This window comes from Chiloscyllium plagiosum, unplaced genomic scaffold, assembly GCF_037043375.1.
Source record: "Chiloscyllium plagiosum isolate Xiang-an unplaced genomic scaffold, Cpla_swu_hap1 HiC_scaffold_45, whole genome shotgun sequence".
NCBI lineage: Eukaryota > Metazoa > Chordata > Chondrichthyes > Orectolobiformes > Hemiscylliidae > Chiloscyllium > Chiloscyllium plagiosum.
In genome coordinates this window covers 60,686,588-60,758,676 of record NW_028270183.1, presented here as the reverse complement: position 1 = coordinate 60,758,676, position 72,089 = coordinate 60,686,588, and the positions used below count along the sequence as shown (strand labels likewise).

Genomic DNA, 72,089 nt, shown 5'->3' with positions numbered 1-72,089 from the left:
TCTGTATCTCACACATACTCGGGGACTCACTAGGATTCTATCACACACACTCGGGGACACTCTGGGATTCCCTATCTCTCACACACACTCTGGGATTCCCTATCTCTCACACACACTCCGGTATTCCCTATATCTCTCACACACTGGGGGATTCCCTTCCTCTCGCACACACTCAGGGATTCCCTTTCTCTCGCACACACTAAGGGATTCCCTATCTCTCACACACACTCGGGGACACTCTGGGATGCCCTATCTCTCACACACACGCGGGAATTCCCTATCTCTCACACTCGGGGACTCAGTGGGATTCCCTATCTCTCACCCACACTCGGGATCTCTCTGGGATTCCCAATCTCTCACACACTCTCAGGGACTCTCTGGGATTCTATCACACACACTCTGGGACTCTCTAGGATTCCCTATTCCTCTCACACATTCGGGGACCCGCTGGGATTCCCTATCTCTCACACACACTCGGGGACACTCTGGGATTCCCTATCTCTCACATATACTCGGGAACGCGATGGAATTCCCTATCTCTCACATTTACTCGGGAACTCTCTGGAATTCCCTATCTCTCACACACACTCGTGGATCCCCAAACTCACACACACACACGGGGACACTCTGGGATTCCCTATCTATCACACACACTCGGGGTCACTCTGGGATTGCCTACCTTTCACACACACTCGGGGACTCTCTGGGATTCCCTATCACTCTCACACACTCGGCGACTCACTGGGATTCTATCACACACACTCAGGGACACTCTGGGATTCCCTATCTCTCACACACACTGGGGGACTCTCTGGGATTCCCTATCACTCTCACACACTCGGGGACTCACTGGGATTCTATCACACACACTCGGGGACACTCTGGGATTCCCTATCTCTCACACACACTCCGGGATTTCCTATATCTCACACACACTCGGGAATTCCCTATCTCTCACACACACTCGGGGACTCGCTGGGATTCCCTACCTCTCACACACACTCGGTAACTCTCTGGGATTCCCTATCTCTCACACACTCTCGGGGATTCCCTTTCTCTCGCACACACTCGGGGATTCCCTTTCTCTCGCACACACTCGGGGATTCCCTTTCTCTCGCACACACTCGGGGATTCCCTTTCTCTCGCACACACTCGGGGATTCCCTTGCTCTCACACACACCCGGGGATTCCCTTGCTCTCACACACACGCGGGGATTCCCTTGCTCTCACACACACTCTGGGATTCACTACTTCTCACTCAGGCTCGGGGACTCTCTGGGATTCCCTATCTCTCTCACACACTCGGGGACTCTCTGGGATTCCCTATATAGCACACACACTCGGGGACTCTCTGGGATTCCCTATATCTCACACACACTCGGGAACACTATGGGATTCCCGATCTCTCACGCAGGCTCGGGAACTCTCTGGGATTCCCTATCTCTCATACACATCCGGGACTCCCTGTCTCTCACACACACTCCGGGATTCCCTTTATCTCTCACACACTGGGGATTCCCTATCTCTCACACACACTCGGGGACTCGTTGGAATTCCCTACCTCTCTCACACACTTGGTAACTCTCTGGGATTCCCTATCTCTCACACACACTCTGGGATTCACTATCTCTCACCCAGACTCGGGGATTCCCTTTCTCTCGCACACTCTCTGGGGTTCCCTATCTCTCACACACACTCAGGGATTCCCTATCTCTCACACACACTCAGGGATTCACTATTTCTCACTCAGGCTCGGGAAATCACTATCTCTCACCCAGAATCAGGGATTTCCTTTCTCTCGCACACACTCGCGGATTCCCTTTCTCTCCCACACACTCGGGGATTCCCTTGCTCTCACACACACTCGGGGATTCCCTTGCTCTCACACACACGCGGGGATTCCCTTGCTCTCGCACATACTCTGGGATTCCCTATCTCTCACACACACTCGGGGACTCTCTGGGATTCCCTATCTCTCACACACACTCAGGGACACTCTGGGATTCCCTATCTCTCACACACGCGCGGGAATTCCCTATCTCTCACACTCGGGGACTTAATGGGATTCCCTATCTCTCACGCACACTCGGGAACTCTCTGGGATTCCCTATCTCTCACGCACACTCGAGAACTCTCTGGGATTCCCTATCTCTCACACACACTCGGGGACACTCTGGGATTCCCTATCTCTCACACACACTCGGGGACACTCTGGGATTCCCTATCTCTCACACACTCGGGGACTCTCTAGGATTCCCAATCTCTCACACACTCTCAGGGACTCTCTAGGATTCTATCACACACACTCGGGGACTCTCTGGGATTCCCTATCTCTCACACACACTTGGGAACACTCTGGAATTCCCTATCTCTCACATATACTCGGGAACTCTCTGGAATTCCCTATCTCTCACACACACTCGTGGATCCCCAATCTCACACACACACTCGGGGACTCTCTGGGATTCCCTATCTCTCACATATACTCGGGAACTCTCTGGAATTCCGTATTTCTCACACACACTCGGGGACACTCTGGGATTGCCTATCTCTCACACACACTCGGGGACTCTCTGGGATTCCCTATCTCTCTCACACACTCGGCGACTCCTGGGATTCTATCACACACACTCGGGGATACTCTGGGATTCCCTATCTCTCACACACACTGGGGGACTCTCTGGGATTCTGTATCTCACACACACTCGGGGACTCACTGGGATTCTATCACACACACTCGGGGACACTCTGGGATTCCCTACCACTCACACACACTCTGGGATTCCCTATCTCTCAGACACACTCCGGGATTCCCTATATCTCACACACATTGGGGGATTCCCTATCTCTCACACACACTCGGGGACTTGCTGGGATTCCCTACCTCTCACACACACTCAGTAACTCTCTGGGATTCCCTATCTCTCACACACACTCAGGGATTCCCTATCTCTCACCCAGGCTCGGGGATTCACTATCTCTCACCAAGACTCGAGGTTTCCCTTTCTCTCGCACACACTCGGGGATTCCCTTTCTCTTACACACTCTCGGGGATTCCTTATCTCTCACACACACCCTGGGATTCACTACCACTCACACACACTCGGGGTCACTGTGGGATTCCCTATCTCTCACACACACTCGGGGACTCTCTGGGATTCTCTCACACACACTCGGGGACACTCTGGGATTCCCTATCTCTCACACACGCTCGGGGACTCTCTGGGATTCCCTGTCTCTCACACACACTCGGGGACACGCTGAGATTCCCTAGCTCTCACACACTCGGGGACTCACTGGGATTCTATCACACACACTCGGGGACAGTCTGGCATTCCCTATCTATCACACACACTCCGGGATTCACTATCTCTCACCCAGGCTCGGGGATTCACTATCTCTCACCCAGACCCGGGGATTCCCATTCTCTCGCACACACTCGGGGATTCCCTTTCTCTCTCACACACTCTCGGGGATTCCATATCTCTCACACACACCCAGGGATTCCCTATCTCTCACACACGCTCGAGGACACTCTGGGATTCCCTACCTCTCACACACACTCGGGTCACTCTAGGATTCCCAATCTCTCACATAAACTCAGGGACTCTCTGGGATTCTATCACACACACTCGGGGACACTCTGGGTTTCCCTATCTCTCACACACACTCGGGGACTCGCTGGGAATCCCTATCTCTCACACACACTCGGTAACTCTCTGCGATTCTCTATCTCTCACACACACTCTGGGATTCACTATCTCTCACCCAGACTCGGGGATTCCCTTTCTCTCGCACACTCTCGGGGATTCCCTATCTCTCACACACACCCAGGGATTCCCTATCTCTCACACACACTCTGGGATTCCCTATCTCTCACACACACTCTGGGATGCACTATTTCTCACTCGGGCTCGGGGATTCACTATCACTCACCCAGAATCGGGGATAGCCTTTCTCTCGCACACACTCTGGGATTCCCTATCTCTCACACACACTCGGGGACTCTCTGGGATTCCCTAACGCTCACACACACACGGGGACTCTCTAGGATTCCCAATCTCTCACACACTCTCAGGGACTCTCTGGGATTCTATCACACACACACTGGGGCTCTCTGGGATTCCCTATCTCTCACACACACTCGGGGATTCCCTATCTCTCACACACACTCTGGGATTCACTATCTCTCAACCAGACTCGGGAATTACCATTCTCTCGCAGACTCGTGGATTCCCTTTCTCTCGCACACACTCGGGGATTCCCTGTCTCTCAGACACACTCGGGACTCTCTGGCATTCCCTATCTCTCACACACACTCGAGACTCTCTGGCATTCAATCACACACACTCGTGGACACCCTGGGATCCCCTACCACTCAAACACACTCGGGGTCACTATGGGATTCCCTATCTCTCACACACACTCGGGGCCTCTCTGGGATTCCCTATCTCTCACACACACTCGGGGACTCTCTGGGATTCGATCACACACACTCGGGGGCACTCTGGGATTCCCTACGTCTGACACACACGCGGGAATTCCCTATCTCTCACACTCGGGGTCTCAATGGTATTCCCTATCTCTCACGCACACTCGGGAACTCTCTGGGATTCCCTATCTCTCAGACACACTCGGGGACTCTCTGGGATTCCCTATATCTCACACACACTCGGGGACTCTCTGGGATTCCCTATTTCTCACACACATTCGGGGCACTCTGCGATTCCCTATCTCTCACACACACTCGGGGACACTCTGGGATTCCCTATCTCTTACACACACTCGGGGACATTCTTGGATTCCCTATCTCTCACACACACTCGGGGACACTCTGGGATTCCCTACCTCTCACACACACTCGGGGACACTCTGGGATTCCCTACCTCTCACACACTCGGGGTCACTCTGGGATTCCCTATCTCTCACACACACTCGGGGACTCTCTAGGATTCCCAATCTCTCACACACACTCAGGGACTCTCTGGGATTCGATCACACACACACCGGGACACTCTGATTACTTATCTCTCACAGACACTCGGGGATTCTCTAACTATCACACACATTTCGGGATTCACTATCTCTCACCCAGGCTCTTGGATTCACTATCTCTCAACCAGACTCGTGGATTCCCTTTCTCTCGCACACTCGGGGATTCCCTTTCTCTCAGACACACTCGGGGACACTCTGGGATTCCCTATCTCTCACACACACTCGGGGACACTCTGGGATTCCCTATCTCTCACACACACTCGGGGACACTCTGGGATTCCCTATCTCTCACACACACTCGGGGACACTCTGGGATTCCCTATCTCTCACACACACTCGGGGACACTCTGGGATTTCCTATCTCTCACACACACGCGGGAATTCCCTGTCTCTCACACTCGGGGACTCAATGCGGTTCCCTATCTCTCACACACACTCGGGGACTCTCTGGGATTCCCTATCTCTCTCACACACTCGAGGTCACTATGGGATTCCCTATCTCTCACACACACTCGGGGCCTCTCTGGGATTCCCAATCTCTCACACACACTCGGGGACTCTCTGGGATTCTCACACACACTCGGGGACACTCTGGGACTCCCTACCTCTCACATACACGCGGGGATTCCCTATCTCTCATACTCGGGGACTCTATGGGATTCCCTATCTCTCACGCACACTCGGGAACTCTCTGGGTTTCCCTATCTCTCAGACACCTCGGGGACTCTCTGGGATTCCCTATTTCTCACACACACTCGGGTTCTCTCTGGGATTCCCTATTTCTCACACACACTCGGTGACACTCTGTGATTCCCTATCTGTCACACACACTCGGTGACACTCTGGGTTTCCCTAACAGTCACACACTCGGGGACACTCTGGGATTCCCTCTCTCACGCACACACTCGGGGACTCTCTGGGATTCCCTAGCTCTCACATATACTCGGGAACTCTCTGGGATTCCTTATCTCTTATGCACACTCTGGGATTCACTATCTCTCACCCAGACTCGGGGATTCCCTTTCTCTCGCACACTCTCGGGGATTCCCTTTCTCTCGCACACTCTCGGGGATTCCCTTTCTCTCGCACACTCTCGGGGATTCCCTAACTCTCACACACTCTCGGGGATTCCCTAACTCTCACACACACTCGGGGATTCCCTATCTCTCACACACACTCTGGGATTCCCTATCTCTCACACACACTCTGGGATTCCCTATTTCTCACTCAGGCTTGGGGATTCCCTTTCTCTCTCACACACTCTGGGATTCCCTATCTCTCACACACACTCCGGGACACTCTGGGATTCCCTATCTCTCACACACTCTCAGGGACTCTCTGGGATTCTATCACACACACTCGGGGACTCTCTGGGATTCCCTATCTCTCTCACACACTCGGCGACTCTCTGGGATTCTATCACACTCACTCAGGGACACTTTGGGATTCCCTATCTCTCACACACACTCCGGGTTTCCCTATATCTCACACACACTCGGGGATTCCCTATATCTCACGCACACTCGGGGATTCCCTACCTCTCATACACGCTCGGGGATTCCCTACCTCTCACACACACTCTGGGATTCCCTATTTTTCACTCAGGCTTGGGGATTCCCTTTCTCTCTCACACACTCTGGGATTCCCTATCTCTCACACACACTCGGGGACACTCTGGGATTCCCTATTTCTCACACACACTCGGGGACTCTCTAGGATTCCCTATCTCTCACACACTCTCAGGGACTCTCTGGGATTCTATCACACACAGTCGCGGACTCTCTGGGATTCCCTATTTCTCACACACACTCGGGGACAATCTGGGATTTCCTAGCTCTCACACACTCGGGGACTCACTGGGATTCTATCACACACACTCTGGGACACTCTGGGATTGCCTATCTCTCACACACGCTCGGGAACTCTCTGGGATTCCCTATCTCTCTCACACACTCTGGGATTCCCTATCTCTCACCCATGCTCGGGGATTCACTATCTCTCACCCAGACTCGGGGATTCCCTATCTCTCACCCAGACTCGGGGATTCCCTATCTCTCACCCAGACTCGGGGATTCCCTATCTCTCACCCAGACTCGGGGATTCCCTATCTCTCACACACACTCTGGGATTCCCTATCTCTCACCCATGCTCGGGGATTCACTATCTCTCACCCAGATCGGGGATTCCATATCTCTCACCCAGACTCGGGGATTCCCTATCTCTCACCCAGACTCGGGGATTCCCTATCTCTCACCCAGACTCGGGGATTCCCTATCTCTCACCCAGACTCGGGGATTCCCTTTCTCTCACACACTCTCGGGGATTCCCTTTCTCTCACACACTCTCGGGGATTCCCTTTCTCTCACACACTCTCGGGGATTCCCTATCTCTCACACACTCTCGGGGATTCCCTATCTCTCACACACACCCAGGGATTCCCTATCTCTCACACACACCCAGGGATTCCCTATCTCTCACACACACCCAGGGATTCCCTATCTCTCACACACACTCGGGGATTCACTATTTCTCACTCAGGCTCGGGGATTCACTATGTCTCACCCAGAATCGTGGATTCCCTTTCTCTCGCACACACTCTGGGATTCCCTGTCTCTCACACACATTCGGGGACTCTCTGGGATTCCCTATCTCTCACACACACGCGGGAATTTCCTATCTGTCGCACCCGGCGACTCAATGGGATTCCCTATCTCTCACGCACACTCGGGGAGTCTCTGGGATTCCCTATCTCTCACACACACCCGGGGTCACTTTTGGATTCCCCATCTCTCACACACACTCGGTGACTCTCTGGGATTCTATCACAAACACTAGGGGACACTCTGGGATTCCCTACCACTCACACAGACTCGGGGACACTCTGGGATACGCTATCACTCAACCAGACTCGGGGATTCCCTTTCTCTCGAACACTCGCGTATTCCCTTTCTCTCGCACACACTTGGGGATTCCCTATCTCTCAGACACAGTCGGGGACTCTCTGGCATTCCCTATCTCTCACACACACTCGAGACTCTCTGGGATTCAATCACACACACTCGGGGACACCCTCGGATTCCCTACCACTCACACAAACTCGGGGACACTCTGGGATACCCTATCACTCTACCAGACTCGGGATTCCCTATCTCTCTCACACACACTTGGGGATTCCCTATAACTCACACACACTCGGGGATTCCCTATCTCTCACGCACACTCAGGGACTCTGGGATTCTATCACACACACTCGGGGACACTCTGGGATTCCCCATCTCTCACACACACGCGGGGACACTCTGGGATTCCCTATCTCTCACACACACTCGGGGACTCTCTGGGATTCCCTATCTCTCACACACACTCAGGGACTCTCTGGGATTCAATCACACACACTCGGGGACACTCTGAGATTCCCCATCTCTCACACACACTCAGGGATTGCCTATCTCTCACACACACTCGAGACTCTCTGGGATTCAATCACACACACCCGGGGACACCCTGGGATTCCCTACCACTAAGACACACTCGGGGTCACTATGGGATTCCCTATATCTCACACACACTCGGGGACACTCTGGGATTCCCTATCTCTCACACTCTCTCAGGGATTTCCTATCTCTCACACACACACTGGTTTTTCCTATCTCTCACACACACTCTGGGATTCACAATCTCTCACCCAGGCTCTGGGATTCAATATCTCTCACCCAGAGTCGGGGATTCCCTTTCTCTCGCACACATTCTGGGCTCCCCATTCTTTCGCACACACTCTGGAATTCCCTATCTCTCACACACACTTGGGGACTCTCTGGGATTCCCTATCTCTCACACACACTCGGGGACACTCTGGGTTTCCCTGTCTCTCACACACACTCGGGGATTCACTATCACTCCACCAGACTCGGGGATTCCCTTTCTCTCGCACACTCGGGGATTCCCTTTCTCTCGCACACACTCGGGGATTCCCTTTCTCTCGCACACACTCGGGGATTCCCTTTCTCTCGCACACACTCGGGGATTCCCTTTCTCTCGCACACACTCGGGGATTCCCTATCTCTCACACACACTCGAGACTCTCTGGGATTCTATCACAAACACTCGGGGACACTCTGGGATTCCCTACCACTCACACACACTCAGGGTCACTTTGGGATTCCCTATCTCTCACACACAGTCGGGGACTCTCTGGGATTCTATCACAAACACTCGGGGACACTCTGGGATTCCCTACCACTCACACACACTCGGGGACACTCTGGGATACCCTATCTCTCTCACACACTCGGGGATTCCCTATCTCTCACACACACTTGGGGATTCCCTATCTCTCACACACACTCAGGGACTCTCTGGGATTCTATCACACACACTCGGGGACACTCTGGGATTCCCTGTCTCTCACACACACTCGGGGACACTCTGGGATTCCCTATCTCTCACACACACTCGGGGACACTCTGGGATTCTCCATCTCTCACACACACTCGGGGACACTCTGGGATTCTCCATCTCTCCCACACACTCGGGGACACTCTGGGATTCAATCACACACACTCGGTGACACTCTGTGATTCCCTATCTGTCACACACACTCAGGGATTCCCTATCTCTCACACACACTCGGGGACTCTCTGGGATTCTCTATCTCTCACATATACTCGGGAACTCTCTGGAATTCCCTATCTCTCAGACACACTCGGGGACTCTCTGGCATTCCCTCCCTCGCACACACACTCGAGACTCTCTGGGATTCAATCACACACACTCGGGGACACCCTGGGATTCCCTACCACTCACACAAACTCGGGGTCACTATGGGAATCCCTGTCTCTCGCACACACTCGGGGACGCTCTGGGATTCCCTACCACTCACACACACTCAGGGTCACTTTGGGATTCCCTATCTCTCACACACAGTCGGGGACTCTCTGGGATTCTATCACAAACACTCGGGGACACTCTGGGCTTCCCTACCACTCACACACACTCGGGGACACTCTGGGATACCCTATCTCTCTCACACACTCGGGGATTCCCTATCTCTCACACACACTTGGGGATTCCCTATCTCTCACACACACTCAGGGACTCTCTGGGATTCTATCACACACACTCGGGGACACTCTGGGATTCCCTGTCTCTCACACACACTCGGGGACACTCTGGGATTCCCTATCTCTCACACACACTCGGGGACACTCTGGGATTCTCCATCTCTCACACACACTCGGGGACACTCTGGGATTCTCCATCTCTCCCACACACTCGGGGACACCCTGGGATTCAATCACACACACTCGGTGACACTCTGTGATTCCCTATCTGTCACACACACTCAGGGATTCCCTATCTCTCACACACACTCGGGGACTCTCTGGGATTCTCTATCTCTCACATATACTCGGGAACTCTCTGGAATTCCCTATCTCTCAGACACACTCGGGGACTCTCTGGCATTCCCTCCCTCGCACACACACTCGAGACTCTCTGGGATTCAATCACACACACTCGGGGACACCCTGGGATTCCCTACCACTCACACAAACTCGGGGTCACTATGGGAATCCCTGTCTCTCGCACACACTCGGGGACGCTCTGGGATTCCCTATCTCTCAGACACACTCGGGCACTCTCTGGGATTCCCTATTTCTCACAAACACTCGGGGACTCTCTGGGATTCCCTATTTCTCACACACACTCGGGGACACTCTGGGATTCCCTATTTCTCACACACACTCGGGGACACTCTGGGATTCCCTATCACTCACACACACTCGGGGACACTCTGGGATTCCCTATCTCTCACATATACACGGGAACGCTCTGGAATTCCCTATCTCTCAAATATACTCGGGAACTCTCTGGAATTCCCTATATCTCACACACACTCGGGGATCCCCGATCTCACACACACACTCGGGGACTCTCCGGGATTCCCTATCTCTCACATATACTCGGGAACGCTCTGGGATTCCCTATCTCTCACACACACTCCGGGACACGCTGGGATTCCCTATCTCTCACACACACTGGGGGACTCTGTGGGATTCTGTATCTCACACACACTCGGGGACTCACTGGGATTCTATCACACACACTCGGGGACACTCTGGTATTCCCTATCTCTCACACACACTCCGGGATTCCCTGTATCTCACACACACTCGGGGATTCCCCATCTCTCACACACACTCGGGGACTCGTTGGGATTCCGTACCTCTCACACACACTCGGTAGCTCTCTGGGATTCTCTATCTCTCACCCAGGCTCGGGGATTCCCTATCTCTCACCCAGACTCGGGGATTCCCTTACTCTCGCACTCTCTCGGGGATTCCCTATCTCTCACACTCGGGGACTCAATGGGATTCCCTATCTCTCACGCACACTCGGGAACTCTCTGGGATTCCCAATCTCTCACACACTCTCAGGGACTACCTGGGATTCGATCACACACACTCGGGGACTCTCTGGGTTTCCCTATTTCTCACACACACTCGGGAACTCTCTGGGATTCCCTATCTCTCAGACACACTCGAGGACTCTCTGGGATTCCCTTTTTCTCACACACACTCGGGGACACTCTAGGATTCCCTATCTCTCATACACACTCGGGGACACGCTGGGATTCCCTAGCTCTCACACACTCGGGGACTCACTGGGATTCTATCACACACACGCAGGGACACTCTGGGATTCCCTATCTCGCACACACACTGGGGGTCTCTCTGGGATTCTGTATCTCACACACACTCGGGGACTCACTGGGATTCTATCACACACACTCGGGGACACTCGGGGATTCTATCACACACACTCGGGGACACTCGGGGATTCCCTATCTCTCACACACACTCCGGGATTCCCTATCTCTCACACACTCTCGGGGATTCACTACTTCTCACTCAGGCTCGGGAATTCACTATTTCTCACCCAGAATCGGGGATTCCCTTTCTCACGCACACACACAGGGATTCCCTATCTCTCTCACACACTCTGGGATTCCCTATCTCTCACACACACTCTGGGATTCACTATTTCTCACTCAGGCTCGGGAATTCACTATCTCTCACCCAGAATCGGGGATTCCCTTTCTCTCGCACACACTCTGGGATTCTCTTTCTCTCGCACACACTCTGGGATTCACTATCTCTCACACGCAGTCGGGGACACTCTGGGATTCCCTATCTCTCACACACTCGGGGACGCTCTAGCATTCCCAATCTCTCACACACACTCGGGGACACTCTGGGATTCCCTATCTCTCAGATATACTCGGGAACGCTCTGGAATTCCCTATCTCTCATTATACTCGGGAACTCTCTGGAATTCCCTATATCTTACACACACTCGGGGATCCCCGATCTCACACACACACTCGGGGACTCTCTGGGATTCCCTATCTCTCACATATACTCGGTAACTCTCTGGAATTCCCTATCTCTCACACATACTCGGGGACTCTCTGGGATTCCCTGTCAGTCACACACAATCTGGGACACTCTGGGATTCCCTAGCTCTCACACACTCGGGGACACTCTGGGATTCTCTATCTCTCACACACACTCAGGGCCAATCTGGAATTCTCTCTCACACACTCGGGACATCTCTGGGATCCTTATCTTTCACACACACTCGGGAACTCTCCGGGATTCCCTATCTGTCACACACACTCAGGGATTCCCTATCTCTCACATATACTCGGGAAATCTCTGGAATTCCCTATCTCTCACACACACTAGGGGCCTCTCTGGGATTCCCTATCTCTCACACACACTCGGGGACATTATGGGATTCCATATCTCTTACACACACTCGGGGATTCCCTATCTCTCAGACAGACTCGGCGACTCTCTGGCATTCCCTGTCTCTCACACACACTCGGGGACGCTCTGGGATTCCCTATATCTCACACACTCGGGGATTCCCTTACGCTCGCACACACTTGCGGATTCCCTATCTCTCAGACACACTCGGGGACTCTCTGGCATTCACTATCTCTCACACACACTCGAGACTCTCTGGGATTCAATCACACACACTCCGGGACACCCTGGGATTCCCTACCACTGACACACACTCGGGGTCACTATGGGAATCCCTATCTCTCGCACACACTCAGGGACACTCTGGGATTCCCTATCTCTCACACACACTGGGGGACTCTCTGGGATTCTGTATCTCACACACACTCGGGGACTCACTGGGATTCAATCACACACACTCGGGGACACACTGGGATTCCCTATCTCTCACACACACGCGGCGACTCTCTGGGATTCCTTATCTCTCACATATACTCGGGAAATCTCTGGAATTCCCTATCTCTCTCACACTCTCGGGGACATTCTGGGATTCCATATCACTGACACACACTCGGGGATTCCCTATCTCTCAGACACACTCGGGGACTCTCTGGGATTCCCTACCACACACACACAGACACTCGGGGACACTCTGGGATACCCTATCTCTCACACACACTCGGGGATTCCCTATCTCTCACACACACTTGGGGATTCCCTATATCTCACACACACTCGGGGATTCCCTATTTCTCACACACACTCAGGGACTGTCTGGGATTCAATCACACACACTCCGTGACAGTCTGTGATTCCCTATCTGTCACACACACTCAGGGATTCTCTATCTCTCAGACACACTCGGGGACTCTCTGGCATTCCCTATCTCTCACACACACTCGAGACCCTCTGGGATTCAATCACACACATTCGGGGACACCCTGCGATTCCCTACCACTCACACACACTCGGGGTCACTATGGGAATCCCTATCTCTCACACACACTCGGTGACTCTCTGGGATTCCCTATTTCTCACACACACTCGGGGACTCTCTGGGATTCCATATTTCTCTCACACACTCGGGGACACTCTGGGATTCCCTATCTCTCACACACACTCGGGGACTCTCTGGGATTCCCTATTTCTCACACACACTCGGGGACTCTCTGGGATTCCCTATTTCTCTCACACACTCGGGGACACTCTGGGATTCCCTATCTCTCACACACACTCGGGGACGCTCTGGGATTCCCTATCTCTCACATATACACGGGAACGCTCTGGAATTCCCTATCTCTCACACACACTCGGGGATCCCCGATCTCACACACACACTCGGGGACTCTCTGGGATTCCCTAACTCTCACATATACTCGGAAAATCTCTGGAATTCCCTATCTCTCACACATACTCGGGGACTCTCTGGGATTCCCTAGCTCTCACACACACTGGGGGACTCTCTGGGATTCTATCACACACACTCGGGGACACGCTGGGATTCCCTATCTCTCACACACACTGGGGGACTCTCTGGGATTCTGTATCTCACACACACTCGGGGTCTCACTGGGATTCTATCACACACAATCGGGGACACTCTGGGATTCCCTATCTCTCACACGCACTCCGGGATTCCCTGTATCTCACACACACTCGGGGAATCGCTGGGATTCCCTATCTCTCACACACACTCGGTAGCTCTCTGGGATTCCCTATCTCTCACACACACTCTGGGATTCCCTATCTCTCACCCAGACTCGGGGATTCCCTTACTCTCGCACTCTCTCGGGGATTCCCTATCTCTCACACACACTCTGGGATTCCCTATCTCTCACACACACTCTGGGATTCACTATTTCTCACTCAGGCTCGGGGATTCACTATCTCTCACCCAGAATCGGGGATTCCCTTTCTCTCGCACGCACTCGGAGATTCCCTTTCTCTCTCACACACTCTGGGATTCCCTTTCTCTCGCACACATTCTGGGATTCACTATCTCTCTCACACACACGGGGACTCTCTGGGATTCCCTATCTCTCACACACACTCGTGGACTCTCTAGGATTCCCAATCTCTCACACACCCTCAGGGACTCTTTGGGATTCTATCACACACACTCGGGGACTCTCTGGGATTCTATCACGCACACTAGGGGACTCTCTGGGATTCTATCACACACACTCGGGGACTCTCTGGCATTCCCTATCTCTCACGCACACTCGGGGACACTCTGGGATTCCCTATCTCTCACAAACACTCGGGAACGCTCTGGGATTCCCTATCTCTCACACACACTCGGGGACACGCTGGGATTCCCTAGCTCTCACACACTCGGGGACACACTGGGATTCTATCACGCACATTCGGGGACTTTCTGGGATTCCCTATCTCTCTCACACACTGGGGGACTCTCTGGGATTCTGTATCTCGCACACACTCGGGGACTCACTGGGATTCTATCACGCACACTCGGGGACACTCGGGGATTCCCTATCTCTCACACACACTCTGGGATTCCCTATTGCTCACACACACTTGGGGACTCGCTGAGATTCCCTACCTCTCACACACACTCGGTAACTCTCTGGGATTCCCTATCTCTCACACACACTCTGGGATTCACTATTTCTCACTCAGGCTCCGGGATTCACTATCTCTCACCCAGAATCGGGGATTCCCTATCTCTCACACACACTCGGGGACACTCTGGGATTCCCTATCTCTCACACACACTCGGGGACACTCTGGGATTCCCTATCTCTCACACACACTCGGGAACGCTCTGGAATTCCCTATCTCTCATTATATTCGGGAACTCTCTGGAATTCCCTATATCTCACACACACTCGCGGATCCCCTATCTCACACAAACACTCGGGGACTCTCTGGGATTCCCTATCTCTCACAAAGACTCGGGAACTCCCTTTCTCTCGGACAAACTCGGGGATTCCCTTTCTCTCGCACACACTCGGGGATTCCCTTTCTCTCGCAACACTCAGGGATTCCCTTTCTCTCACATACATTCGGGGACACTCTGTGATTCCCTATCTCTCACACACACTCGGGGACACTCTGGGATTCCCTATATCTCACACACACACCGGGACACTCTGGGATTCCCTATATCTCACACACACACCGGGACACTCTGGGATTGCCTATATCTCACACACACACCGGGACACTCTGGGAGTCCCTATCTCTCACACACACTCGGGGATTCCCTATCTCTCACACACACTCAGGGACTCTCTGGGATTCAATCACACACACTCGGTGACACTCTGTGATTCCCTATCTGTCACACACACTCAGGGATTCCCTATCTCTCACACACACTCGGGGACTCTCTGGGATTCCCTATCTCTCACACACACTCGGGGACATTATGGGATTCCATATCTCTTACACACACTCGGGGATTCCCTTACGCTCGCACACACTCGCGGATTCCCTATCTCTCACACACACTCGAGACTCTCTGGGATTCAATCACACACACTCGGGGACACCCTGCGATTCCCTACCACTCACACACACTCGGGGTCACTATGGGAATCCCTATCTCTCACACACACTCGGTGACTCTCTGGGATTCCCTATTTCTCTCACACACTCGGGGACACTCTGGGATTCCCTATCTCTCACACACACTCGGGGACACTCTGGGATTCCCAATCTCTCACATATACACGGGAACGCTCTCGAATTCCCTATCTCTCACATATACTCGGGAACTCTCTGGAATTCCCTATCTCTCACACACACTCGGGGATCCCCGATCTCACACACACACTCGGGGACTCTCTGGGATTCCCTATCTCTCACATATCCTCGGAAAATCTCTGGAATTCCCTATCTCTCACACATACTCCGGGACACGCTGGGATTCCCTAGCTCTCACACACTCGGGGACTCACTGGGATTCTATCACACACACTCGGGGACACTCTGGGATTCCCTATCTCTCACACACACTCTGGGATTCCCTATCTCTCACACACACTCGGGGACAGTCTGGGATTCCCTACCTCGCACACACACTCGGGGACACTCTGGAATTCCCTATCTCTCATTATATTCGAGAACTCTCTGGAATTCCCTATCTCTCACACACACTCGGGGATCCTCTATCTCACACACACACTCGGGAACTCTCTGGAATTCCCTATCTCTCACACACACTCGGTGACTCTCTGGGATTCCCTATCGCTCACACACACTCGGGGACACCCTGCGATTCCCTACCACTCACACACACTCGGGGTCACTATGGGAATCCCTATCTCTCACACACACTCGGTGACTCTCTGGGATTCCCTATTTCTCACACACACTCGGGGACACTCTGGGATTCCCTATTTCTCTCACACACTCGGGGACACTCTGGGATTCCCTATCTCTCACATATACTCGGGGACTCTCTGGAATTCCCTATCTCTCACACACGCTCGGGGATCCCCGATCTCCCACCCACACTCGGTGACTCTCTGGGATTCCCTATCTCTCACCCACACTCCGGGACACGCTGGGATTCCCTAGCTCTCACACACTCGGGGTCTCACTGGGATTCTATCACACACACTCGGGGACACTCTGGGATTCCCTATCTCTCACACACACTCTGGGATTCCCTATCTCTCACACACACTTTGGGATTCCCTATCTTTCACATGCACTCCGGGATTCCCTGTATCTCACACACACTCCGGGATTCCCTGTATCTCACACACACTCCGGGATTCCCTATGTCTCACACACACTCGGGGAATCGCTGGGATTCCCTACCTCTCACACACACTCGGTAGCTCTCTGGGATTCCCTATCTCTCACACACACTCTGGGATTCACTATCTCTCACCCAGGCTCGGGGATTCCCTATCTCTCACCCAGACTCGGGGATTCCCTTACTCTCGTACTCTCTCGGGGATTCCCTATCTCTCACACGCGCACAGGGATTCCCTATCTCTCACACACACTCTGGGATTCCTTATCTCTCACACACACTCTGGGATTCACTATTTCTCACTCAGGCTCGGGGATTCACTATCTCTCACCCAGAATCGGGGATTCCCTTCCTCTCGCACACACTCGGGGACACTCTGGGATTCCCTATCTCTCACACACACTCGGGGACACTCTGGGATTCCCTATCTCTCACACACACTCGGGAACGCTCTGGAATTCCCTACCTCTCATTATATTCGGGAACTCTCTGGAATTCCCTATCTCTCACACACACTCGGGGATCCCCTATCTCACACACACACTCGGGACTCTCTGGGATTCCCTATCTCTCACACATACTCTTGGACTCTCTGGGATTCCCTATCGCTCACACACAATCTGGGACACTCTGGGATTCCCTAGCTCTCACACACTCGGGGACTCACTGGGATTCTATCACACACACTCAGGGACATTCTGGGATTCCCTATCTCTCACACACACTGGGGGACTCTCTGGGATTCTGTCGCACACACTCGGGGATTCCCTATCTCTCACACGCACTCTGGGATTCCCTATCGCTCACACACACTCGGGGACTCGCTGAGATTCCCTACCTCTCACGCACACTCGGGGACACTCTGGGATTCCCTATCTCTCACACACACTCGGGGACTCTCTGGGATTCCCTATTTCTCACACACACTCGGGGACACTCTGGGATTCCCTATCTCTCACACACTCTCGGGGACACTCTGGGATTCCCTATCTCTCAGGTATACTCGGGAACGCTCTGGAATTTTCTATCTCTCATTATATTCGGGAACTCTCTGGAATTCCCTATCTCTCACACACACTCGGGGATCCCCTATCTCACACACACACTCGGGGACTCCCTGGGATTCCCTATCTCTCACAAAGACTCGGGAACTCTCTGGAATAGCCTATCTCTCACACATACTCTTGGATACTCTGGGATTCCCTAGCTCTCACACACTCGGGGACTCACTGGGATTCTATCACACACACTCAGGGACACTCTGGGTTTCCCTATCTCTCACACACACTCTGGGATTCCCTATATCTCACACACACTCTGGGATTCACTATCTCTCAGCCAGGCTCAGGGATTCACTATCTCTCAGCCCGACTCGGGGATACCGTTTCTCTCGCACACACTCGGGGACTCTCTGCGATTCCCTATCTCTCACACACACTCGTGGACTCTCTGGGATTCCCTATCTCTCACACACACTCCAGGACACTCTGGAAATCCCTATCTCCATCACACACTCGGGGACTCACTGGGATTGTATCACACACACTCAGGGACACTCTGGGATTCCCTATCTCTCACACACACTGGGGGACTCTCTGGGATTCTGTATCTCTCACACATTCGGGGACTCACTGGGATTCTATCACACACACTCGGGGACAATCTGGGTTTCCCTATCTCTCTCACACACTCGGGGATTCCCTATCTCTCACACACACTCGGGGACTCGCTGGGATTCCCTATCTCTCACACACACTTGGTAACTCTCTGGGATTCCCTATCTCTCACACACACTCTGGGATTCCCTATATCTCACACACACTCTGGGATTCACTATCTCTCAGCCAGGCTCGGGGATTCACTATCTCTCAGCCCGACTCGGGGATTCCGTATCTCTCGCACACACTCGGGGACTCTCTGCGATTCCCTATCTCTCACACATGTACTCGGGAACTCTCTGGAATTCCCTATCTCTCACACACACTCGTGGACTCTCTGGGATTCCCTATCGCTCACACACACTCCAGGACACTCTGGGATTCCCTATCTCCATCACACACTCGGGGACTATCTGGGATTCTGCATCTCACACACACTCGGAGACTCACTGGGATTGTATCACACACACTCGGGGACACTCTGGGATACACTATCTCTGACACACACTCGGGGATTCCCTCTCTCACACACTTGGGGTTTCCCTATATCTCACACACACTCAGGGAATCCCTATCTCTCACACACACTCAGGGACACTCTGGGATTCAATCACACACACTCTCACACACATTCGGGGACACTCTGGGATTCCCTATCTCTCACACACACTCGGGGACACTCTGGGATTCCCTATCTCTCACACACTCTCAGGGCCAATCTGGGATTCTCTCTCACACACTCGGGGAATCTCTGGGGTCCCTATCTCTCAGAAACAATCGGGGACTCTCTGGCATTCCCTATCTTTCACACACACGCGGGGACTATCTAGGATTCTATCACACACACTCGGGGACATTCTGGGATTCCCTACCTCTCACACACACTCGGTGACTCTCTGGGATTCCCTACCTCTCACACACACTCGGGGACTCTCTGGGATTCTATCACACACTCCGGGACTCCCTGGGATACCCTATCAATCTCACACACTCGGGGATTCCCTATCTCTCACACACACTCGGGGATTCCCTATCTCTCACACACACTCGGGGATTCCCCATCTCTCACACACACTCGGGGATTCCCCATCTCTCACACACACTCGGGGATTCCCCATCTCTCACACACACTCGGGGACAGTCTGGGATTCTGTATCTCTCACACATTCGGGGACTCACTGGGATTCTATCACACACACTCGGGGACAATCTGGGTTTCCCTATCTCTCTCACACACTCGGGGATTCCCTATCTCTCACACACACTCAGGGACACTCTGGGATTCCCTATCTCTCACACACACTGGGGGACTCTCTGGGATTCTGTATCTCTCACACATTCGGGGACTCACTGGGATTCTATCACACACACTCGGGGACAATCTGGGTTTCCCTATCTCTCTCACACACTCGGGGATTCCCTATCTCTCACACACACTCGGGGACTCGCTGGGATTCCCTATCTCTCACACACACTTGGTAACTCTCTGGGATTCCCTATCTCTCACACACACTCTGGGATTCCCTATATCTCACACACACTCTGGGATTCACTATCTCTCAGCCAGGCTCGGGGATTCACTATCTCTCAGCCCGACTCGGGGATTCCGTATCTCTCGCACACACTCGGGGACTCTCTGCGATTCCCTATCTCTCACACATGTACTCGGGAACTCTCTGGAATTCCCTATCTCTCACACACACTCGTGGACTCTCTGGGATTCCCTATCGCTCACACACACTCCAGGACACTCTGGGATTCCCTATCTCCATCACACACTCGGGGACTATCTGGGATTCTGCATCTCACACACACTCGGAGACTCACTGGGATTGTATCACACACACTCGGGGACACTCTGGGATACACTATCTCTGACACACACTCGGGGATTCCCTCTCTCACACACTTGGGGTTTCCCTATATCTCACACACACTCAGGGAATCCCTATCTCTCACACACACTCAGGGACACTCTGGGATTCAATCACACACACTCTCACACACATTCGGGGACACTCTGGGATTCCCTATCTCTCACACACACTCGGGGACACTCTGGGATTCCCTATCTCTCACACACTCTCAGGGCCAATCTGGGATTCTCTCTCACACACTCGGGGAATCTCTGGGGTCCCTATCTCTCAGAAACAATCGGGGACTCTCTGGCATTCCCTATCTTTCACACACACGCGGGGACTATCTAGGATTCTATCACACACACTCGGGGACATTCTGGGATTCCCTACCTCTCACACACACTCGGTGACTCTCTGGGATTCCCTACCTCTCACACACACTCGGGGACTCTCTGGGATTCTATCACACACTCCGGGACTCCCTGGGATACCCTATCAATCTCACACACTCGGGGATTCCCTATCTCTCACACACACTCGGGGATTCCCTATCTCTCACACACACTCGGGGATTCCCCATCTCTCACACACACTCGGGGATTCCCCATCTCTCACACACACTCGGGGATTCCCCATCTCTCACACACACTCGGGGACAGTCTGGGATTCTGTATCTCACACACACTCGTGGACTCTCTGGGATTTTATCACACACTCCGGGACTCTCTGGGATACCATATCTCTCAAACACACTCTGGGATTCCCTATCTTTCACACACTCTCGGGAACTCTCTGGGATTCACTATCTCTCACCCAGGCTCTGCGATTCACGACCTCTCACCCAGACCCGGAGATTCCCTTTCTCTCGGACAAACTCGGGGATTCCCTTTCTCTCGCAACACTCTGGGATTCCCTTTCTCTCGCACACACTCTGGGATTCCCTTTCTCTCACACACACTCGGGGACACTCTGGGATTCCCTATATCTCACACGCACACCGGGACACTCTGGGATTCCCTATATCTCACACACACACCGGCACACTCTGGGATTCCCTATCTCTCACACACACTCGGGGATTCCCTATCTCTCACACACACTCGGGGATTCCCTGTCTCTCAGATACACTCGCGGACTCTCTGTCATTCCCTATCTCTCACACACACTCGAGACTCTGTGGGATTCAATCACATACACTCGGGGACACCCTGGGATTCCCTACCACTCACACACACTCGGGGTCACTATGGGATTCCCTATCTATCACACACACTCGGGGCCTCTCTGGGATTCCCTATCTCTCACACACACTCGGGGACTCTCTGCGATTCTCTCACACACACTCGGGGACAGTCTGAGATTCCCTACCTCTCACACACACTCGGCGACTCTCTGGGATTCTGTATCTCACACACACTCGGCGACTCTCTGGGATTCTGTATCTCTCACAAACTCGGGGACTCTCTGGGATTCTATCACACACTCCGGGACTCCCTGGGATACCCTATCAATCTCACATACTCTGGGATTCCCTATCTCTCACACACTCGGGGATTCCCTATCGCTCACACACACTCGGGGACAGTCTGGGATTCTGTATCTCACACACACTCGGGGACAGTCTGGGATTCTGTATCTCACACACACTCTGGGACTCTCTGGGATTTTATCACACACTTCGGGACTCTCTGGGATACCCTATCTCTCACACACACTCTGGGATTCACTATCTCTCACCCAGGCTCTGGGGTTCACAATCTCTCACCCACCCGGGCATTCCCTTTCTCTCGCACACACTCGGGGATTCCCTTTTTCTCGCACACACTCGGGGGATTCCCTTTCTCTCGCACACACTCTGGGATTCCCTTTCTCGCGCACACACTCTGGGATTCCCTTTCTCGCGCACACACTCTGGGATTCCCTATCTCTCACACGCACTCTGGGATTGCCTATCTCTCACACACATTCGGGGACACTCTGGGATTCCCTATCTCTCACACACATTCGGGGACACTCTGGGATTCCCTATCTCTCACACATACTCCGGGACACTCTGGGATTCCCTATCTCTCACACACACTCTGGGATTCACTATCTCTCAACCAGACTCGGGGATTCCCGTTCTCTCGCACATCCGGAGATTCCTTTACGCTCGCACACACTCGGGGATTCCCTGTCTCTCAGACACACTCGAGACTCTCTGGGATTCCCTATCTATCACACACACTCGGGGACTCTCTGGGATTCTGTATCTCTCATAAACTCTGGGACTCTCTGTGATTCTATCACACACTCCGGGACTCCCTGGGATTCCCTATCTCTCTCACACACACTCGGGGATTCCCTATCTCTCTCACACACACTCGGGGATTCCCTATCTGTCACACACTCGGGGACTCTCTTGGATTCCCTATCTGTCACACACTCGGGGACTCTCTTGGATTCCCTATCTGTCACACACTCGGGCACTCTCTTGGATTCCCTATCTGTCACACACTCGGGGACTCTCTTGGATTCGGGGACTCTCTGGGATTCCCTGTCTCTCACCCAGGTTCTGGGATTCCCTGTCTCTCACCCAGGTTCTGGGATTCCCTGTCTCTCACCCAGGTTCTGGGATTCCCTGTCTCTCACCCAGGTTCTGGGATTCTCTGTCTCTCACCAAGGTTCTGGGATTCCCTGTCTCTCACCCAGGTTCTGGGATTCCATATCTCTCACCCAGGTTCTGGGATTCCCTATCTCTCACCCAGGTTCTGGGATTCCCTATCTCTCACCCAGGTTCTGGGATTCCCTATCTCTCACCCAGGTTCTGGGATTCCCTATCTCTCACCCAGGTTCTGGGATTCCCTATCTCTCACCCAGGTTCTGGGATTCACTATCTCTCACCCAGGTTCTGGGATTCACTATCTCTCACCCAGGTTCTGGGATTCACTATCTCTCACCCAGGTTCTGGGATTCACTATCTCTCACCTAGGTTCTGGGATTCACTATCTCTCACCCAGGTTCTGGGATTCACTATCTCTCACCCAGGTTCTGGGATTCACTATCTCTCACCCAGGTTCTGGGATTCACTATCTCTCACCCAGGTTCTGGGATTCACTATCTCTCACCCACGTTCTGGGATTCACTATCTCTCAAGAGACTCGGGGATTCCCTTTCTCTCGCACACTCGGGGATTCCCTTTCTCTCGGACACACTCGCGGACACTCTGACATTCCTTATCTCTTACACACACTCGAGACTCTCTGGGATTCAATCACACACACTCGGGGTCACTATCGGATTCCCTGTCTATCACACACACTCGGGGACTCTCTGGGATTCTATCACACACACTCGGGGACATTCTGAGATTCCCTACCTCTCACACACACGCTTGGATTCCCTATCTCTCACACTCGGGGACTCTATGGGAGTCCCTATCTCTCATGCACACTCGGGAACTCTCTGGGATTCCCTATCTCTCAGACACACTCGGGGACTCTCTGGGATTCCGTATCTCTCACACACACTCGGGGACTCTCTGGGATTCCCTACCTCACACACACACTCCGGGACACTCTGGGATTCCCTATCTCTCTCACACACGCGGGGACTCTCTGGGATTCTATCACACACATTCGTGGAAACCGTGGGATTTCCTATCTCTCACACACACTCCGGGACACTCTGGGATTCCCTATCTCTCACACACTCGGGGACTCACTGGGATTCTATCACACACACTTGGGGACTCTCTCGGATTCCCTATCTCTCACACACACTCGGGGACTCTCTGGGATTCCCTATCTCTCTCACACACTCGGGGACTCTCTCGGATTCTATCACACACACTCGGGGACACTCTGTGATTCACTATCTCTCACACACTCTCGGGGATTTCCTATCTCTCACACACACTTAGGGATTCCCTATCTCTCACACACACTCGGGGATTTCCTATCTCTCACACACACTTAGGGATTCCCTATCTCTCACACACACTCGGGGATTCTCTGCGATTCCCTATCTCTCACATATATTCGGGAACTCTCTGGAATTCCCGATCTCTCACACACACTCGGGGACATGCTGGGATTCCATATCTCTCACACACACTCGGGGATTCCCTATCTCTCCGACACACTCGGGGACTCTCTGGCATTCCCTATCTCTCACACACACTCGGGGACTCTCTGGCATTCCCTATCTCTCACACACACTCGGGGACACTCTGGGATTCCCTATCTCTCACACAAACTCGGGGACTCTCGAGGATACCCAATCTCTCACACACACTCCGGGACTCTCTGGGATTCTATCACACACACTCCAGGACACTCGGGGATTCCCTATCTCTCACACACACTCGGGGATTCCCTATCTCTCACACACACTCGGTGATTCCCTATCTCTCACACACACTCTGGGATTCACTATCCCTCACCCAGGCTCTGGGATTCACTATCTCTCAAGAGACTCGGGGATTCCCTTTCTCTCGCACACTCGGGGATTCACTGCCTCTCAGACACACTCGCGGACTCTTTGGCATTCCCTATCTCTCACACACACTCGGGGACTCTCTGGGATTCCCAATCTCTCACACACACTCGGGGAGTCTCTGGGATTCCCTATCTCTCACACACTCTCGGGGACACTCCAGGATTCCCTATCTCTCGCACACACTCGGGGACACTCTGGGATTCCCAATCTCTTACTCAACTTCGGGGATTCCATATCTCTCACACGCACACTCGGGGACTCTCTGGAATTCCCTATCTCTCCGACACACTCTGGGACACTCTGGGATTCCCTATCTCTCACACCCACTCGGCGCCTCTATGGGATTCCCTATCTCTCACGCACACTCGGGAACTCTCTGGGAATCCCTAACTCTCACGCACACTCTGGATCACTCTGGGATTCCCCATCTCTCTCACACACCCGGGGATTCGCTATCTCTCACACACACTCGGGTCACTCCAGGATTCCCTATCTCTCACACACTCTCGGGGACACTCCGGGATTCCCTATCTCTCACACACTCTCGGGGACACTCCGGGATTCCCTATCTCTCACGCACACTCGGGGACACTCTGGGATTCCCTCTGTCTCTCACACACTCGGGGACACTCTGGGATTCCCTATCTCTCACACACTCGGGGATTCCCTATCTCTCACGCACACTCGGGAACTCTCTGGGAATCGCTAACTCTCACGCACACTCGGGGACACTCTGGGACTCCCCATCTCTCACACACACTCGGGAATTCGCTATCTCTCACACATGCTCGGGTCACTCCGGGATTCCCTACCTCGCACACACTCTCGGGGACACTCCGGGGTTCCCTATCTCTCACACACTCTCGGGGACCCACCAGGATTCCCTATCTCTCACACATACTCGGGGACACTCTGGGATTCCGAATCTCTTACTCACCCTCGGGGATTCCGTATCTCTCACACACACTCGGGGACTCTCTGGGATTCCCTATCTCTTACACACTCTCGAGGACACTCTGGGATTCCCTATCTCTCACACACACTCGGGGACTCTCTGGGATTCCCTATCTCTCACACACTCTCGAGAACACTCTGGGATTCCCTATCTCTGACGCACTCGGGGACACTCAGGGATTCCCTATCTCTGACACACTCGGGGACACTCAGGGATTCCCTATCTCTCACACACACTCGGGGACTCTCTGGGATTCCCTATCTCTCACACACACTTGGGCACACTCTGGGATTCCCTATCTCTCACACACACTCGGGGATTCCCTATCTCTCTCACACACACTCGGGGACTCTCTGGGATTCCCTATCTCTCAAGCACTCTCGGGAACTCTCTGGGAATCCCTAACTCTCACGCACACTCGGGCACACTCTGGGATTCCCCATCTCTCACACACACTCGGGGATTGCCTATCTCTCTCACACACACTCGGTTACACTCCGGGATTCCCTATCTCTCACACAGTCGGGGACACTCCTGGATTCCCTAACTCTCACACACACTCGGGGACACTCTGGGATTCCATATCTCTCACACACACTCGGGAACTCTCTGAAATTCCCTATCTCTCATGCACAGTCGGGAACTCTCTGGGAATCCCTAACACTCACTCACACTCGGGGACATTCTGGGATTCCCTATCTCTCACACACACTCGGGGATTCCCTATCTCTCACACACACTCAGGGCATTCCGGCATTCCCTATCTCTCACACACGCTCGGGGACACTCCGGGATTCCATATCTCACTCACACACTCGGGGATCCCCATCTCTCAGAGCCACTCGGGGACTCTCTGGGATTCCCCATCTCTCACACACACTCGGGCACTCGCTGGGATTCCCTACCTCTCACCCACATTCTGGGATTCCCTCTCTCTCGCACACACTCGGGGACTCTCTGGGATTCCCTATCTCTCACACACACTCGGGCACTCGCTGGGATTCCCTACCTCTCACCCACATTCTGGAATTCCCTCTCTCTCGCACACACTCGGGGACTCTCTGGGATTCTCTATCTCTGACACACTCGGGGACACTCTGGGATTCCCTATCTCTCACACACACTCGGGGACTCTCTGGGAATCCCTATCTCTCACACACACTCGGGGACTCGCTGGGATTCCCTCTCTCTCACACACACTCGGGGACAGTCTGGGATTCCCTTCCTCACACACTCGGGGATATCCTATCTCTCACACACACTCGGGGACACTCTGGGATTCCCAAACTCTCACTCACCTTCGGGATTCCCTATCTCTCACACACACTCGCGGACAGTCTGGGATTCCCTCTCTCACACACACTCGGGGACTCTCTGAAATTCCCTATCTCTCACGCACAGTCGGGAACTCTCTGGGAATCCCTAACACTCACACACACTTGGGGACACTCCGGGATTCTCGATCTCTCACACACTCTCGCGGACACTTCAGGATTCCCTATCTCTCACACACTCTCGGGGACACTCCAGGATTCCCTATCTCTCACACACTCTCGGGGACACTTCAGGATTCCCTATCTCTCACACACTCTCGGGGACCCTCCAGGATTCCCTATCTCTCGCACACACTCGGGGACACTCTGGGATTCCCAATCTCTTACTCTGCTTCGGGGATTCCATATCTCTCACACCCACTCGGCGACTCTCTGGGAATCCCTATCTCTCACGCACACTTGGGAACTCTCTGGGAATCCCTAACTCTCACGCAGACTCGGGGACACTCTGGGATTCCCTATCTCTCACACACAATCGGGGATTCGCTATCTCTCACACACATTCGGGTAACTCCGGGATTCCCTATCTCTCACGCACACTCGGGGACACTCTGGGATTCCCTATCTCTCAGACACTCGGGGACACTCCGGGATTCCCTATCTCTCACGCACACTCGGGGACACTCCGGGATTCCCAATCTCTTACTCAACTTCGGGGATTCCATATCTCTCACACACACTCGGGGACACTCTGGGATTCCCTATCTCTCACACACACTCGGGGACAGTCTGGGATTCCCTCTCTCACACACACTCGGGGATTCCCTATCTCTCACGCACACTCGGGAACTCTCTGGGAATCCCTAACTCTCACGCACACTCGGGGACACTCTGGGACTCCCCATCTCTCACACACACTCGGGGATTCGCTATCTCTCACACATGCTCGGGTCACTCCGGGATTCCCTACCTCGCACACACTCTCGGGGACACTCCGGGATTCCCTATCTCTCACGCACACTCGAGGACACTCCGGGATTCTCTATATCTCACACACTCTCGGGGACACTCCAGGATTCCGTATCTCTCACACACTCTCGGGGACCCTCCAGGATTCCCTATCTCTCACACATACTCGGGGACACTCTGGGATTCCGAATCTCTTACTCATCCTCGGGGATTCCGTATCTCTCACACACACTCGGGGACACTCTGGGATTCCCTATCTCTTACACACACTCGGGGACTCTCTGGGATTCCCTATCTCTCACACACTCTCGAGAACACTCTGGGATTCCCTATCTCTGACACACTCGGGGACACTCAGGGATTCCCTATCTCTGACACACTCGGGGACACTCAGCGATTCACTATCTCTCACACACACTCGGGCATCTCTGGGATTCCCTATCTCTCACGCACACTCGGGAACTCTCTGCGAATCCCTAACTCTCACGCACACTCGGGCACACTCTGGGATTCCCTATCTCTCTCACACACGCGGGGACTCTCTGGGATTCTATCACACACATTCGTGGAAACCGTGGGATTTCCTATCTCTCACACACTCTCCGGGACACTCTGGGATTCCCTATCTCTCACACGCTCGGGGACTCACTGGGATTCTATCACACACACTTGGGGACTCTCTCGGATTCCCTATCTCTCACACACACTCGGGGACTCTCGGGGATTCCCTATCTCTCTCACACACTCGGGGACTCTCTCGGATTCTATCACACACACTCGGGGACACTCTGTGATTCACTATCTCTCACACACTCTCGGGGATTTCCTATCTCTCACACACACTTAGGGATTCCCTATCTCTCACACACACTCGGGGATTCTCTGCGATTCCCTATCTCTCACATATATTCGGGAACTCTCTGGAATTCCCGATCTCTCACACTCACTCGGGGCATCTCTGGGATTCCCTACCTCTAACACACACTCGGGGACATGCTGGGATTCCATATCTCTCACACACACTCGGGGATTCCCTATCTCTCTGACACACTCGGGGACTCTCTGGCATTCCCTATCTCTCACACACACTCGGGGACACTCTGGGATTCCCTATCTCTCACACAAACTCGGGGACTCTCGAGGATACCCAATCTCTCACACACACTCCGGGACTCTCTGGGATTCTATCACACACACTCCAGGACACTCTGGGATTCCCTATCTCTCACACACACTCGGGGATTCCCTATCTCTCACACACACTCGGGGATTCCCTATCTCTCACACACACTCGGGGATTCCCTATCTCTCACACACACTCTGGGATTCACTATCTCTCACCCAGGCTCTGGGATTCACTATCTCTCAAGAGACTCGGGGATTCCCTTTCTCTCGCACACTCGGGGATTCACTGCCTCTCAGACACACTCGCGGACTCTTTGGCATTCCCTATCTCTCACACACACTCGGGGACTCTCTGGGATTCCCAATCTCTCACACACACTCGGGGAGTCTCTGGGATTCCCTATCTCTCACGCACACTCGGGGACACTCCAGGATTCCCTATCTCTCGCACACACTCGGGGACACTCTGGGATTCCCAATCTCTTACTCAACTTCGGGGATTCCATATCTCTCACACGCACACTCGGGGACTCTCTGGAATTCCCTATCTCTCCGATACACTCTGGGACACTCTGGGATTCCCTATCTCTCACACCCACTCGGCGCCTCTATGGGATTCCCTATCTCTCACGCACACTCGGGAACTCTCTGGGAATCCCTAACTCTCACGCACACTCTGGATCACTCTGGGATTCCCCATCTCTCTCACACACTCGGGGATTCGCTATCTCTCACACACACTCGGGTCACTCCAGGATTCCCTATCTCTCACACACTCTCGGGGACACTCCGGGATTCCGTATCTCTCACGCACACTCGGGGACACTCTGGGATTCCCTATCCCCCTCTCACACTCGGGGATACCCTATCTCTCACACACTCTCGGGGACACTCCGGAATTCCCTATCACTCACGCACACTCGGGGACTCTCTGGGATTCCCTATCTCTCACACACACTCGCGGACAGTCTGTGATTCCCTCTCTCACACAAACTCGGGGACTCTCCGGGATTCCCTATCACTCAGACACACTCGGGGACACTCCGGGATTCCCTATCTCTCACACACTCTCGGGGACACTCTGGGATTCCCTATCTCTCACACACACTCGGGGACACTCTGGGATTCCCTATCTCTGACACACTCGGGGACACTCAGGGATTCCCTATCTCTGACACACTCGGGGACACTCAGGGATTCCCTATCTCTCACGCACACTCGGGAACTCTCTGGGAATCCCTAACTCTCACGCACACTCGGGGACACTCTGGGACTCCCCATCTCTCACACACACTCGGGGATTCGCTATCTCTCACACACATTCGGGTAACTCCGGGATTCCCTATCTTTCACGCACACTCGGGGACACTCTGGGATTCCCTATGTCTCTCAGACACTCGGGGACACTCCGGGATTCCCTATCTCTCACGCACACTCGGGGACAGTCTGGAATTCCCAATCTCTTACTCAACTTCGGGGATTCCATATCTCTCACACACACTCGGAGACACTCTGGGATTCCCTATCTCTCACACACACTCGGGGATTCCCTATCTCTCACGCACACTCGGGAACTCTCTGGGAATCCCTAACTCTCACGCACACTCGGGGACACTCTGGGACTCCCCATCTCTCACACACACTCGGGGATTCGCTATCTCTCACACATGCTCGGGTCACTCCGGGATTCCCTACCTCGCACACAGTCTCGGGGACACTCCGGGATTCCCTATCTCTCACGCACACTCGGGGACACTCCGGGATTCTCTATATCTCACACACTCTCGGGGACACTCCAGGATTCCGTATCTCTCACACACTCTCGGGGACCCTCCAGGATTCCCTATCTCTCACACATACTCGGGGACACTCTGGGATTCCGAATCTCTTACTCACCCTCGGGGATTCCGTATCTCTCACACACACTCGGGGACTCTCTGAGATTCCCTATCTCTCACACACACTCGGGGACTCTCTGGGATTCCCTAGGTCTCACACACTCTCGGGGACTCTCTGGGATTCCCTATCTCTCAAGCACTCTCGGGAACTCTCTGGGAATCCCTAACTCTCATGCACACTCGGGCACACTCTGGGATTCCCTATCTCTCACACACACTCGGGGATTCCCTATCTCTCTCACACACACTCGGTTACACTCCGGGATTCCCTATCTCTCACACAGTCGGGGACACTCCTGGATTCCCTAACTCTCACACACACTCGGGGACACTCTGGGATTCCCTATCTCTCACACACACTCGGGGACATTCTGGGATTCCCGATCTCTGACACACTGGGGACACTCTGGGATTCCCTATCTCTCACACACACTCGGGAACTCTCTGAAATTCCCTATCTCTCATGCACAGTCGGGAACTCTCTGGGAATCCCTAACACTCACGCACACTCGGGGACATTCTGGGATTCCCTATCTCTCACACACACTCGGGGATTCCCTATCTCTCACACACACTCAGGGCATTCCGGGATTCCCTATCTCTCACACACGCTCGGGGACACTCCGGGATTCCATATCTCACTCACACACTCGGGGATCCCCATCTCTCAGAGCCACTCGGGGACTCTCTGGGATTCCCTATCTCTCACACACACTCGGGCACTCGCTGGGATTCCCTACCTCTCACCCACATTCTGGGATTCCCTCTCTCTCGCACACACTCGGGGACTCTCTGGGGTTCCCTATCTCTCACACACTCGGGCACTCGCTGGGATTCCCTACCTCTCACCCACATTCTGGGATTCCCTCTCTCTCGCACATACTCGGGGACTCTCTGGGATTCTCTATCTCTGACACACTCGGGGACTCGCTGGGATTCCCTCTCTCTCACACACACTCGGGGACAGTCTGGGATTCCCTTCCTCACACACTCGGGGATTTCCTATCTCTCACACACACTCGGGGACACTCTGGGATTCCCAAACTCTCACTCACCTTCGGGATTCCCTATCTCTCACACACACTCGCGGACAGTCTGGGATTCCCTCTCTCACACACACTCGGGGACTCTCTGAAATTCCCTATCTCTCACGCACAGTCGGGAACTCTCTGGGAATCCCTAACACTCACACGCACTTGGGGACACTCCGGGATTCTCGATCTCTCACACACTCTCGCGGACACTTCAGGTTTCCCTATCTCTCACACACTCTCGGGGACACTCCAGGATTCCCTATCTCTCACACACTCTCGGGGACACTTCAGGATTCCCTATCTCTCACACACTCTCGGGGACACTCCAGGATTCCCTATCTCTCACACACTCTCGGGGACACTCCAGGATTCCCTATCTCTCACACACACTCGGGGACACTTCAGGATTCCCTATCTCTCACACACTCTCGGGGACCCTCCAGGATTCCCTATCTCTCGCACACACTCGGGGACACTCTGGGATTCCCAATCTCTTACTCAACTTCGGGGATTCCATATCTCTCACACCCACTCGGCGACTCTCTGGGAATCCCTATCTCTCACGCACACTCGGGAACTCTCTGGGAATCCCTAACTCTCTCGCAGACTCGGGGACACTCTGGGATTCCCTATCTCTCACACACAATCGGGGATTCGCTATCTCTCACACACATTCGGGTAACTCCGGGATTCCCTATCTCTCACGCACACTCGGGGACACTCTGGGATTCCCTTTGTCTCTCAGACACTCGGGGACACTCCGGGATTCCCTATCTCTCACACACTCTCGGGGACACTCCGGGATTCCCTATCTCTCACGCACACTCGGGGACACTCTGGGATTCCCTCTGTCTCTCACACACTCGGGGACAGTCTGGGATTCCCAATCTCTTACTCAACTTCGGGGATTCCATGTCTCTCACACACACTCGGGTAACTCCGGGATTCCCTATCTCTCACACACTCTCGGGGACACTGGGATTCCCTATCTCTCACACACTCTCGGGAACAGTCTTTGATTCCCTCTCTCACACACACTCGGGGACTCTCTGGGATTCCCTATCTCTCACACACACTCGGGGACACTCTGGGATTCCCAATCTCTTTCTCACCCTCGGGGATTCCGTATCTCTCACACACACTCTGGGACTCTCTGGGATTCCCTATCTCTCACACACACTCGGGGACACTCAGGGATTCCCTACCTCTCACACACACTCGGGGACACTCTGGGATTCCCTATCTCTGACACACTCGGGGACACTCTGGGATTCCCTATCTCTGACACACTCGGGGACATTCTGGGATTCCCTATCTCTGACACACTCGGGGACACTCTGGGATTCCCTATCTCTGACACACTCGGGGACACTCTGGGATTCCCTATCTCTGACACACTCGGGGACACTCTGGGATTCCCTATCTCTGACACACTCGGGGACACTCTGGGATTCCCTATCTCTGACACACTCGGGGACACTCTGGGATTCCCTATCTCTGACACACTCGGGGACACTCTGGGATTCCCTATCTCTCACGCACAGTCGGGAACTCTCTGGGAATCCCTAACTCTCACGCACACACGGGGACACTCCGGGATTCCCTATCTCTCACACACTCTCGGGGATCCCTATCTCTCCGAGACACTCGGGAACTCTGTGGGATTCCCTATCTCTCACCCACATTGAGAGATAGGGAATCCCAGAGAGACACACGCGGACTCTCTGGGATTCCCTATCTCTCTCGCCCACACTCGGGGATTCCCTATCTCTCTCGCCCACACTCGGGGATTCCCTATCTCTCTCGCCCACACTCGGGGATTCCCTATCTCTCTCGCCCACACTCGGGGATTCCCTATCTCTCTCGCCCACACTCGGGGATTCCCTATCTCTCTCGCCCACACTCGGGGATTCCCTATCTCTCTCGCCCACACTCGGGGATTCCCTATCTCTCTCGCCCACACTCGGGGATTCCCTATCTCTCTCGCCCACACTCGGGGATTCCCTATCTCTCACCCACATTCTGGGATTCCCTATCTCTCAGAGACACTCGGGGAGTCTCTGGGATTCCCTATCTCTCGGGGAGTCTCTGGGATTCCCTATCTCTCACGCACACTCGGGGATTCCCTATCTCTCTCACCCACTCGGAAACTCTCTGGGATTTCCTATCTCTCAGAGACACTCGGGGACCCTCTGGAAATCCATATCTCTCACGCACACTCGGGGACTCTCTGGGATTTCCTCTCTCACACACACTCTGGGATTCCCTCTCTCACACACACTCTGGGACTCACTGGGATTCCCTTTCTCTCTCATACTCTGGTATCCCCTCTCTGACACACTCTGGGACTCACACACACACACACTCTGGGACCCTCGCTCTCTTTCTCTCGCTCTCTCTCTCACACACACACACAGGGACTCTCTCTCTCACACACACACACACAGGGACTCTCTCTCTCTCTCTCACACACACACAGGGACTCTCTCACTCTCACACACACACACTTGGACTCTCTCTCACACACACACACTCTTGGACTCTCACACACACACTACGCTGGGTCTCAGGGATTCTCTCTCTCTCACACACACTGGGACTCTCACAGACACACTACGCTGGGTCTCACGGATTCACACACACACACACACTCTCTCTCTGGGACACTCTCACATCATCTGGGACTCTCTGGGATTCCCTCTCACAAACTCTTGGACTCCCTCTGCCACTTTCTGGGGCTCTCTTACACTCTGGCACAGCCTGGGACTCTCTCACACACACCCTGAGATACTGTTCCACACTCACGGATTCTCTGGGATTCCCTTACACACTCTGGCACACTCAGAGATTCTCTCATACACTCGGGGCTTCCGTTACACACTCTGGGACTCTCTCTCACTCACTGTGGGATTCTGTTTCACATTCTGGGATTCCCTTCACACACTCTGGGATACTGGGACTCTCTCACACCCCCTGGGACACTCTCAAATTCTTTCACACACTCAAGTATCCCAAACACACTTTGGGACAATCTGGGATTCCGTTACGCAATCTGGGACACTGGGACCCTCTCCCACACACTCTCGGTACACAGTCTGGGACACACTGGGATTCTTTCACCAACTCTGGGACACTGTGGGACTCTCTCTGACACTCTTGGACGCTCTGGGATTGCCTCACAGACTCTGGGATTCCATTACACTCTGGGTCACCCTGGGACGCTCTCTCTTGCACGCTGACACCCTGGGACACGCTCTTGCACGCGCGCACACACACTGGGATGCTCTCTCTCTAGCGCGCGTGCACATACCCTGGGATATTCTGTGATTCTCTCACAAACCATGGGACTCTCTCACACACTCAGAGTGGTGGCAACGGTGTTGGGGCAATGGGTTTGGGGGCAAAGGAGCTGGATGGGGTGGGGTGGAATCGCGTTGCACGGGGTTGGGGGGGAGAAACGGCGTTGCACGGGGTTGGGGAGGAGAAACGGCGTTGCACGGGGTTGTTTGAGGGAGAAACGGCGTTGCACGGGGTTGGGGAGGAGAAACGGCGTTGCACGGGGTTGGGGAGGAGAAACGGCGTTGCACGGGGTTGGGGAGGAGAAACGGCGTTGCACGGGGTTGGGGGGGAGAAACGGCTTTGCTCGGGGTTGGGGGGGAGAAACGGCGTTGCTCGGGGTTGGGGGGGAGAAACGGCATTGCATGGGGTTGGGGGAGAACGGAGTCGCACGGGGTTGGGGGAGAACGGAGTCGCACGGGGTTGGGGGAGAACGGAGTCGCACGGGGTTGGGGGAACGGCGTCGCACGGGGTTGGGGGAGAACGGAGTCGCACGGGGTTGGGGGAACGGCGTCGCACGGGGTTGGGGGAGAACGGAGTCGCACGGGGTTGGGGGAGAACGGAGTCGTACGGGGTTGGGGGAGAACGGAGTCGCACGGGGTTGGGGGAACGGCGTCGCACGGGGTTGGGGGAGAACGGAGTCGCACGGGGTTGGGGGAACGGCGTCGCACGGGGTTGCGGGGAACGGCGTCGCACGGGGTTGCGGGGAACGGCGTCGCACGGGGTTGCGGGGAACGGCGTCGCACGGGGTTGCGGGGAACGGCGTCGCACGGGGTTGTGGGGACGGCGTCGCACGGGGTTGCGGGGAACGGCGTCGCACGGGGTTGCGGGGAACGGCGTCGCACGGGGTTGCGGGGAACGGCGTCGCACGGGGTTGCGGGGAACGGCGTCGCACGGGGTTGCGGGGAACGGCGTCGCACGGGGTTGCGGGGAACGGCGTCGCACGGGGTTGCGGGGAACTGCGTCGCACGGGTTTGCGGAGAACGGCGTCGCACGGTGTTGCGGGGAACGGCGTCGCACGGGGTTGCGGGGAACGGCGTCGCACGGGGTTGCGGGGAACGGCGTCGCACGGGGTTGCGGGGAACGGCGTCGCACGGGGTTGCGGGGAACGGCGTCGCACGGGGTTGCGGGGAACGGCGTCGCACGGGGTTGCGGGGAACGGCGTCGCACGGGGTTGCGGGGAACGGCGTCGCACGGGGTTGCGGGGAACGGCGTCGCACGGGGTTGCGGGGAACGGCGTCGCACGGGGTTGCGGGGAACGGCGTCGCACGGGGTTGCGGGGAGTCACTGTGTGGGTTAGAAATTAAATTGATGTAATTTTAATAAGTGTCTTATTGAAATAACATATAGTTATAGGGCTGGAGGCAGATAATATGCAGTGAAGAGAAAGGGAGAGCTTAGATTTATGAATAGTTGTTTAATATTCACTTTGAGTTAAAAATAGATTAATGCTATTTTCTTTAAATAGTGGAATGTGTGAGTTTTCTGTCACTAAGACTTTAACAGATTATGTGGGGAGGTGAACTTTTCTGGGTGTTTGGTTTAACTAACAGAGGGGGTCACCGTCATGTTGTAACAAAAGAAACACGACAAAGAACAGTACAGCACAGGAGCGGGCCCTTCAGCCCAGAATGTTGTGCTGAATGTGACACCAAATTAAACTCATCCTTTCTTCCTATCTTTGTTCCATATCCTTGCATATTCACATGCTCACCCAAAAACCCCTTAAACAACCCTCTCATTTCTGCCTCCTCCACCATCCCTGGCAACATGTTCCAGATTCCGACCACTCTCTGTGGAAAACACATTACCCCTCACATCTCCTTTGAGCTCTCCCCCTCTCACCTTAAATGCACATTCTCTAGTAAAGATATTTCAACTCTGGGTAAAACATTTTGACCAGCAACCTTGTGCATCTCATGGCGCTGCGCTGACTGTCCCTAATTAGGTCATTCTTTACCAAATGCACATAAATCCTATCCGTAAAAATTCTGTCCAAAGCTTCCCAACCACTGAGGTGAGACTCACCAGGCTATAACTTCCTGGATTGTCCCTATTTCCCTTCTTGAAGAGAGGAACACCATAAGCTACTCACCAGTCCTCTGTGACCTCTACACTGGCAAGTGAGGACTCAAAAATCATGTCCAAGACCCCAAAAATCTCCTGTCTTGCCTTTCTCAATAACCTGGGGTAGCTACCGTCGGATCCTCGGGATTAATCCACTTTAATGCTGTTCAAGAAATCTAATGCTTCTTTCTCGACCTCAAAAATGCCCAAGCACATTAGCATACTCCACACAAATCTCATTATCCCCAATATCCTTTTCCTGGGTGAATGCCGATGCAAAGTAATTATTTAGGATCTCGTCCACTTCCACTGACTTCAAGCACAAGTTCCTTCCTTTAGTCTTGACTGGCCCGACTTCTTTCCAAGTTATGTGGAAGCTGTGGAAAGAGTGCAGAGTAGATTTACTAGGATATTGCCTGGTATGAAAGGAAGGTCTTACAAGGAAAGGCTGAGGGAATGGAGGCTGTTTTAGTTGGAAAGAAGAAGGTCGAGAGGTGACTTAATTGCCTGCAACAGTAGTAGAATTGCCGACGCAAAGGGCATTTAAATGGGCATTGGACATATATATGGGTAATATTGGAAGGGTGTAGGTTAGATAGGCATCAGATTATTTTCAAAGGTCGGTGCAACATTGAGGGCCAAAAGGCCTGTACTGCGCTGTAACAATCCATGTTCACATCCTCTTGTGAGTAATTATCTCCAGAACGATTTGGGATGCTCTTTAACCCTACTTGCGAAGGGCATGCCCCTCCTTGGTCTGCTCATTCCCGGTTCAGGTTGCTTCCAGCTTTTGTTTTTTTACGTTCCTCACATGCCATGCCCAATTCTAGCTTCCCAAACCTTGCATCGGCTTGTTTTTTTCCCCTTTTGACTAAATTCCCAGCCTCCCTTGTTATCCAAGGGGCCCTTACATTGCCAGCCTTATCCCTCCTCCTTATTGGAACATGCTGGTCGTGAACTCCAATCAGCAAGCCTTTAACTAACTCCCACGTGCCCAATGTGGCATTGTCTGATGACAGCTCCTCCCAATTAACACTCCCTAGCTCCTGCCTAATACTGACATCATTTGCAATCCCACAATTTAGAAACATCCCATTTATTCGTAGCTGCCTTAAAAAAACTTAAGTTGTGATCACTGTTTCCAAAATGGTCTCCCACTGAAAGGTCAGTCACCTGGCCAGGCTCATTCAGCAATATAAGGTCCACTATGGCCCCTACCCCTCCTTTACACTACTATTTCAAGAAACCCTCTTGGATACACTTAATAAACTCTGCACCGTCTCAGCCTCTTGCTCTAAAGTAGTGCCAGCAAATGGTGGGGAAGTTAAAGACACTTTGAGAACTCTGTTGTTATTGCCTCTGCCGAGATATTCTGCCAAGATATTTGTACCTCGAGGTATCGTTGGCAGATTGAGGGTCCTATAGTATAATCCCATTAACTGCATCCTTCTTATCCACGTTGCCTCAGTGGGCGAGCCCCTCCAGTATGTCCTGGGTGCAGACATAACATTCACCCGATTGGTAATGCAGCTCCTCCGCCTCTTTTACTCTCCTCTCCATCTCATCTGAAACAATGAAACCCTGGAATATTGAGCAGCCAGTCCTATCCTTCTCCGAACCAAATCTCTGGAATGGCCACAATATCGGATCTGTGCTTATCTACTTTAACTATGTTGCGCCTTGTGTTGAAATTAACACAATCAGCCCATTCGTACAATGGTGTTCATTTCTCTGTATTTCCTTTCTGATTGACTCGTATACATCTTCCGACCTTCCTTACCCCCGACGTGCTGCCCTGCTGCTGTGATTCCCAGGACCTTGCCATTCTAGGTTAAACCCTTCCCTTGTAGCAGGAACAAGCCTCCCAGTGAGGATATCAGTACCCCTCTACTTCAGGTCCCAATTATTCAAGATCCTGAAACTCTTCCCCCTATACCAGCTCTTCAGCCATGCATTCATCTCTGCTATCTTTCAATTCCTTGTCTCACAAGCACATGGGACTGGTGGTAACGCAATGATTACTCGCCTCAAGGTTCTGCTTTTCAGTCGTTCCCTACTTCCTGTGCTTACTCCTCAGGATCTCATCCCTCTTTCTACTCGTGTCGTTGGTAGCAATGACCTCTGGCCTCCCATTCTCCCAATTCAGAATTTCAAGCAAATGCTCAGAGATGTCCTTGACCCAGGCACCAGGGATACAACAGTCTCAGACGCAGCCACAGTAACACCTGTCTATGCCCCCAACTAGTGCTTCTCCTCCCATTTTCGCTCCCTTGGATTTTGCCCGACCTTGGTCTACAGCAGAGTCAGTTATAGAGTCATAGAGTCCTACAGCACAGAGAGAGGCCCTAAGGGCCAGACTGATCCCTGGCAACCATAATGTCCATCTATGGTCACCCCATTTCCCTGCCCATGCCCCATCTCCTTCTAATCCTTTCCTATCCATGTATTTGTCCAAATGCCTTTTAAATGTTGTTAATGTACCTGCCTCAGCCACTTCCACTGACAGCTCATTCCGTATGAGAATCAGCATCTGTGTAAAAATGGTGCTGCTAACGTTCCCTTTTATTCTTTCCCCTCTAACGTTAAACTGATGCCCTCTAGTCCTCAATTCTTCAACCCTGGGAAAAAGACTGAATGCATTCACCCTATCCATGCCTCTCATGATCATATACATTTCTATAAGATCTCCCTTATGTCTCCTGTCCTCTGAAGAAAAATGTCCCAGCTTGTCCAACCTCTTCCGATAACTCAGGCCATTGAGTATTATAGACCTGGCTACCGCTGTGCTACTCCCCTGAGAAGCTATCCCCAACAATACACCAGCTCTCTCTCCTTAAACATCCCGCATCCAACCCCATCTTTGTCCCCTGTACGATCCTCAGTTTCCTGCTCTTGCTCCAACCCAACCACGCGGACACCCACCTACCTGATGGAACCTGGATGCTTGGACAGGACAAGATCATGGGTGTTTTTAAACGCAATGAATGGAATTCTGAAATTATATTTGGACTGAATGTAATGTAGAGCAGCGTGAAATGGAGGTGGATGACTTACGTGACTTGCTGTAAGGATACTGACAGTAGAACCTGAGGCGATCGTGAGTATACGGAGGTAGAATGTGGGAAAGGAGCTGGGACTGTATTGGAGTAGTCATGGTGAGAGAGAACAAATGCTGGATGGAGGGTTTCAGCAGCTGACGGCCTGACACTGAGGTGAACCATTGGAAACTGTGCAAGTGGCCACCATCTAATAGGACAGAGAAACTGATCCATCGGCCTGAAACTGACTGACCACGTGGCTGTCAATGAATCTAATACAAGTGAATGGAAACATTGCTCAGAGTCTGTTTCTGTAACATTCAACACAACCAGGAAATGGAAAGTGAATAATGAGCTGAAAACAAGGCCACTGCTCTGTTAGAGTCAAAATCATTCAATGTTCAGTCACTGAATATTCTCACCTGCAGAAAGGAATCTCCCAGAATCACAGCAGAAGGAGAAAACAAACTTGGCAGAGACAGAATGAAGCCACCGCCTGCATCACAACAGCTCAGAACAAAGAGGCTGAATTCTCAATCAACTGACAAGCAATACAGATACTTTCAGAGTTACAGATAGAGTTCAGAATTATTCAGGAAACAGACTTACCAGATACATTGGTAGGTGGTGTGTGCCAGAAATCCATGAAATAGCTTTGTGATGTGCCGTTTTTTCGTTGAGAAATGATTCTTTGTTTTCGCTAAGAAGAGCAGATGCATAGTTCACTGATTATTAGATTTACAGACAAAGGAAACCTGATCAAGGACTCACAGGTCAATTACACTGTTAGTGACAGTCCATCGCACACAACAACAGCCTGTTACACAGAGAACAGAACAGATTCTAGTTTAACAGAGACACTCTCACAATGAACATCTGCTGCTTTAATAAAAATGTTTCCTGTTTGAAGAAAAGGAACATATCAACAAGACAGCGAGACTTTTAAACTGCCCAATGTAACTGTGGAGTTTTTACCCAATTCAGTGATTACTGTTTCTATGTATTTTGAAGCTATTTTGAGCAGGGTATCTATCGCGGGTCGGTGTGGACTTGCTGGACTAAGGGCCTGTTTCCACACTGGAGGGATACTATTCAATATAATTATCAACCTGTCCCACAGCAGGATGGGTAAGGCTCGAGGGGAGTCTGTACTGGGGAGGGGTTGTGTCCCACAGCAGGATGGATAAGGCTCGAGGGGAGTCTGTACCGGGCAGGGGTTGTGTCCCACAGCAGGATGGGTAAGGCCCGAGGGGAGTCTGAACTGGGGAGGGGTTGTGTCCCACAGCAGGATGGGTAAGGCCAGAGGGGGGTCTGTACCGGGAAGGGGTTGTGTCCCACAGCAGGATGGGTAAGGCCAGAGGGGGGTCTGTACCGGGAAGGGGTTGTGTCCCACAGCTGGATGGGGAAGGCTCGAGGGGAGTCTGAACTGGGGAGGGGTTGTGTCCCACAGCTGGATGGGGAAGGCTCGAGGGGAGTCTGAACTGGGGAGGGGTTGTGAGCCACAGCTGGATGGGGAAGGCTCGAGGGGAGTCTGACCTGGGGAGGGGTTGTGTTCCACAGCAGGATGGGGAAGGCTCGAGGGGAGTCTGAACTGGGGAGGGGTAGTGTCCCACAGCAGGATGGATAAGGCTCGAGGGGAGTCTGTACTGGGGAGGGGTAGTGTCCCACAGCAGGATGGATAAGGCTCGAGGGGAGTCTGAACTGGGGAGGGGTAGTGTCCCACAGCAGGATGGATAAGGCTCGAGGGGAGTCTGTACTGGGGAGGGGTAGTGTCCCACAGCAGGATGGTTAAGGCCAGTCAAGAGTATACTGGGGAGCGGTTGTATCCCACGGCAGGAAGGTTGAGGCCCGAGGGTACTCTGTACCAGGGAAGGTATGCGACCCAAAGCAGGACAGGTAAGGCTCAAGGGTAGACTGTACTGGGGAGGGGTTGTGTCCCACAGCCAGACGATTAAGGCCCGAGGAGAGTCTGCACCAGGGAGAGGTTGTGTCTCACAGCAGGATGGGTAAGGCTCGAGGGGAGTCTGTTCCTCAGAGGGGTTGTATCCCACAGCAAGACGGTTAAGGCCAGAGAGTAATCTGTACTGGGGAGGGTATGCGTCCCAAATTAGGATGGGTAAGCCTCAAGGGTAGACTGTACCAGGGAGGAGTTCGGTCCCACAGCAAGATGCGAAAGGCCTGAGGACAGTCTGTACTGGGGATGGAATGTGTTGCACAGCAGAATGGGTAAGGCCAGAGGGAAAACTGTACCCAAGTGGGGTTGTGTCCAACAGCAGGGTGGGCAAGGCTCAAGATTAGACTTTACCAGGGAGGAGTTCAGTCCCACAACAGGATGGGTAAAGCCTAAGGGGAGTCTGTACCAGGGAGGTGTTGTGTCCCACAGCAGAATGGGTAAGGCCAGAAGGGAGTCTGTACCGGGGAGGAGTTCAGTCCCACAGCAGAATGGGTAAGGCCCGAGGGCCATCTGTACCGGTGAGGGATTGTGTCCCACAGCAGGATGGGTAATTAAATTAGATTACATTACAGTGTGGAAACAGGCCCTTCGGCCCAACAAGTCCACACCGACCCGCCGAAGCGCAACCCACCTATACCCCTACATTTACCCCTTACCTAATGCTACGGGCAATTTAGCATGGCCAATTCACCTGACCTGCACATCTTTGGACTGTGGGAGGAAAGCGGAGCACCCGGAGGAAACCCACGCAGACACGGGGAGAACGTGCAAACTCCACACCGTCAGTCGCCTGAGGTGGGAATTGAACCCGGGTCTCTGTCGCTGTGAGGCAGCAGTGCTAACCACTGTGCCACCATGCCACCCACAAATGTCCGAGGGAAGTCTGTACCGGGGAGGGTTTGTGTCCCACAGCAGAATGGGTAAGGCCTGAGGAGTGACCGAGAGCAAAGATTTACTTAGGGAGCTGAGGGGCAACATTTTCCACAGAGGACGGTTCATATACAGAATGGACTGCCAGTGGCACATGGGAGAAACAAGAACAATTACAACATGGAAAAGACATTTGGGCAGGAACATGGAGGGGAGAAAGTTTGAAGGGCCATGGGCCAAACGCAGGGAAATGCAACTCATTCAGTTCAGGAAACCTGGCCAGCATTGGTGACTTCGGCCAGAGAGTCATGCAGCACAGAAACAGACCCTAAGTCTTGCGTTATTGGGGGAGTGGGCTCTCGTGACAAGGCATGTTGTCGAGACTGAAGTAAGTTACAGAGATATGGATGGTCGTCTGGACTGGAGCAGGTTCAAACGTATGAAGTGATTGGTGAGAGGGGAGGAAAGTACAGAGATAGGAACTGTTTTTAGCATTAGAATGACTGATCCACATGACAAGCCATAGATACAGTGTGGGAGAGGGAACACAGAATGGAACATTCCCAGACAGCATTCCCACCCTCTCGTGGAAGGCCTGCTTTCCCCTCTTTTGTACTGATGCTCACTAAGACAGCACAGGCTTGGATTGATAACTGTGACACTCCCGATGTTGTCTTAGTACAACAAAACTTGCAGTAAAGGCGGTGACCGAACCTGGGGTGTGTCTGTATTGTGCTCCCCTTCCAGCACTATAGCTATGTCATGTCCTGTTAACTGATGTTTGGAGCCCTCTCATTGCTCTCTGCACTGTGAGTGATCTTACCTCACTGCAGGATTTATTGAAGGCTCCAGATCTCCCTGCCCTGTGTCTCTCTGGCTGACAAACCATCTTCAATGAGGGATGGATTAGACACCCAGCAGCTGGGAAGTCTATTAGGTCAGGACCTTCCTGAGTACCTACAGACAGATAAACAGAATTGGAAATTAAAATGATGCAGTGATGGCTACACATGTCAAATGGCACTGAGTCCGACAGAAATCTGGAACACCCCAGTCTCCATCGTCTATCTGGAGTGGAGAATTCTGTTTGCTCAGGATCTGGAGTAGCTGCAAGAGCGAGGGACACTGACAGAGGCAACAATTCGACCCACACAGTGAGGGATACCACATGGAGAGTTACTAAGTAATATCACCAGAGTGCAAGATCAAACAATTGTGCAGGAAGAAAGGGTTTTGATTCTTGTTGCACTGGGATGCGCAACTTGTGAGCAGGCGAAGTGATGGCCTATTGGCATTATTGTGGAACAATTTATCCAGAAACTCAGCAAGTGTGCTCTGGACACAGGTTCAAATCCCACCATTGCAAATGAGTGAATGTGAATTAAATGCTTCAAAAAAGATGTAACTAAAAACCTGTGAGTATTAAACAATTGCTGATGTTAAGAAAAATCCACCGGGTGCATTCATGTCTTTAGTGAAGTAATCTAAGGTGGGTCTTTCCTCCAATTGTCCTCGACCCCAATAGCCCCGCCCACCCGCGCATTGACCTTCTCAAGATGGCGGCTCTGAGGCCCGCACTCCCTCTTCCCTCAAACAAATGGCGGCCGTGACCCTGGGCCGCTTTCCCGACAGAGACCACCATCTCCTTATCAGGGCCTAGAGAGTCTTTTTCGTTTTCTTTCACCTATATCTGCGTCTTGTGAATTCTCTCCGCTCCTTTCTCCCAGTGAGTCTCCCACACGCCACTCTCTGAAGCCGAGCGTAGCCGCACCCGGAGAAAGCTGCTCTATGTCTCGCCGTGTCCTGGTTAATGTGACACTGCGCATGCCCTTCATAGAAACCAAACTGCGCGTGCATCGAAGATTATCAGTGAGTTTATAGAGAATATTCGTACCTGCATAGAATCACGGGAGAAATATTAGACATTAGCAATTGCTCTGTCGAGTTACAGTCATTGAGATGGTTCATATCCAAATAGATTTTTCCATCCAACTTAATCATACCGGCCAGGTATGTAAATTTCCAATCATTCTGGGAATTTGAAAATAAGTTTGTTACTCGAGTTGTGTAAATCGATTGGAAATATGTACATTGTCAGATTTACATCTTAACGATTTCTTTAAAACCTCACATTGTTTTATGAGAGGGGATAATACTCCACTATGTCGTGAGAATGATCAATCCTGCAAAACAGTTTACTTTCTGACCAATGCTGAAGCGTTCACTCCCGAGAATGCATTGGTCCCGCTCCTCACTCACTCTGTTTGGAGGACCTGACGCTGCTCTGTCCTCCAGTTCCGCCCCTTCCTCCCAATTGCAGTGTTGATTGTGGCGCGACTCAGCAGCTAAGCAACAGAAACATTAAGGGACAAGGGAATAAGAGAGAATCTGGATAAAGTAGACTGGAAACAAAAATTTTATGGTGGGAAGTTGATGAGCAGTGGAAGAGTTTCAAAGACATTTTACAAAGGTCTATTCCAGTGAAATGGAAGGACTGTATGAAAAGGCATACTCAGCAATGGGTATCTGAGGAAAGTGATCAAATTAGACCATAAGACATAGGAGTGGAAGTAAGGCCATTCGGCCCATCAAGTCAACTCCGCCATTTAATTATGGCTGATGGGCATTTCAACTTCACTTACCCACATTCTCCCCGTAGCTCTTAATTCCTTGTGACATCAAGAATTTATCAATCTCTGCCTTGAAGACATTTAGCGTCCCAGCCTCCACTGCACTCCATGGCAATGAATTCCACAGGCCCCACGCTCTGGCTGAAGAAATGTTTCCGCATTTCTGTTCTGAATTTATCCCCTCTAATTCTAAGGCAGTGCCCACCGGTCCTAGTCTCCTCACCTAATGGAAACAGTTTCCGAGTGTCCACCCTTTCCAAGCCATGTATTATCTTGTAAGTTTCTATTAGATCTCCCTTAACCTTCTAAACTCCAATGAATACAATCCCAGGATCCTCAGCTATTCCTCATATGTTAGACCTACCATTCCAGGGATCATCCGTGTGAATCTCCGCTGGACACGCTCTAGTGCCAGTATGCCCTTCCTGAGGTGTGGGGATCAAAACTGGACACAGTACTCCAAATGGGTCCTAACCAGAGCTTTTTAAAGTCCCAGTAGCACATCGCTGTTTTTATATTCCAACCCTCTTGAGATAAATGACAACATCGCATTCGCTTTCTTAATCACGGATTCAACCTGCATGTTTACCTTGAGAGAATCCTCGACTAGCACTCCCAGGTCCCTTTGTACTTTGGCTTTATGAATTTTCTCACCGTTTAGAAAGTAGTCCATGTTTGTATTCATTTTTCCAAAGTGCAAGACCTCGCATTTGCTCAGGTTGAATTCCATCAGCCATTTCCTGGACCACTCTCCCAAACTGTCTAGATCCTTCTGCAGCCTCCCCACTTCCTTAGTACTACTTGCCTGTCCACCTAACTTCGTATCATCAGCAAACTTCGTTGGAATGCCCCCATCCCTTCATCCAGATCATTAATATATCATGTGACCATGCAGGTAACTATGCCTGGGATCCAATCAACAACAAGTCCAGTAGTAACTTTAGTGCAATTGCCGAATGGGCAGACTGTTCAAGTCCAAGTCGTTATCCAAGCAGCTCAGTCCTCAGTCCCACAGTCCCCTCAAGTTCAGACTGCTCAGATTTCTACTATACTTTAAAATGAAGGCTCCCAGGAATCTGTGGATAGCACGACTGACTCTCAGAAACGTAGAGAAATTCTATCGAGACGGCCTTCATACAGGAAAATCCTGAATGAACTTTCTTCTGATCCCCCCAGTGTGCCAAGAAATCGATGAGGAGAAATCAGAAGAAGAGACTGTCTCAACCATTACTACAACGATGATGCAGACACCCATCTATCAGATTAGCAGTGGACAATACATTGCTATGACACAGGGGGAAGCAATTCAGCTGGCCAACAATGGTACAGATTAAATGCAAGGACTCCACACATGAACAATGACCAATACAGCGACAGCCAAGGTTGGAGCAGCCATTAAACAGTATGCACAGAGCCCTGATGGACCGCAAATCTTTGTGCCGGGCAGCCAAATGCTTGATCAAGGTGCTGCTGGAGATGTCCAAACCTATCAGATCTGTACAACTCCTAACTCCACTGCTGACCAGGGAATGGTTATGGCATCTTCACCAGTCCTGCAAAGCCAGCCCCAGAATGCTGAAGAAACCACTCGTAAACGTGAGGTCCGCCTCATGAGAAACAGGGAAGCAGCTCGAGAGTACCATCGCAAGAAGAAATAGTATGTGAAATGCTTGGAGAATTGGGTTGCTGTTCTGGAAAATCAAGTTGAAAGAGAAGTCGGACAAAGTGGCCAAAAACAGCATGAAACTAGAACTGGGAAAATGTTAAAGGTCAACCGAAAGCCACAGGAGCTATAAAGAAAAGTAATATAGAACATGAGAAAAATAAACTAGCACAGATTACAAAGACAGAAAGGAAAAGTTTATATAAATATATATAACGAGAAAAGAATGGCTAAAGTAAATGTTGGTCCTTTGGAAAATGAGAAGAAGCATTTAGTTATGGGATATCACAGTGGAGGATACTAATATCTTTCCAGTAACTAGCAAAGAGACAAAGGTAGGTGAGGATTTGGAAACTATCATTATTACAGAACAGCTAGCTTTAGACTGTTTTGAGGTAATTGAGCTAACGATAGAATAGTCTCCTCACCTTGATGGAATGCATTCCAGGGTACTAAAAGAGATGCTAGGAAAAATAGCAAATTCACTGGCAGTAATTTTCCAAAATTCACTGGAGCCTGTGGCAGTCCCAGCAGACTGCAAAACAGCAAAAGTGACACCAATGTTTTTAAAAGGAGGTAGACAAAAAGTGGGGAATTATGTACCAGTTACTGTATTCTCTGTAGTGGAAAAGATGCTTGGGTCTATTATCAAGGAAGAAATAATAGAGAATCTCGATAGAAATTGTCCCATTGTACAGACACAGCATGAGGGGCAGGTCATGCTTGACCAATCTTTTTGAATTCTATGAAGACTTTTCAAGCAAGGTAGACAACGGGGACCCAGTGGATGCGGTGTACCTGGATTGCCAAAAGACCATCAACAAGGTGCTGTGCAAGAGGCTGTTGCATAATATAAGGGTGCATGGCGTTACCGGCAGAGTATTAGCATGGATAGAAAATTGGTTGACTAATAGGAAGCAAAGTGTGGGGATAAATGAGCATTATTCTGGCTGGCAATCATTGACAATTAGTGTGCCTCAGGGATCGGTGTTGTGACTGCAATTATTTACAACTGATACAGATGATTTGGAGTTGGAACCACATGTAGGGTGTCAACGTTTGCATGTGACACTAAGATGATTAGCGGAACAAAGTGAGCAGAGGACTGTGAAACTTTGCAGAGGAACATTTCAACATGGAGTGAGTGGGTAATGGTCTGTAAAATGAAATAGAATGTTTGTAAATATAAAGTTTATACTCTTATGGTTGTAGTAACATTAAAAAAAAATCACTTGAATGTTAAAAAGTTGCATTATTTGCTCTGCAGAGTGACCTAAGCATCCTTCTACATGAAGGTTGGTCACCAGATACAATAATCAGTTCAGAAATCAAATGGAATTTTGTCCTTCATTGCTGAAGGGATTGTGTTTAGAAGCAGAGGTTTTGTTTCAGCTGTATTTGGGTGTTGGCGTACTGCATGTAGTTTTTGTCTCCTTACTTGAGAAAGGATGTACTGGCACTAGAGGGGGTGCAGAGGAGGTTAACTAGGTTGATTCCAGAGTTGACAGGTTCGGCTTAACAGAGACTGAGTAGATTGGGATTATATTCATTGGAATTCAGAAGAATGAAAACATATAAAATAATGAATGGAATGGATAAAATAGAAGTAGAGAGCTGTTTCCATTGGCAGGTGAAGCTAGGACAAGAGGGCATCACCGCAAGACTAGAGGCAGCAAATTTAAGACTGAATTGACAAGGAACTTCTTGACCTCTATGGAATTCACTGCCCAGGGAAGTAGTTGGTGCTCGTTCAGAAAACGTTTTTAAAACTAGGTTAGATTTTTAAAAATGTAATTAATTAATGAACACGGCGAGAACGTGGGTAAATGGTTCTGTGTCCACGAAATGATCAGCCATGATCTTATTGAATGGCAGAGCAGGCTCGAAGGGCAGGACGGCCTTCTACTGTTCCTAGATCTTAGGTTATACATCCCCCCCTCATTCGTGACTTGGAGGTGTTGGTGTTGGATTGGGATGGACAAAAGTAAAATTCACAGAACACCAGGCTATTGGTCAACAGGATTATTTGGAAGCACTAGGTTTGCTGCTTCTTCATCAGGGGGTTTTGAGATGCTGTTGTCATTTTTGTAACTCATGAACAGCAACAAAAGCCACGAAGCAATCCGCATGCTCCAGCCAACAATGCGCCCCGGGTGATTGATGTCAGCGGCGGACCAATGGAAAGGCAGGGACAGAGCTGGAGGACCTGGCGCACAGTTGGTCCTCCGACCAATCAGGGTGATGTAGGGGCGGGACTAGACTAGACCACTTGATCATCCTCGCTGTCTGTTCGGGATGTGTGGATGGCGAGCTGTTGGTAAAGATAGAAATAAACAGCAGGAAGCGGGAGGGAAATGGTGTCGGTATGGGTTGAGAGGGTTTACAGACATTTGGTGCACATCGAAAATACAAATTTGAAACTCAGTCCCGTTTTTGCAGTAAACGGGAAAATGCCTCATCCAGCGATTGATTCGAGTAAGCACCACCATCTTTATTCGGGGCAACGATTCACTGGACCCGTGCAGCCGCCAGCTTTGTTGGGGGCAAAGTTCAGCGGGACGCATGTGCAGCCCTCTCTGGTAGGGAGTCACAGGGCAGGATTTGCACAGAGCATATTCACACCCAGAGAAATGGATTTTTTTTTCTGGATTTGTTTTTTCATTCATTTAAATGATTTGGATGTGAATCGAGGCGGTACAGTTAGTAAGTTTGCAGGTGACACCAAAATTGGAGGTATTGTGGACAGTGATAAAGGGTATCTCAAAGTACAATGGGATATTGATCGAATGGAACAATGGGCTGGGGAGTGGCAGATAGGGTTTAATTTAGATAAATGTGAGGTGCTGCATTTTAGAAAAGCAAATCAGAGCAGGACTCACACACTGAATTGTAAGATCTTGGAAAATCTTGTGAACAAAGAGACCTTGGAATGTAGGTTCATATTTCCTTGAAAGGAGAGTTGCAGGTAGATACGACAGTGAAGAAGGCATTTGGTATGCTTTCCCTTATTGGTCAGAGCATTGGGTAAAGGAGCTGGGCAGGTCATTGGTTAGGTCACTTTTGGAATATTGTGTGTAGTTCTGGTCTCCCTCCCATCAGAAGGAGGCACTGAAACTTGAAAGGTTTGAGAATAGATTTTCAAGGATGTTGCCAGTGTTGGAGGATATGAGTTGCGGGGAGAGGCATAATAGGCTGGGGCCATTTTCCCTGCAGTGTCATAGGCTGAGGTGTGATGTTATAGAGGCTTATAAAAATCGTGAGGGACATTGATAGCGTAAGTAGACAAGGGTTGGTAGACCCCAGAACTAGAGGATATAGGTTTAGGGTGGGGTGGGAAATTCAAAAGGAGCCTAAAGGGCAACTAAAATTGTAACATTTCAAAGGCATTTGAATAGGAAGGGTTCAGAGGGATGTTGGCCAAGTGCTGGAAAATTGGAATACATTAGGTTAGAATATCTGGTTGGCAAAGATGGGTTGGTCCAAAAAGTCTATTTCTGTGCTAGACATCTGACTGTGGGATCATAAAAGTGAACATTGCTCTGATTCATCTCTGGGCTCCTTGATGTCCACTTGTTTGTTATCTAGCTTTCTCAGTCTCTCGTGTGTATTTTTGCTCTGTGTAGTATTTTACTATTACGTTCACAGTCCTCTTTGTAAATGAATTGTCCACTGCTGCCTGGCTCCTGACCATATACTCTATTATCAGGTTATTTTTTCCACAATATCTTTGACGGTCAAGAGTTCTTTTTTTTCCAATAAGTGAGTGGATTTTCCTTCCATTTCTGACAGTCAAATTCTGCACCATTTTCATTCCCCCATAAATCATATTGCACTCCCTGAAACATGATGTGTATTTCTCCTTCCACAGATACCAGTGATCAAGGCCAAAGCTCTGTTGCCTGTTGAGAAGGTGATGTTTGACTTCCTTGTACTGCTGCAGTTGGTATGGTGAAGGTGCTCCCACAACGTGGTTGGGTAGGAGACATTACAGATTATGCACTCAGAGATAGTGAAGAGTAGAAGATATCTGTATAAATCAACACATTTTTAATTTCACAAAATATTGAGAACTTTTGACATAAGGCTACAGATGGAGAATATTATGTCCGGTGACCAAACCTTTGCGAAATAAGCATTTTTTCAGGAATGACTTAAAGGAAGAAAGCAGATCTTAGAGGGTGGGAATTCCAGACCGTGTTGCCTTGGAATCTGTAGAAACAGTCACACAGCTGAACTCAAAAATAAACATATCATTGGGAGTCTAAACTGAAATGAGTTATTGAGATGTGAAAGTGTGTCTGGTGCATGGAGATAGGAATGATTACAGCCAGGAATTAAGTCAAGGGTGTGAAAGTAAATTGCTGTTGCTTATAAATGGGAGCCTTTTGATGGATCCACGAGTTCTGGTACAAGTGAACACTTGGGCAGTAGAGTTTTCAATATTCTGGAGATTATAGGGAGGGTGATTGTGGGATGCTGGCCAGGAGTTGGTTTAGATAATGAAATCTAGAGTTCATAAAATGAATGAATGAGAATTTCATTAAATTAGCTGAGACTGTGGTGAGGTCAGATGATATCACTGAAGTCAAAATCGTGGTCTTGGAGTGGGACGGGCTGTTACCTTCAGCTGTTTGTCAGTTTGTGAATCAAGTCTGTAACAAGCTCAGAAGCTGATTGGCCCTGCAAGAACCCAAACTGGGCGTCACTGAGCAGGTTATTGTGAGCATGTGCTTGACAGCACTATCGATGACAACGTCTATCACTTCACTGCTGAGCGAGTGTGGACTGATGGAGGGAAATTGGCTGGGTTGGATGTGTCCTGCGGTTTTGTGTTGAACAACACTGGGAAACATTTCCCAATGTGGTACATGCCAGTGCTGGAGCAGTACTTGTCTTGGTGGGCAGCAAGTTCTGGAGAAGAAAGTGAGGACTGCAGATGCTGGAGATCAGAGCTGAAAATGTGTAGCTGGAAAAACGCAGCAGGTCAGGCAGCATTCAGAAACTCATTCCTGAAGAAAGGCTCATGCCCGAAACGTCAATTCTTCTGCCCCTTGGATGCTGCCTGACCTGCCTGCGCTTTTCCAGCAACACATTTTCAGCAAGTTCTGGAGCACAGCTATCAGTACATATTGCCACAATGCTAGCAGGGCCCATAGCCTTTACACTACTTGTCCATTTCTTGATCTGATTTGAAATGGGTTTTCAACCAATTCGATTCACATCTGTGATGTCATGGACAAATGTAGAAGGCTCATCCACTTGGCACTGCTGGCTGAAAATTGCTGAAAATGCTGTCGTCTTATCTGTTGTATGAATGTGTGAGGCCCCTCCATCATTAAGGGTGGGGATATCTGTGATGCTTCCTGCAGTGAGTTGTTTAATTGCCCATCACCATTCCTGACTAGGTGTGACAAAATTGCAGAGCTCAGATCTTGATCCACTGGTTGTTGGATCACATAGTTCTATTTGGTGTTGCTTGCACTGTACCTTCACCAGGTTGGCGCCACATTTTCAGGTATGTCTGGTATTGCTCCTGGCATGCCCTGCGGAACTCTCCATTGAAGGAGTGTTGATTCCCCTGGCTTGATGTTAATGGTTGAGTGGGGGATATACCAGGCCATTAGATTACAAAATTGGGCTGGGGTACAGTTCTGGTACTGCTGTTGGCCAACAGTGAGACAGAGGTTGTAGGGTCAAGAGGGCTGATTGTGTTGTTGTATTTTCCAGTGCATTGGTAGGTGTAATGTCGTCCATCCAGTTTCATTCCTTTGTTGAGACTGTGCAGTGACTAATACAATGAGTGATTTGATGGGCCACTGTCAGGAATGCAACTTTTGAAAGAAAGGTTTTGTGATTTGTACATGAAAGAAGTGAAACTATCATGGTATTCGAACAGATGAAAGACTCAACATACAACCAAGGTATTTTTCAATGGACAATTTCAGTTACGTCACACTATAAATTTTTGCTATAAATGCTGTGCCTTAGAATTGTGCCCTCCACACTCACCTGATGAAGGAGCGGTGCTCCGAAAGCTAGTTTGCTTCCAATTAAACCTGATGGACTATAACCGGTGTTGTGTGATTCTTAACTTAGAATATTACAGCACTACTAACAGGGCTACATGTAAACAGGCTCAGTCCAGTTAGTCAATACATTCGGAAGGATTGCCTCCAAGTTTAACGATGCAATATTCGTCAAAACCGTCAACTTCAACCTGCAATGTTGTTATTAACAAAAACTTCAGGCTGACATAAAGCTCCCCACCCCACAGCAATGTGGTAACCGGGCCCGGCCCAGGAATTGGAACTGGGACATTTGTGGACCGTGATCTCAAAGGAAGCGAGCGCAAACAATTCTGACAGATGAATTCTCAAAGATGAGTAGCAGGTTTGAGACAAGGCCGGTAGTATACCATCTTGCATTCAGCTTAATTGCATTTCTTATTTACAGTAGTGTTTTGAAACGTATAAAGAACCAGTTTGTTTTCTGTGGTTGGGGAGTTTTATCCTCGTTGATCACAGTTGCTGCCTCTCGCTCCACAAGTCAAATCATAGGATCTAAACAATAAACTGCAGGTGCTGGTGATCTAAACCCAGAAACAAAGTGCTGGAGAAACTCAGCAGTTCTGAGGGCATTGGTGAAGAGAAAAAAAATTGTTACATTTCAAGTTTTTGTCTGAATGGACAAAAGGTCATTGGACTTGGAACTTACAATGTTTAATTCCCCTCAGAGATGCTGCTGGGCCTGCAGTTCTCCATCACTGTGCTTTCGATATTCAACTTTATTTATAAAACAGATCGGAAAAATACTAATCTGCAAAAGTGAAAGGTTCATTGCAAACATGAGCATAGTTTCCACACTTGAGTTACACAAGCACGCCTCAGTTTAAAAACAAGATATAACTCAAAGTAATATTCCATTTCAAAATTAGCCGAGTTACACCAGTAATAAAGCTCACCAGAAACAAAGTGCTGGAGGCACTTCAGCACAACATCCTGCAGTGTTGCACACAGCCACCTTTACCGAAGAATGATCACATGTCACAAAATTGAAGGCAAAGAGCGTGTCTCTTTACAGGAGCTGAAGTCAAACTCTCAATTTTTGGAAAGATTTTTATTAAACCTGATTGAACATTTAAATCTCAGAGCAAAATCTTTGCTTTTTTTAAACAAAGTGTGTGGGAAACATCCCACATCTTGCTAAAGGTTCAGTTCAGTCTGATACATAGAGCCAAAGGTCAAACAAACATCACACTTTCTTTCACTTCTACAAAGGGCTGACATCACATTTCTTCAGGATTTAAAGTATTTTATAAATTGTTTGTAAAATCATTTGTCACGTCAAAGAACTGGACAATAACTACCATTGTATACAATAAGAGTGAAGCCTGTGACAGCAGATTGAGCTTTGGAGGGCAGTGAATGCACTTTCTAAATTCTGGGAGCACTTTTGGAGACTGCTCCCAGATGGTGATAGTGAGCATATCTGGAATGCACTGTTTAGATTTGGGAATCCTTGGGAAACAGTCTGTGGTTTCACTGATACTTGGTTTGTGTTGTTGGTGTACAGTAAGCAATTCATAAAGTTACTTATGTATTGTTGTTGACTACCTGAATGGTATTCAAATCTGCCAGGTTGCCTTCAATAGTGTGAATGCATCTATTGTAAATATTTCGAATATTCCAGAACTGCCCAGTGCTTGGCAAATTCAGGGGGGACAAAAAAATCACATTGAGTAATTTGAAATTAAGAATGCAAGAGGATTTAACCACTGAAATATTCAATTCAAATAGTTAAATGGAATGCTCACATCTAAAATACCTGTGATCCATAGGAATGGATGGACTGACAGAATTGGGACCAAATTCCTAGCTGGGGAGTGTGAAATGTGCTTTGATAAAGTCACCTGCATTTACCAACAATAATTTGGCAAGCTCGGAAATTTAAAAAAACAATACGAGCTTCATTGCTGCTCCAGTCGGGTCCCAAGCTCTGTGAAAAAATAACAATGTTCAGGTTTATTGCATACACTCTGAAACACATGTTTCTTCAATAGATCTTGCAAGTTTACCAATGAGCATAGCAACATCATTTGGATGGACAAACTTTTGCCATCTCATTTCTTTCCGAGCCTCTATAGTCTGAAGAGTGACCAGAAGCAATTACTCCCCATATGTGGGAACATATGGGGAGTAATTGGGGTGGCACGGTGGCACAGTGGTTAGCACTGTTGCCTCACAGCACCAGAGAGCACCAAGAGACCCGGGTTCAATTCCCGTCTCAGGTGACTGACTGTGTGGAGATTGCACATTCTCCCCGTGTCTGCGTGGGTTTCCTGCAACAATCCAAAAATGTGCAGGTCAGGTAAATTGGACATGCTAAATTGTGTTAGGTGTAGGGGAATGGGTCTGGATGGGTTGCGCTTCGGCGGGTTGGTGTTACTTGTTGGGCCGAAGGGCCTGTTTCCACACTGTAAGTAATCGGAAAAAAAATTACCGTCGAGGATTTTTTCCTTCAGAATTGATTTCCATATATTCAGTGCCCAGAAAAGATAAAAAGCTTGTCACCTTTTATAGAGCAATGATTCAGTGGGAGTAAAACACTCACCTTTTCTTGCTTAATAATCACGCTGCCTAAATTTTAAACATGAACACTTCTTAATAGTTCACGAGATCCTAACGAAATATTTTGTGCAAAACAAATCACATGATACATAGTTATTCAGATTATAAAACAAGTTTGTTCATTGAAGAACCCAGAGGAAAAGGTCATGAAACAATGTGAGTTTGATATACCTCAATCATCATTTCAAGTGCATTCTCTGCATAAATTCTCCTTTTCCTCCTCGAAGTATTCAAATTCTTGAATAATTGAGAGAATGAAGTCACAGTTGTACAACACACAATCAGACCCTTCAGTCCAACTTGCCCATGCTGACCAGATATCCTAAATTAATCTAATCCCAGCATTTGTTCCAGCATTTGTTCCATATCCATCTTAAACCCTTTCTACTGATTATCATTTTCTTTTACTTTATCAGCACTTGAAATACTGACGTTGTTTTCTCTAACATTGGTTAAAGAAATCATAAGTTCATTCATCTAAGTTAATTTTGTAATCTTTCACAAAGAAACAATTGAGAACAAAATATAGCCGAGTGCAAAACAAAATACTGCAGCTGTGCGATATCTGGGAACACTCTAAAGCTGAGGCACTGATACTGCACAAGTTTGTCAGCACGGTTTCAATTACTGACAATAATTTATTAATGTCTTAGCCTTCACATAGTTAAGGTAAATGTGAGATATCTGAATTTCATGAATTGGTTCCTATTGCACTTTGATCAACAAAAAATATTCTTGGTTTAATCTACTCAAAGGAGAAAGTGATGACCAAAGAAGCTGGACATCAGAGTCGAAAAGTGTCATGCTGGAAAAGCACAACAAGTCAGGCAGCATCCGAGAAGCAGGAGAGTTGATGGTTCAGGCATAAGCCCTTCATCAGCAATCACAGGCTTCAGAAAAATAACTGGCATAGACTTATGGCAACACATACGTAGAAGGGTCGAAGCACGTTACTATCTGATTAGAGACTAATTTCAGATTTGTTACCATTCAGTGCAACATTTCAGTATGATATTTACATATGTACCTAAAAGATAAGTTTGGTTAAAATTACAAGCTCTAGAATGATTATAGGATTAAACCTGGAAATAAAGCTGGTGAACAAGAATGGCAAAGTGAAGTCCCACCAGTATCGCCTTGGGCAGTGTCAAGTAAGAATTTGAGAGCAGAGTTGCCACTTTGGAGTTACCTGCAGTCTGGCCAAATTGCAGCAAAAAGCTGTTCAATTTTATCTGCAAACTATTGAATGCAAAATCCTCCTTGCACAATAATGAGGCAGTATTTTGGGATGTCATTTTTAAAATATATTATTTTCAAAGTTACTCACAATTGAGAGTAACAGCTTGGCGCTGTCTGCATAACACAGCACGTAAAGGAATTAACAGAAAAAATATTATTACCCAAATTCAGAGTCACTAATTTATTGATATTGCATGGGTCCAGCATTGATAAGTAATCGATTTTAAAAATAAATATAGATACATTTACTAACTACATTGGGATACAGTCAAGTTTCTTACTGAACAGTGACAGGATTGGACAGAGTCCGCGTGGATTTAAGAGAGGGGAATCATACTTAACAAAGCTACTGAAAGAATCTACAGAGTCAAATATTAAAGTAAGAAATTGCAGGACATTTAGAAAAGCTTATCATTAAACATGGTAGACTGGGTTTTGTGAAAGAGAAATTATATTTGACAAATTTGCGACAGTTCATTGAGGAGATAACAAGCAGGGCTGATAAAGGGCAATTCAATGATGTTCTGTATTTGGATTTTAAAAATGCAAATGATAAGGTGCTACATAAAAGTCAATTGCTCAATTTAGGAGCTCATGGTATTGGCGTAATGTATTAGCATGGATTGACGATTGGTTTACCACACTGGCTGTTGGTGAGTCCTCACTTGCAGTGTTGTATACAATGTTAGCTCCCATATTTAATAAAGGATAAACCAACATCGGAGACCATTCAAAAAAGATTCAATTAGATGTTTCGAGGACAAAAGTGTTGACCTATCAAGAATAGATAAGCAGGAGTGACCTTATGGAAACAAGATTCTGAGGAGCTTGACAGAGTAGATGTTGACTAGATTTTCTAGCACCAGTGAAGTCTCAAACCAAGGGACATTACATAAGGGAACATTCATTTTAGAAAAAGTAAAGAACTTTTTCTCTGTGAATGGCTAGAATTTCCGCACCCAAACAATTGTGAAAGTTAAGTGTGGGAGGGGAATGGTTGGCTTACTTTTCGGAGGGTTGTTCTGGCTTGTTGGGCTGAAGGACCTGTTTCCACATAGTAGGGAATTCTATCTCAAATTATTTTAAAAAAGGGCAAATAGATTTTTGAAATATTGAGCAGTTGAGGGCTATGCGGATCAAGCATAAAAGAGGTATTGAGGTCTGGGTTGGCCAAGCCATGATCTGATAGAATGGGGGAACAAGCTGAAGGCGATGAATGCCCTACTCCTGCACCGATTCCTTGAGGCTCTATTTGTTTTTTTTGTTTCCAAAGAAGAGCGTGATACAATGTGCTTAAGATCTCAGATGTTGTGTAAAGGAGTGAAAATGGGTGTTTATGTACTGATTCAGAAGGCATTGATTCATCAATCACAGCTATACAGTCATGAGTAGGAAGGCAATCCCCTCCATGAATAAAGGAAATCTACTGCAGAGCTCACACAAAGGGAATTCTTACCCTCAGTAAACTCTCCCATCACATTACCCAACATATCAGCTGAAGGAGGACACACTGCGCATGTTCTCGCCAACAAAGGGACTCCGGGTGATTGATATCAGCACCGGACCAATGAAAGGACGGCGGGCGGAGCTGGATGACCTAGCGGGATGTTGGTCCTCCAACCAAGCAAAGTGAATGTCGGGCGGAGCTAAACTAAACCATGTGATCACCCTCACGGGCGGCGCAGAGTCGCTGTAATGAATGCTCGGGAAGTTATGGAAAGAAAGGATACGGTAAGGAAAAAAATAAACATGGAAACTGGAGAAAAACTGTGTTGCTATGAGCGGAGAGGTTTTACAAACAAATTGTGCACGTCAGAAAACACAAATTTGAACGTCCCAGTCCCGTGTTTGCAGTAAATGGGGAATTGCCTCAGTGCGGCTGCAGGCCTGAGTGAGCGCCGACATCTTTATTCGGGACAACGATTCACTGGAAACCTGCGCGGCCGCCATCTTTGTAGGGGGCAAGGTGCAGCCAGGCGCATGTGCAGCCTTTCTCTGGTACAGAGTCTTTGTGATCATAGCAGCCAATACTGCTCTGATTCACCTCTGGGCTCCCTCATCACCACTTTATCAATATCTAGCTTCCTCAATCTCGAACCATGGGTGTATTTTTGGTCTGTTTACTACTGTATTATTACTTTTATAGACCTTTGCAAATGAGTTTTTCGCTGCGGCCCAGCCCCTGACCATGTGCTGCGAGATTATCAGATTACTTTTTTCTTGAATATTTTTGACAGTCAAGAATTCTTTTTTCCAAAAAGCAAGTGTATTTTCCTTCCATTTCTGGCTGTCAAATTCTGCACCATTTTCATTCCCTGTAATCCATTTTGCACTCCATGAAACATCAACTGTGTTTCTCCTTCCACAGATACCAGTGATTAATGCCAAAGCCCTGTTGCTTGTGGAGAGGGTGATGTTTGACTTTCTTGTACAGCTGCAGTTTGTGTGGTGAAGGTGTTCCTACAATGTGGTTGGGTAAGAGACATTACAGAGTATTCATTACAGCAACAGTGATGATTTGAAAATAATGTCAAATCAACAACAGTTTGTATTTTTATTATCATGCTTATAATTTCACAAAAATACTATTGAGAACTTTAGACATAAGGCCAGAGATGGAGATATTAGGTCAGGTGACCAAAAGTAGGTTTTGAGGGATGTCTTAAAGGTGGAAAACAGACCTGTGAGATTTTGATTGCGAATTTCAGACCATGCTGCTTCAGCAACTGTAGAAACAGCCACACAGATGAAGTAATGAATTAACAAATTGTTGGGAGTCTCAAAGAAAATGGGTTGTCGAGGTCTCAAAGTGTGTGTGGTGCAGGGAGCTAGGGATTATCACAGCCAGGAATTAAATCAAGTGTGAGAAATTTAAATTGAGGGATATTGGCCACATGCTGGCAGGTGAGACTAGATTGGGTTGGGATATCTGTTTGGCATGGATGGGTTGGACCGAAGGGTCTGTTTCCATGCTGTACATCTCTATGACTCTATGTTGTTGCTTATGAATAGGAGACTTTTGATGAATCAACAAGCAGATATTTAGATGTTCTTGAGATTACAGGGAGGTTGAATGTGGGAAGCTGGCCAGGGAGTGAGTTTGGATAATGAAGTCTAGAGATAGCTCATATACTTTCATCACATTGTGTTGAGACAAGGGTGAAATCAGCTCGAAATAGTGATCTTGGAGTGGGGCTGAGCTCTCACCCTCACCTCACCTCTGGGATTCAGCTGGTTGTCAGTTTGTGAATCAGGCGGTGACACAATCGTGAGCTCATTGGCCCTGGTGGAGCCTAAAGTGAGTGTCGCTCAGCTGGCTGTTGCAGAGCAGCTGTTGCTTGGTAGCCCTGGTGATGACATCTTCCATCACTTTACTGCTGATCGAGTGTAGACTGATAGATGGAAATTGCCTGGGTTGGATTGTTCTGTGCTTTTGTGTTGAACATTCCTGGGCAATGTTCCACATTGTCGGTAGATGCCAGTGCTGGAGCGGTACGTGGCTCGGTGGGTGGCAAGTTCTAGAGCACAAGCCATCAGTATGATTGCCAGAATATTGGCAGGGCCAGTAGCCTTTACACTACTTAACCATTTCTTGATGTGATTCAAATTGAATCGAACTGGTTTAAAACTCACATCTGTGATGTTAGAAACCACTGGAGAAGGCTGAGATGGATCATCCCACTTTGCACTTCTGGCTGAAGATTGCTGCAAATGCTGTCATCTTATCTGGTGCATGGGTATGTGAGGCCCCTCCATCAGTAAGGGTGGGGATTTCTGTGATGCTTCCCCCAGTGAGTTGTTTAATTGTCCATCACCGTTCACAACTGGATGTGGCAGAACTGCAGAGTTCCGATCTGTTCCATTGGATGTTGGATCACTTAGCTCTGTTGCTTGCTGCTGATGCTGTTTGATATGCAGGTAATTCTGTTTGATAGCTTCACCAGATTAGCACTTCATTTTTAGGTATGCCTGGTGCTGCTCTTGGCAAGCCCTCCTTTACTGTCCATTGTGATGGGTGAGAGCAGGATTTACAAACCCATGAGATTACAGATTGTGCTGGAGTACAGTTCTGCTGCTGTTGATGTCCCACAGTACCTTATAGATACCCTATTTGAGATTCTACATCTCTTCGAAGTCTGTCCCATTTAGAACGGTGATAGTGCCACTCAACACAGCGGAGGTTTTCTCAACTTTAAGGCAAGGCATTGTCTCCAAAAGGAACATGTGATGGTCGTTCTTACCGATAACTGTCATGGCCAGGCGTATCTGCAGCTTGTCAATTCATAACAATGAGATCAAGTATGTTTTTTTCCCTCTTGTTGGTTCCCTCACCACCCGCTGCAGACTCAGTTGAGCAGCTATGTCCTTTAGGACCTGGCCAGCTCAGTCAGTAATTCTGTTGCAGAGCCAGTCTCGATTGTGGACATTGAAATCCTGTACCCAGAGTATGTTTGACACCATTTTGTTGCCTCAGTGCTTCCTCCAAATGTTGTTCAATACGAAGGAGAACTGATCCATCAGCCAAGGGAGGACGGTACATGGTAATCAGCAGGAGCCATGAGACTCCCAGGGCGAATCCTCCCTGTCTGTACACCACTGTGCCACCACCTCTGTCTGGTCTGTGCTACCGGTGGGACAGGACATATCCAGAAATTTTAGGAGAAATTGAAGACTGCAGATGCTGGAGGTCAGAGTCGATAGTGTGGTGCTGGAAAAGCACACCAGATCAGACTGATGAAGGGCTGAGGCTCAAAACGTCGATTCTCCTGCTCCTCTGATGCTGCCTGACTGTTGTGCTCTTCCAGCACCACACTCTCGATATCTAGGATGGTGAAAGTGGTGTCTGGTCATTGTCTGTAAGGGATGATTCCGTGAATATGACTGTCAGGCTGTTTCTTGACTAGTCTGAGGTACAGCTCTCCACATTTTGGCATCAAAAACTAGATGTTAGTGAGGAGGACGTTGCACCATCGAGAGGGCTGATTCTGTGGTTGTAATTTCTGGTGCATTGTTAGTTGCCACATGGTCCATCCAGTTTCATTCCTGTGTTGAGACTTTGCAGTGGTTAGTACAGTGAGTAGCTGGATGGGCTGCTGTCAGGTTGGCAGGATTTTTTTTACCATTGACAATGGTTTCATGGAAATCAGGAGATTCCGAATTCCAGTTATTTTTTCGTGAATTCAGATTCCACCATCTGCCAAGATGGGATTCGAACCAGGACTTCAGTCGTTTGTTTTAATATTCTGGATAAAAGCTAAACACATCAGGTTTGTTCACTCATTTTAAATATCACTAACCCTGGATTTGTTTCTTTGTAAAACACTGTCCATCATCCTGTCTCCTCTATACTCCCCTCCAATAACATGAGTGAGGAGCACATGGAGTTTCTCTGTCACCATGACTGAGATAATCCGATCTGCTGCTTCCCTCCCTCCCACTAGCCCACCGAGCCAAACTGCCTCACGTGGTGTTCCTGGTTTTTGTCCTAAACCTACATCTTTCTCCAGTCTCTTGTTAAGCCTTATCAGAGCTCATCTTTACAATTTACCCAAAGCTTGCTAAACCACAGACTTTCCAACACTCTGTCTCCTCCTCCTCCTCACCGATTCACAGATATTGTTCCTTGTTCTGGCTGTCTGTCTTTTCTGGTTATGCCCTTCTCTCCCCTTCTTTGAAAAACTTCCTTTTGACCTCACGGCTTTTGGAAAATCCTGCTCCATTTCCACTCTCTCTTTCCTTTCTGAATTCCTTGCATTTGGTGTCCCTCCAGTATCTATCCTTGCTCTCTCCTGTATCTCACCTACATACTGCCAGGAGTTGACATTGTGAAAAAGCACCATGTTAGGTTTCACATGTACATTGACACTGCCCAGCTCTCCCTCCCCACCATCCCTCTCCATTGTTCCACTGTTACTCAGTTACCAAACTGCTTATCACATTCCCACTACTTGATTAGCTGCAGTTTCCTCCAATGAAACATTGTAACGGTTAAACCCATTGCCTTCAGTTGTTATTCCAAACTCCTTTCTCTTACTGCTGAGCCTCTCCCTCTCCCTGGTAACTGTCTGAGGCAGAAATACGTTCTTCACAATATTGCTGTTATATTTGACCCTAAGGTGACCTTCTGATCAGACATCTGCACAATCCCAAACACCAGGGAATTCCAATCTCTTAAACATTGTTTGTCTCCACCTCACCCCAGCTCCATTGCTACTGAAACCCCTTACCCGCCTCTGTGTCGCCTTAAACTTGACGAATCTGAAGCAGAACCCTTGATTCCGCGACTGACCCAGAATCTGGTTCCAGACGCCCTTTTCAGTATTAACACTCGGAAACATCCACTCAGTATTTATCCTGTCAAACCCCTTAAGAATCCCATCTGTCTCAATGAGATCACCTCTCTTTCTCCAAAATCCAGTGAGTAGAGTCCCAACCTGTTCAGCCTTTATTTAAAAGATAATCTCTCCAAACCAGGGATCATCCCAGTGAATCTTCCCTGCTGAAAAATGTGTTGCTGGAAAAGCACAGCAGGTCAGGCAGCATCCAAGGAGCAGGAGAATCAATGTTTCGGGCATAAGCCCTTCTTCAGCTTATGCCCAAAACGTTGATTCTCCTTCTGCTTGGATGCTGTCTGACCTGCTGCGCTTTTCCAGCAACACATTTTTCAGCTCTGATCTCCAGCATCTGCAGTCCGCACTTTCTACGAGTGAATCTTCCCTGAAATGCCTCCAATAAAGTGACACATTTCCTTATCTAAAGGGACCAAAACTGCTCACATTACTCCAGATATGGTGGTCTCACCACCACTTCCTCACGTTACTCTCAGGTATATACTCCAAACTCTCATACTGAAAACCCTCTAAACAAAACATTCCATTCCCCTTCCTGATGACCTGTTGTAACTATGTACAGTAATCCTGCGCCACGAGGAGGGGATGGTGTGGGTTTCTAACTTGAACTGAGAGTGACAGATTTTATAAACTTGTATTACAGGATATTACAGGTGGACATTCAGATGGTAATCTCAGTAAATGTTCTGCCAAACTCTGAATTACTCAGTACATCAGGACCTGGATATTCGCATTGTGAGTATTGCGTTCCAGATCAATCCCTTTTGTTGCTTAAAAATTCTTCTTTGAATCATCACATTCTCTCAAAAGGTCTCCCCAAACCATCATGTGTCATGTAATCCTTTTATAATGATGTGATGAGTGTAAGGTTTATTATTCGAATGTGTAATTTTTGTACAAGGATGTCTCAGAGAGGGAGCTGAATATTCTTAAAGGGGAGAATAACCATTTTGAGGGGAGGCTGTTGTTTATTGGTATCAATGACATAGGAATAGAAGAGTTCACATTGTTGGATCATTCAAATCTCTTGTGGGGTAGAATTGACCTTCATCAGAAGGTTGGATTGTACCTGCACTGAAAGGGAAGAGTTGCTAGTTCTATTCAGGAGGCATTAAACCAGTGAAGGAATGGAGGTAAACTCAAAAGAGTGAGGAAAGAGCCAAGTCTGCGGCTGGTACAGTTCAGGCGTCAAACAGTCAAGGCAGGCAAGGGCAAGGCACAGAATGAGGTAGGACTGAGCAGTTACACTGCATTTATTTCAATGCAGGAGGCCCGATAGGTCAGGCAGAGGAGCTCAGGGTATGGTTTTGAACATGGCACTGGGATATTACAGCAATTACAGAGGTATGACTTAGGAATGGTTAGGACCAGCAGCTTAATGTTCCAAGGTATAGATGCTATAGCAAAGATAGAAAGGGGGCAACAGAGCAGGGGGGTGAGATGGTTTTGATGAGGGATAACATTATGGCTGGGCTTCAGGAGGATAATCCTGGAAGTACATCCAGGCAAGTTGTACAGGTGGAACTGAGAAATAAATAGTCAGCCGGGAATTGAGAAGCAAATTTACTAACAGATCACTTATCTGTAAGAATAGTATGATTGTATACAAGACTTGACCTTTTTTAATTCATTCACAGGATGAGGGTGTCACTGGCTGGGCCTCAAGGGCAGTTAAGATTCAACCATGTTGCTGTGGGTCTGGAGTCACATGCAGGCCAGACCAGGTAAGGATGGCAGATTCCTTCCCTGAAGGATATTGGTGAATCTCATTTTTTTGCAACAATCAACAATGGATTCATGGTCTTTAATAGATTCTTACTTCCAAATTTTTATTGAATTCACATTCCACTGTCTGCTGTGACGGGATCCAAACGCTGGGACCCAGAACGTTATCTGGGTGTCTGGATTATCCATCTAGCGATAGTATCACTAGACCATTGGGAAGGGTGAGTGACTGAGGTATCAGTGGGGCAGCACATCAGCACCAAATATCCCATGGTCTCTGTGGAACATAGAAAGAGCTGGGGAGGGAAATATATGCCTGGTGGTGGGGTCTGACTGTAGGTAGCGGAAATTGCAGAGGTTAATGCGTTGTATCTGGAGATTCGTGGGGTGGCAGGTGAGGACCGGTGGATTATATTCTTATTGTGGTTGGAGGGGTGGGGGGGAAGGTGGAGGTACGGGAAGTGGAGGATATGCATTGGAGGGAATTTTTGATCACGTGGGAGGGAAATGCAGTCCTTGAAATAGGAATCCTTTCTGGGATGTCCTGGAGTGGAATTGCTTTTCCTGGAAGCAGATATGGCAGAGGCGGAGGAATTGGGAGTAGAGGTTCATGTTTTTACAGGAATATACTCAAGGGAAATCAGATGAGCAAAAAGGGAACATGAAATATCTCTAGGAAATGGTTTAAGTAGAATCCAAAGCGCTTCTACAAATATATCAAGGATAAAAGAAAAAATAGACAAAGAATACAACTTCTTAAAGATCAAGAAGGCCATCTATGGAACAACAGGAGGTGGGAGAGATACTATGCTACTCTTTTCTGGAGAGTTTGGAGAACTTGATACTTAACAACAGTGATAACTTGAAAAGTGTCCATGTTACAGAGGAGGTGGTACTGGATGTCTTAAATGGCATCAAGATGGATAAATCCCTGGGTCCTGATCAGGTGTATCCCAGAAATTTATGGAAAGCTCGGAAAGCAGTGCCCCTCCCTGAGGTATTTATATCATCGTTTGTGACAGGTGAGGTGCTGGAAGACAGGTGTTGTTATTTTAAAAAGGTGGTAAGGAAAGGCCAGGGAACAAGAGAACAGGCAGCCTGAAGTCAGTGGTAGGCAATTTGTTAGAAGGGATTCTGAGGGATAGGATTTACATGTATTTGGAAAGACCAGGAAAGATTAAGGATAGTCAACATGACTTTGTGTGAGTAATTCTCTCTTTCTAACTTGATTGAGTTTTTTTGAAGATGTGACAAAGATGATTGATGAAGGCAGACTGTGGACGTTGTCTATATGGACACTGAACGATGTTCCACAAAGCAGACTGGTTAGCAAGGTTAGATAACATGGAATGTTGGGAGAACTAGCCATTTGGATACAAAACTGGCTTGAAGGTAGGAGGCAGAGGGTGGTGATGGAGGGTTGCTTTGCGGACTGGAGGCGTGTGAGCAGCAGTGTGCTGCAGGAATGGATATTCGGTCCTCAAATAAATGACTTGGATGTAAATATGAGATATAGTCAGTGTGTTTACAGAAGACACCAAAATTGGAGGTGTAGTGGACAGCGAAGAAGGTTAGTTCAGATTACAACAGGATCTTGATCAGATGGGCCATTGGAGCAAAGAATAGCAGACGGTGTTCAATTTAGACAAATGCGAGGTGCTGCATTTTGGAAAGGCAAATCAGGGCAGGATTTATACACTTAATGGTAAAGTCCTTCGGAGTGTTGCTGAACAAAGAGACCATGGAGTTCAGATTCATTGTTCGTTGAAAGTAGAGTCGCAGATAGGCAGACTAGTGAAGGTGGTGTTTGGTCTGCTTATATTTATTGGTGGATGCATTGAATACAGAAGCTGGGACATCATATTGTGGCTGGACAGGACATTGATTAAGCCATTTCAGGAATTCTGTTTTAAGTTCAAAATCCCCTGTTCTGGGAAGGATGTTCTGAATCTTGAAAGAGTTCAGATAAGATTGACAAAGACTTTGCCAGGGTTGGAGGATTTGGGCTACAGGGAGAGGCTGGGGGTAATTTCCCTGGAGAGTCAAAGATTGAGAGGTGACTTCATGTAGATTTGTAAAATCATGAGGGGCATGGATAAGGTGAACAGCCAGGGTCTTTCCCCCCCAGGTTAGGTGGTTCCAAAACAAGATCACATGGGCTTAAGTCAAGAGAGCAAAGATTTAAAAGGGATCTGAGGAGCAAAGTTTTCAAGCTGTGTGTGGTGTGTGTATTGGATGAGCTGCCAGATGAAGTAGTGGAGGCTGATACAATTACAACATTTGAAAGGCATCTGATTGGGTACATGAATAGGAACGGTTTCGAGGGATACGGATCAATAGCTGGGAATAGAATTCCATTAGTTTAGGATTCCTAGTTGGCATGGACAAATTGGACCAAAGGTCTGTTTCTGTGCTGTACATCTCTATGACACGAATAAATGAAAATAAGATGTGTTCCTCTTTTGTAGAGAGCTATCAGAAGCACTGTCCTTGGAGCTGAGAAGGTTAAGCAGTGAGTTTGACCAGCTGCAAATTTGTGTCTAGGATATTTAATTTGCAGAGCGAAGGGAATTGTGAACAATGTCACAATTTTAGTAACTATTTTCAGGTAATTGGCAAATAATATGTGAACAATATTTTATTCAGTAAGGTCTGAGCATCTGGAACAGTCTGATTGGCAGCTGGACACAGACTCAGCAGTTATTCATAAACAGATTTGGAATTTTACTTTTTAGGGGAAGATTTGGGGGGCTATGGGCAAATGGGAAGGGAATTGCAGCATCTCCAGAGGGAGAGAGTACAGCCCCAATGGGCTGAATAGCCCCAGTCCCTGTGCTCTGTGATACTGCCCCATTCACTGTGAATGATGAACCTCATCCCATGCAAGAGAGAGGGACGATCCCACCACTCACCTCACAATGGGTCTCGTGTGATTGATGTCAGCGCAGGCCAATAGGGGGCAGAGGGCAGTACTAGAGGACCAGGTCGTACCAGTTTGTCTTCCAACCAATCGGAGTGAATGAGGGCATCATCAAGGCTGGAACTAAAGAAAGGCACATGTAGCAGAGATTTGAGAAACTGGAGGACATGAGATAGGGAGCGTTCTGTGGCTGGTGAGGAATTATATAAATAAGGAAGAGTTGTGAGGCTGGATAAGGTGACAGTGATCAGGAGAGTTGAGGATGGAGGAATTTAGAGTTAGTGAGGATTACAGTCATAATGTTATCCAGCAAGGAAACAGGCCCTGTGGTCCAACCAGTCCATGCCAACCATAATTCCAAACTGAACTAATTGTACCTGCCTCCGCTTGGTCCACATCCATCCAAATATTTCCTATTTATGTACTTACCTGAATGTATTTTAAATATTGTAACTGTATTCACAGCTACCACTTCCTCTGGAAATTCATTCCACACGTATAATTTTTTTTTAAACCCTAATGTCTTTTCTCAAACCTTTCTCATTTCTTTTCAAAATGAATGCACCCGAGTTTTGAATCCCCCTCTCCCCCGGCTATTCACCTTATCTACACTCTTTCTGATTTTATAAACCTCTAATAAGGTCACCCCTCAACCTCGTGCACTGCAGTGGAAAAATTTCCCAGCCTCCCCTTAGAACACCATCCCTCCATTCATGGCAACATGCAGGTAAATCTCTTCTGAACCTGCTCCAATTTAATAATATCCTTCCTATAACAGCACAACCAGAACCGGACAGAGTATTCCAGAAGAGGCCTCTCCAACATCCTGTACATTCTCAACATAACGTCCCACCTCCTGTACTCAAAGGTCTGAACAATGACGGTAAGTGTGCTAAGCACCTTCTTAACCACCCTGTCTACATGTAACACACACTTCCAAGACGTGAAGCCCTCTGTCTCTTCGTTCCCATATCACTACTCAAGGTCCTACTTTTAGTGAGTGTAAGTCCTACCCTGGTTTGTTTTATCAAGATGTAATATTTTGCATTTATTCCAATCCAAAAAATTTTCAAGTATAAAGGCAGTAGGAGTATAATTAAGAGGGAAATCAGGAGGCAAAAAGGGGGCGTGAGATTGCTTTGCCGAATAGGGTTAAGGATAATCCAAAGTGCTTTTATAAATACATTAAGAACAAAAGGCTAACTAGGAGAAAATAGAGATCAGCAAGGCAGTCTTTGTGTGGGGCTTCAGGCGATGGCTGAGATAGGGAAACAAGTACTTTGAATCAGTGTTTACTGTGAAGAAGTACATGGGAGATATAGAATGTGGGGAAATAAATGGTGACATCTTGAAAAATGTCCATATTACAGAGGAGGAGGTGCTGGATGAGTGGCTAAGGAGCTGGTGCAGGGGAAAATGATTCACATTTTTGCATCATTGTGATCTCCTCTGGAGTAGAGTTGACCTGCATAAGAAGGATGGATTGTACCTGATTTGGAAGGTGTCTAATATCTGGGAAGGGAGATTTGTTAATGCGACTCAGGAGGCATTAAACCAGTGAGGGAGTCGGTGTGATTGCAAATAGATAGTGAGAAAAGAGGTATGTCTGAGGCTGGTGTAGTTCTGAGGTCAAATAGTCAAGGCAGACAAGGGCAAAGCAGAGAATGAGGTCAGACTGAGCAGTTACACTGCATTTATTTCAATGCAAGAGGCCTGACAGGGAAGGCAGATGGGCTTAGGGTATGGTTTTGAACATGGCACTGGGATATCATGGGTATTACAGAAACGTGGCTCAGGGATGGATAGGACTGGCAGCTTAATGTTTCAGAGTATAGATGCTATAGGAAGAATAGAAACGGGGCCAAGAGAGGAGGGAGAGTAGCGTTTTTGATTAGGGATAGCATTATGTTTGTGCTTAGGGAGGATATTCATGGGAGTACGCCCAGTGAAGTTATTTGGGTGGAACTGGGAAATAAGAAAGGGATGATCACCTTATTGGGGTTGTCTGCATGGATTTCATCCGGGTTCTCTGGTTTCCTCCCACAGTCCAAAGATGTGCAGGGTAGATTGGATTATCCAGGCTGAATTGCCCGTAGTGTTCAGGGATGTGTAGGTTGGGTGGCCGTGGAAAATGCAACGTTACAGGGGGAGGTTAGGAGGCTCTGAGCGTCAGTATCGATGTGATGGGCCGAATGGTCTCATTCCACACTGTTGGGATTCTGGGATTCTCGGATAATTCTACTAGTTTTAAAATAGTTACAGAAAATAATAGACCAGATTGTCCAATTTAGAAACTTAACTTTTCAAAGGTCAATTTTGATGGCACAAGGCAAAAACTTTCATCTGACCCCTCAAACCTGCTCTGCCATTCAATAAGATCAGAGTTGATCTTTTCATGGCCTCAGCTCCACATTCCTGCTCTCTCACCATAACCCTTAATTCCTTTCCTGTTCACAAATCTACCTTTTGCCTTAAAGGAAATAAAGTTGATAGCTCAACTGCTTCACTCAGCAGGGAATTCCACAGATTCACAACCCTTTAGCTGAAGAAGTTACTCCTGAACTCAGTCCTAAATCTGCTCCACCTTATTTTGACGCTATGTTCTCTATTTTCACCCACCCCTGGTGAAAATAAACTCCCTGCTTCTATCTTACTTACTCCCTTCATAATTTTGTTTTTTTACCCCATCCAACCTCCCATTCTTCTAAATTACAATGAGTATAGAACCAGTTTTCTCAATCTCTCCACATACACCAACCCTCTCAACTCCAGGCCCAAACTAGTGACCCTCCTCTGCACCCCCTCCAGTGCTAGTACATCCTTGCTGAAGTAAGGAGATCAAACCTGTACACAGTACTCCAGGTGTGGCCTGTATAGCTGCAGCATA

At 49.3% G+C, this 72,089-nt stretch overlaps 3 long non-coding RNA genes and 1 pseudogene across 3 annotated transcripts; 3 read left to right on the top strand and 1 right to left on the bottom strand.

The window, feature by feature from the left end:
* Positions 1 to 37,421: 37,421 nt before the first annotated feature.
* LOC148136693 (uncharacterized) lies at positions 37,422 to 45,007 on the bottom strand. Its single transcript, XR_015754430.1, has 3 exons — positions 44,872 to 45,007; positions 41,834 to 41,924; positions 37,422 to 38,563 (listed from the first exon to the last, which is right to left on the bottom strand). It is a non-coding gene; the product is annotated as an uncharacterized LOC148136693 (long non-coding RNA).
* A 1,559-nt stretch (positions 45,008 to 46,566) lies between these two features.
* On the top strand, positions 46,567 to 48,474 carry LOC148136692 (cyclic AMP-responsive element-binding protein 1 pseudogene; annotated as a pseudogene).
* A 2,246-nt stretch (positions 48,475 to 50,720) lies between these two features.
* Positions 50,721 to 52,277, top strand: LOC148136691 (uncharacterized). The gene is made up of 3 exons (XR_015754455.1): positions 50,721 to 50,816; positions 52,048 to 52,100; positions 52,210 to 52,277. It is a non-coding gene; the product is annotated as an uncharacterized LOC148136691 (long non-coding RNA).
* Positions 52,278 to 60,434: 8,157 nt separating this feature from the next.
* On the top strand, positions 60,435 to 66,282 carry LOC148136690 (uncharacterized). The gene is made up of 4 exons (XR_015754485.1): positions 60,435 to 60,682; positions 63,392 to 63,474; positions 65,201 to 65,292; positions 66,195 to 66,282. It is a non-coding gene; the product is annotated as an uncharacterized LOC148136690 (long non-coding RNA).
* Positions 66,283 to 72,089: the final 5,807 nt, after the last annotated feature.